The 72,089-nt window shown below is 42.8% G+C and overlaps 2 long non-coding RNA genes across 2 annotated transcripts; both read left to right on the plus strand.

Moving 5' to 3' along the window:
* The first annotated feature begins 10,813 nt into the window (after nucleotides 1–10,813).
* LOC111550185 lies at nucleotides 10,814–15,147 on the plus strand. The gene is made up of 3 exons (XR_002733957.2): nucleotides 10,814–11,054; nucleotides 14,735–14,828; nucleotides 14,964–15,147. It is a non-coding gene; the product is annotated as an uncharacterized LOC111550185 (long non-coding RNA).
* Nucleotides 15,148–24,344: 9,197 nt separating this feature from the next.
* On the plus strand, nucleotides 24,345–57,099 carry LOC111550162. Its single transcript, XR_002733949.1, has 3 exons — nucleotides 24,345–26,050; nucleotides 56,385–56,481; nucleotides 56,792–57,099. It is a non-coding gene; the product is annotated as an uncharacterized LOC111550162 (long non-coding RNA).
* The last annotated feature ends 14,990 nt before the right edge of the window (nucleotides 57,100–72,089 follow it).

Raw genomic sequence — 72,089 nt, forward strand, 5'->3', positions numbered from 1 at the left:
AAATAATGAAATTGAGAACATAAATCAGTCTAACTTCCAATTATAATTTCTAATCATTACCACTAGCCTCACATATCTTGGCATAAATATTTGTAAACTGCAGTAGTACACTTACCTGTTTTACATGTATTTTTTTAAAATTGTAATTGTGTCCTCATTAATCATAAATCCAATGTAATGTACTTTTTAATCTCACTATGTTCTGAAATTAGCAATCATTTGAGACAGTCCCTTGGGATTTTTTTAAAAAATGGAAAACGCTTCCTTTAATATCTCTTGTTTAATCTTCATTTTTACTCATTTGTTCAATTGAGGAACTAAGAGCCTGTACTAAAAAAATCAATGGCACCAGTCAAGCTGTTCCTTCCATTTTTACAATATTCAATTATGCTAAGAGGAATGAAACTGTGCCCATATCCCAAAGTTGGGCTTTTGACCCATATTCAGTATTAAAATAATTTCTTGCATTCTGTCTAATGTATAAAAACAAAACATACTATTAAGCATTCTGAAAGTATTTTTTACTTCTTATATGCCCTGATGCTTAGCTCTTATCCTTCAAACCCCTTCTTTAAGAATAAAATTTCTTGAAAACTAGGAAAAGGTGAAGGTGTCATTGTTACCCAAGCCAGGCATGAACAGTATAAATCAAACGAAACTTGATTAGTTATCCTTAACAAAGTCTGCGGCCACTTCCTCCCTTTCCTCCTCATCCCCACATGAAGTATGAACTAACTCACAAATAAGTTCTCCTATTAACTCACATTCCTTTTTTTTCTACATGACCAAAGCAAAATGATTTCTGAATTAAACTTTCCAAATACTTCATTCATCATCTCCTACAATTCCAAACAAACGCAAATGCATTAACACAAAGGGAAAAAAAACTCCTTTGAAAGAATACATAGTTGTTATTTTACCAAAATAGCATTTTTCACAAGTGACTCAAACAGAATTACAGCTTGGAAAAACAAGCCTTTAATTCTGCAGAATAATTTGCACCTACAGAAAATTTCAAGGTAACGGTTTTTACTGCTCGTGGACTTTAGACCAAATCCATTTATTTTGATTTTGCTGAAGTTTGGATATAACTGCCTGTTGGCCTCTGCTGTGGGACCACTGTCCTAGTGAGAGTGTCTGACAACAAGGTGCTTTTGATACTCCACTAACTGAACTACCTTGGATGAGGTTCCTGACAAACCTGATCATAAAATTGTACTCAATGGTGAAAAGCATTTTAATTAGGCTTCAATATATTCCTTAAATCAGGCTTGTCCAAACCGTGGCCCAGAACAGCTTTGATAGAGGCCCAACACAAATGTGTAAACTTTCTGAAAACATTATGAGATTTTTGTTGCAATTTTTTAAGCTCATTAGTTATTGTTAATGTATTTGATGTGTGGCCCAAGACAATTCTTCTTGTTCCAATGTGGCCCAGGGAGGCCAAAAGATTAGACACTCCTGCCTTAAAGGATATGGGATAAATCAGAGGACAATACTCCCACTCAGTTAAACCATTATAGGTGGCATATAAGTGGAACAACACTGAATTTAACTTTGTCCCCAAACACTTTTGGTAAAGAGATAACTCAAAGAACACACCGATAACCCTAACATATGCCAAAAACCTGTTCCTAAATTGTTGTATGCCGACTGATTATTCACAAATCAAATCACATTTGATGAATACCATATAAAGGGATTAAGTACTTGAAAGCAACTTTTAGTGAATTCCTTTTGTAAAATTCTCACGTAATATAACCAACTAGTAATTAATTTGTTTTGTAATCTTAAACTTTCAAATGTCAAATTTCTTAAAGTAGAGCACAGCTGTTTTCATAAGCTGAAACATTCACACCACATTACTGCCCTTCTTTCTAGTGCCCCTCCAGCAAGCTCTAAAAATATCACCCCAAAAACGAGCTATTCACCTGTGGTAGAATATACAAGCAATACTAGAAAAATTGAAAAATAAGCAATTCTTAAAAACGTAATACAGAAATGTGTGTATAGTAGTTCAAAAAAAAGTCAAAGAATGATTTTTTTTTTGGCCATGATCACAATAAACGCTCGATAAAAATGATTTTTAAAAAACCAAGATACGCACAGCCCAAATTACTTTCGCATGTGTTTTTACCACCTGGAGTAAACCGTTCAAGAACTGTTTATCTCCATGAACATATAACCTCCACGATGCCACCAAGGTCAATAAGACCTACAGAAGGGGGATATGCTAATTGTTGATTTGTCCAATTCTACAGTTGCCTTGAAAAAGAGAGGAGAGAGAAAAACATAAAAATTTATTTATATATTACAAGAAATAATACTTTCAGGCTGTAACAATTAAGTACCCCATTACAGGACCGTATACAGACATATGTCAGCTATGGCCAATAGGAGCATGATGTAAAAGAGACCTCATAGCACAAAAGTAGCTGCACAGAAATAACAAGATCCCAAATGGACTGATCTTTCTCTGCATCTGGCATTGAAAACTTCTGGTATCCCGGCTACATGCCCCAAGGACTCAATTTCAAAGTGAGGGTACTCTGCTGAGGAAACTTTTTGAAAATGACAAATAACCAAAGATACATAATTAACAGAAAAAGCACCCACATATCAGAAATGCTTAGGTAAGGAGCAAGTGTGTATATGCTGAGACTGCTGGTTAACACCAAATTCACAGGTTGTTCTCTTATTCTCTACCAAAAATTCTCTCTGCCATTTCCTCACCTATCATCACAATCCTGCATCTTCACAAACTAGGAAGTTTTCTTAGATGAGATTTAAATTTTAAAACACATCCACTTGGGACAGTGCTTATGCTAGACTTAAGCTCAAAAAATCCCTATCGGCTTGAAACCATTATATCGGTAATTTCCAGGTAACATTCAAATTTTTTTTTAAAGACATGCCACAGCTAGTACCTGATTTAGTGATTTAGTGGAGTTTATGAATAATTCATTCTAACGTTTGGTAAACAGGTAGTATACACATACACAATGATAGTGTAAAATTAAAAAAGAAAAAAATCAGCAAAAGCACTGGTTATTCACAATCAGCACAAGACTGTCTCGTAAACTACTTTCAGAGAAGCTCCAAACTGGTGGGTGGCACTGGGTCAATGCGATTACTTAACCCTGGCAGTTACAACTAAACTCCACTTTGATGGGATCCAAAGCTTATTACAAAAAGATGACTGCTTGGGCATATCAAGTACTTCGGTGTCCTCCTATTTTGTTCCCACGGAACACGGAGCCTGACACCTGAAACTCTTCAGACACACATCACCTTGCTTCGGGGCTTTGGAGTTTTGTGTACATTATTTGTAAAGTCCACTGGACATAAATTCAGTTGTGTGTGTACAAGAATTTATTTCCTGCATGCACAAGGGAAGAGCTCATGTCAAATCAAGCAGTTCCCTCTCGCCAAAGTAACTTTTTTATCATTTAGTCCTAAAATAACCATAAGCAACAAACATTAAACACTGGCATGGCAACGTGCACACATCATGCCCTGGTGCTACACACAGGCGGAATCGTTCATCTCCGGTCCCCATCCAGACGGGTGCTCCCGGCCCCTCTCCCTCCCGGCCGGTCCAGCCTGGCTTCACCCGACTTTTTGAAATCCGCCACTTTCGCTGGCCCCGGCAGAAAGCAAGGCGCCTCGTCCCGAGGGCAGAGTTTCTTGCAACTGCCGGACAAACATATCCCGAAAGCTTCTCGCGGCCCTCTCGCCCGGTCCCCGCACTTCACGAGCCCCGGGGAGGGGCCCACCTGCCTCCCGCCGCCCGCCCCATGCCCAGTCGCCGCAGCTGCACTCCGGGGCCGCACCGCAGCGCCCACTCCCCGGCCCCGAGCCCCCGACGACTAGGGCGCCCGACCCTGAGGGACGGGGGCTCCCAAAAAGCACCCCCCGACACTAGTGACCCCACGACACCCCCCAGAGGCCGTGTCCCGAGAGCCTGTCAGCGCCCCCCGGAAAGGGGTCAGGAGGGGGGCTGAGTGCCGGGGTCCTCTCCGCTCCGGACGCCCTCTCCCGCCCCAAGGCACTCACCTAGCCCGGGGTCGGGGGTCGGGCGAAGAGGCCGCCCGCCCGCCGCGGCCCCCACCCTCCCGCTCCCGGCGCCCCGCGCCCCGGGCCCGACGCGCGCCTGGAGCGGCCGGGGGAGAAGGCGCGGGGACGCGCCAGCGCTGGGGTGAGGGGCGCGCGAGGGGCGGGGGGCAGGGGGCGCGGCGAGAGCTGGGGTTCGGCGGTGTCCGCACTGAGAAAGCAGCCTCCGCCGCGTCCGTCATGGCGCGCGGCGGCGGCAGCGGCTCCCTCCGGTCTCTCTGCTCCCTCGCCTTTAGTTTGACCTTTCCCTCCAGTGTGTCTGAGGGAGAGCGGCTGTGCGCGCGCGTGTGCATGTCTCTGTGTGTGTGTGTGCGCGCGCGCGCGCGTGGGGAAGGGGCTGGGTTCGCTCCCCGACGCCTGACGTCACTGCCATGGCAACGGCAACCCCGCCCCTCGCTTCCTATTTCCTGTCCCCGCCCACTGTGCACGTTCTGGGGCCCTCACGTGCTCACTCACACGCACGCACGCACGCAGTCTCGGGGCGCGCACGCCCATTGCGCTGGGGGTTGGGAGGTAATTTGGGCTTCCGCCTCCTTCCTTTCCCTTCCCTTGCTGCCTCCCGGAATTTGACCAATCCCGTGAGGAGGAGCCGTGGGCGGGGCGGGCTCGGCTCCCGAAGCGGCGTGAAAAATTTCCCGAGGCAGAGCGAAAAGTCTTCCTGAGCTACTGAGCATGTCCAGTTCCCTAAGGGGTGCTTCGGACGCGAGTGAAGCGAGGAGAGGAGAAGAAACCGAGCGGGTAGTTGAGGGAAATCTCGGAGGAGGTCACCTGTGATCAAACTGGGGCTGCGTAGTGTTAGGGTCAGGCAGCCTTGAAGTGGAATCCGGATCCACCACTCTGGCTGCGTGACCTTGGGCATACCATCAAAGCGCTCTCAACCGAACGTCTCGGGTAAAATGGGATTAGTAAAGTCTACCAAGGTGGTGATGAGGATCAAAAGAGATAAATGCGGAAGACGCCTCACCTGGCACATGATAGATCCTAACTGCCTGGCTATTATTATGGAGCCCATAACGTCCATATTTTACGACTGGGAACACGGGACTCAAAAGAGATTAAAAAACTAAATGACTCGCTCAAGGTCAGGTAGTGGTGGAGACCCAGGCTTCAAGTTCAATACTGTTTGTCCTGCAAAGCCTTCCCTTAAGCAGGCGTAATAAAACATTTCAGAAAAACCACCTTAAAGAGAATCGCTTGGGATCTGTGGATCACTTGGTAGTCCCCAGCTCCCTCCCATCCCCACAAAGGTTTAGAACTGGACAGAAGGGCTGAAGAGCCTCGGTGCAACTTTTGGAGGGCGGTTGTTTAGCTTTTGAATTTGCATCTGAACGAGCAACAAGGTGGTGCTTTCCTTGATTCCCTTGGAGCCCCTACATGTCTTCTAAAGTTTTGGTTAAAGTGTAAACAGCAAGGAGCTCCAGGTCCTCCACGTCTCTAACTAGTTGAAGAAAGATTAACTCAGTTAACCGGTATTTACCCAGCATCCACCAACTACTAAGATTTTCCCAGCCGGCAAGGAGCCTGTGACCTCTGGGCCGTGCAGGCAGGCACCTTGGGATTCAGACACACTTAGGCTTCCAGCCCATTCCTCTAACTTAGCTCTTAATCACTTACTGCCAAGCAGTATTTCTTGAATGTTGTAGTACTATGTAATTTTAGCTATGCTGTTAACTTTTTTAAAAAGTATGTGTCTGTCTCCCTTTCTTGTAGCCCCAAACCTATACCTGATCTTGGTAAAGGATATCACCCAGTACCTTAAATAAGCCCTGAAGTTTTCCATGTCCCAGGAATTATTCACTTGACCCTTCCAAGTTAAATGCAATCTTTTCCAAAAAACTTGGTCGTCTACTTAGTTGGAATAAATTAGTATCTTTTCTACAGCATGTGGCAGCCACCTTGCTTTAGACACTGTTTCTAGTTTCGTGTTCTACTATTTATGCACATTATCACCTACAAAAAAGTTTCTCTAACATTCATGTATGAGTTGGCTGTTCATATGGATCAGTATATCACTTATCCATTCCTTTAAGGCTTGATTTATTTTCCTTTCCCTTCAGATTGTAAAACTCTTGAATGGCAGGAACCATGTCTAATTCCACATCGAATTTCCAGCCTCTTCCTCAGTAACAACACCACTCAACAACTAACTGTTGAATGGCTGAGTGAGCTCCCTGCCTATCTTGTAAAATTATTAGGGGCATACTTTATTTTTATATTTATATCTCAAAACCAGGGATTTTCTGGGAAGTTAAGAATTTCCAATAAATTTTGGACTACTCTAAAATGCACCAGAAATTACATGGTCACACTTGTGCAATGAAAGAAGGCTTTGGCAGTAGCACAAGACATCAAGCAGAAGTAGGAAATGCAGGGAGGAAGAAGTCGTAATGTTTTCAACAGCTGCCACTATGGATCTAGAATGAGAGCTCTCCATGTGTTAAGAATGAGAGAGAGATTACTCCAAGGTATATAAGTAATGCTGCTCCCAGGAAAGGGGAAAAAACATGCAAAGAGGAATTTCGAAATCAAACAGCATTTGCTTACTTTGAACTTGTACTATTTGTCCCTTTGTCTCACTTGGCACAAAAATGGAAAGCCTGGTAGTATTCTTATATCCAGTATTGTTCTCCTCTTGATATGCTGTTTAACTCTCTACATGTGTAAGTCCTCACCATACCTAGTCCTTTTATCCCTCATCATGCTATGGCACCAGCAAATGCCCAATAGCATGATCTTGAAGTTATTTGCAGTTTATCCTTATCTTTATTTGTCAGTCTTCAAGTCCCATAAAGTCTTCCTCTTTTTCTTTTTCTTTTTTTTTTTTTCTTTTTTTGAGACCGAGCCTCGCTGTGTTGCCCAGGCTGGAGTGCAGTGGCGCGATATCCGCTTGCTGCAAGCTCTGCCTCCCGGGTTCACTCCATTCTCCTGCCTCAGCCTCCCGAGTAGCTGGAACTACAGGTGCCTGCCACCACGCACGGCTAACTTTTTGTATTTTTAGTAAAGACGGGGTTTCACCATGTTAGCCAGGATGGTCTCAATCTCCTGACCTCGTGATCCGCCCGCGTTGGCCTTCAAAAGGGCGGGGATTACAGGCGTGAGCCACTGTGCCCCGCCAAGTCTTCCTCTTAAATGGTAGTGACAGCCGTTAACTGTCCTCCATGCCCTTGGTCACTACCTTAGGGTGAGTCCTTGTATCTCTCATCTGGACTCTTAGCAAAACCTCCTTCCTAACTGGTCTTTTTGCCTCATCTTAGGCCCATCTATCCCAACTTCCAACACACCCCAGACTCTAGAGAGACCTAGAACTTACATTTTATGTTTTAGAATATAAATATTGAACATATAAGGATAAGATGTTTCAAATTTGTGTTTGGGATCTGAAGGGCCCATCTAAGGTTTCTTTGGAGACTAAACAATGAGAACATTTTTGAATTAGTGACATTGTTAATTAACAGAGAGCTAAGATATCTCTTGGCATTTAATAGGCAATCCTCAAAAAGTTGGGTTAAAAAAAATGCCACCATGTGCGTGTGTTTAAGTACCTCATTACTAAGAGAGAAAGAACATTCAGTTCCCATTTTAGGGGATCTCTTGCCCCAGGATTACTGAGAGTCCTCTGGAGTTTGCATGGGCTCAGGTGATGTTATAAGCACACCGTTGACAGGAGGGCATTTCTATCAGGGAAGGCCAGTATCTTTACAAGAACGTAAGCTTGTGGGAGGAGGTGGTAAACGAGGAAGCAGTGGGGACATGAAGTGAAAACGCACTACTCAGCCAGACCAGCTCAATCAGTCCTGGTGATGAATAAGGTGAATCAGCTCTTCTACTCTTATGGCCTGTTAGGACTGATGTATTCAAATTAGGCAGCTGCATACACAGTATGCACTGCACAAACCCAGGGAAGCTATTTGCATGGGAGTCTGTGTGAATGGCATTCTCTGAGACTGTGCAGTGCTAAACCTCTGTGAATATATGTAGCAGTCCTGAGTGACAAGTACATGGCACATCTCTGTCTACTTTGGCAATCTAAATTATCCTGATGATATCTTCAATAATAGAAATAAACATTTATGGGATATCCACCAATTATCTCAAAAACTTATTTTAACGTACAAATTTTATATCTAAAGATTTGAGCATATTTCAAAATGCTTGTTAGACTTCTGTCACTACCATTCGTTTATTTGTTCTAAAAAATAGCAATTGAGCTGCTAAGTTCCAGGCATGATTCAAAAGCCTGGTTCTATAAATGTATTGAGCACCAACTACACATCTTAGAAATACCATTAACTGGCCAGGCACGGTGGCTCATGCCTATAATCCCAGCACTTTGGGAGGCTGAGGCGGGAGGATCACGAGGTCAGGAGATCAAGACCATCCTGGCTAACGAGACAGTTAAACCCTGTCTCTACTAAAAATACAAAAAATTAGCCGGGGGCGGTGGCGGGCACCTGTAGTCCAAGCTACTAGGGAGGCTGAGGCAGGAGAATGGTGGGAACCCGGGAGGTGGAGCTGGCAGTGAGCCGAGATCACACCAATACACTCTAGCCTGAGTGACAGAGCGAGACACAGTCAACCAAAAAAAAAAAAAAAAAAAAAAAAAAAATACCATTAACTGATTTCTTTAAACTATCAGCTTGTGTTTATATTTTTTTTCGGTTTATGCCATTTTATAATATGAAGATATCCTCTATATCCTCTTTTTTTTGAGATGGAGTCTGGCTCTGTTGCCCAGGCTGGAGTGTAGTGGCATGATCTCGGCTCACTGCCACCTCCACCTCCAGGGTTCAAGCAATCTCCTGTCTCACCCTCCTGAGTAGCTGGGATTACAGGCGCCTGCCACCGTGTCTGGTTAATTTTGGATTTTTAGTAGAGATGGGGTTTCACCATGTTGGCCAGGCTGTTCTCAAGCTCTTGATCTCGAATGATGTGCCTGCCTCAGCTTCCCAAAGTGCTGGTATTACAGGTATGGCCCACCATACCTGACCTCTAAATCCTCTTTATTTCATAGACAATCATCTATTAAAATCTGAAGATGACATTTGGTTCTTTCATTTCAGACAATTCAATATAGTAGGATGCCTCAGTGAATATAAAGCTTTTATATAATTTTTTTCCTCCTGGCATTATCAGAAGAGGTAACAGAAAGTTAAGTTGGCTTCTTTAGGAGTCTCCTGAGAGCCCTAGGGAAATCTACCCTGAGTAGAGTGGGTGCAAGACCCCACTGGCCAGAAGAGAGTATAATTATGCTTTGTGCCCTGGATCATTCTGTAGAGGAAAGCTGCCCTCCAACCAGAAACATCTAATTTAGATTGTTATATGAGCAAGAAATAACCGCAAATTTGTTTGTTTGTTGTTGTTGTTATAGCAGCAAGCTTTACTCAATGAATTAATTGGAAAAGTAAATAATATGACCATATTTGCACCCTAAATTTGTGGAGCTGCTCATACTAACAATATTAAATTCTTTTTTTTCAATAGCTTTTAGGGTACAAGTGGTTTTTGGCTACATGGATGAATTATATAGTGGTGAATTCTGAGATTTTAGTGCACCTATCACCCATGTAGTGTACATTGTACCTAATGTGTTCCCCCCTCCCCCCTCCCACCCTCCTGCTTCTGAGTCCATTATAGATAAATGATATAAAGTGATATAAAGTCCATTATATCACTCTGTATGCCTTTGCATAGTCTAATAATGCTAAACTCTTAATTTCTGAACACGCAATTAAGTGAGCCTCTGCCTCTAGTAGTCTTTACAGTTGACCCTTGAACAACCTGGTTTGAACTTCGTTGGGCTGCTATGCTTGGCTTTTCTTCTGCCTCTGCCGTTGCTGACACAGTACGACCAACCTCTCCTCTTTCTCCTCCTCCTCATCCTACTCAACATGAAGACGATGAGGTTGGAGAGCTTTATGATGATCCACTTCTACTTAATGAAGAGGATATATATTTTCTCTTATGATTTTTTCAGTAACATTATTTTCTCTAGCTTACTTTATTATAAGAACACAGTATACAATACATATAACAAACAAAATAGGTGTTAATTGACTATGTTATCAGTAGGGCTTCTGGTTAACAGTAGACTATTAATGGTTATGTTTTTGGAAAGTCAAAAGTTATGCTTGGAGTTTTGACTGCACACGCAAGGGTTGTTCCCTTAGTTCAAAGGTCAGCTCTATTACATGGCTTCCGGGTCTTTGATGGCTGTCCTATGCCTGAGTGTCACTGCTGGAAAACGATTATGTGCAGTTCCAGAAGCTGATATACTTAGTAAAAAAAAAAAAAAAAGTGGGGGCTACTCAGGAGGAATCAGTATACACATACATATGTAAAATCACACACACACACACACACACACACACACCCCTACTCACACATGCTACAAAATAGTAGGATGCAGAGTTCCATCATTTGAAACTCTGGAAAAGCTTCCACCATTTTTACTATTATCATTACCAGCATCAACATCTTTCTCTCCGTTATAAGTCAAGACATTGGAAAAAGTCTGAAACAGTAATCTTGACTATTCTCAGTAACTCAGGAACAATGAAGGAGGAAGAGTGAATGAGTTGTCCCCTGAAGATGGTGGGCCCTCCTTTATGCATGATCATCGCTATCTCTCTGCTATGTCTGTCCTGTAACCTCACGAGGCGTGCAGCGTCATGCCAGACATCTGTGTTTGGATGGCCCTCTGGCTCCTCCACAATTACTGCAGAGTCAGAAGTGGAATTTCCGCCTGATGTTTTATGTCAGAATCCGTATGAAAGACTACAGCATGCTGAGTGAGCTTTCCATTCTCGCTGAGGATGTGATGCAGGGTCCACCCCCTGCAGGCCACAGTTTTGCCTGGAGGCAAAGCATTCAGTCTTTCCATTGGCCTGACAATTTGAACCAAGCTCGAGGCCAACAGACAAAATGCAGTAGCAACTAGACAGGTGAGTTTTGTTAAATTACAATAACATCCATGCATCTAGGGGAGCTGCAAAAGTCATTCCTGTCAGATGCACTCAAAATCGAAAGCCAAATTATTCCTGCCAAATGCTCTGAGGCTATTGAATAAAGTCTTGGACTATTTTAAATAGTAACTTAAAACCTCTAGTTTCATGGCTTAGTAATAAAAAATCGTGATAATTCTAATCAGTATCCTCATTAGTGAATGCTGGTGATTATTTATTGAGTGACCACCATGTGCAACTGCTTTGCTGGATACTTTATGTATGCCAGATATTTAAGCTTCATAATCGCTTTGTAAGGTAGATGTTATTATCCCGTCCTGTCGCTGGAGAAACAGAAATTCAGAGCACATAAGCAACTTGCCCAGTGTTACCACAGAGATGTTGTCAGTGTACTTAAAGAATACATGGGCTAGGCATGGTAGCTCACGCCTGTAATCCCAGCACTTTGGGAGGCCAAGGCAGGAGGATTGCTTAAGCCCAGGAATTTGAGACCAGCCTGGGCAATGCAAAACCCTGTCTCTACAAAAAAATACAAAAATGAGTGGGCATGGTGGTGGGCGCCTGTAGTTCCTACTACGTGGGAGGCTGAGGCAGGATGATCACTTGAGCCTGGGAGGTGGAGGCTGCGGTGAGCTGTGTTTGCACCACTGACCTCCAGCTTGTGCTACAGAGACATTCAGTCTCAAAAGAAAAAAAAAAAAAAAAAGGAATAGTCTTTGGAAAAAAATGGCTTAAGACTTAAGTATGTAAGAGCTACTTCCTAGCTCAGGGATATTTTAAACAAGCCTTTTATTGGAAAATTGTAAACATACAAAACTAGAGAGCTATACTCATCAAGCAGCTCCTATCAGGAATAATTTGGAAGTAAAGGGTTTTGAATGATTTCTACCTTATTTTTCTTGGAGGAGAGCCAAGTCCTTAATAAGAATTTCTGCAAAAGAGGAGCCTGGGGCTGAATCTTATTTATAGAGGCAAAATACTATTTTTATTTCAATCTCACATTCTTACTCTCCACTTGAATTTTCCAATTAATCCTGAAATAGCAAATAATATGAAGACTTAATTTTGAGTTGTCTAGTCCTCCTCAGCCCTACCGCAAATCCTCAGCTTAAGTTTGAGGGAGGTTTATGCTGAGTCACATAAGAGTCTCCTCCGTTGTTACAATCCACAGCAAGACTGCAGGGGTTCTTCATATTATGGAACAGGCATAAGTCAACTTATGTTTAGCAAATAGTTGATTTAAACTGAGGTTGATTCAGTGGTGCACTGTGGCATGCGCATAGTGGCTCATAAGAGCTAATTGTATATGTCTCTTCCTAATTTCACATTTGGTGACGTGACAGTGGTGACTTGAAATTGGCCATGGTGAGAGTATTTATACCATGGAAAACTGACAAATGTACAAATCAGGGCTTCTATTCCTCCAGAGAGGCAGTTGTTAAATATTTACCAGCACATTACTGGGTAGATTCTATTATTTGCTCAAAAGTATCTGCTGTGCAAGTATCTGCTGTCCTTCACTGTGGGTCTACTTCCCCACTGCTCTTCCCTGTGAGACTAGTATATTTTGCACCCATCAGAAGTCCATCTTTGAGGGATAAAAGACTACAAATAGGGTGCAGTGTATACTGCTTGCGTGATGAGTGCACCAAAATCTCACAAATCACCGCTAAACAACTTACTCATGTAACCAAGCACCACCTGTACCCCAATAACCTATGAGAAAATTAAAAAATAAATAAATAAACTTCATAGAAGGAAAAAAGAAAAAAAAGAAGTTCATCCTGACCACGTGACTTGCTTTGGTCAATGGAATGTAGCCAGAACATACGCCATTTCCAAATAGAGGGATATGTGCCTTTTTTTTTTTTTTAACTTTTTACTTTGCCCCAAGCCAACAAGTCCCAGGTAATGTCTGCTTCTTCAGTCTAAGTCCTAGAAAAAGATGACGTTACGAAATGACAGCCAACCTGTAAAGGACGTGGACATATGCAAGGAGTAAATCTTTCTTATTGTAAGATTTTGAATGTGTTTGTTGTTACTCCATCACGACATAGGCTAAGCTAATTGATACAGCAATTAAGACTTATCACTGAGTTGCTACCATAGCAGGAAACCTAAATTATGTTGCATTAATTCTGAGGCCTGGGAGTGGGAAGCAAAAAATAACGTTGTTGAAGGATGGAAAAATGGCAACCTATGTTATCTAGTGGCAAGGTATTGGGTAAAACTGTCACCTTTCATCCCCAGGAAGACAGATAATGCACTAAATGAGCGTATGGCTTTAGGCAAAGTTGTGAAACGGAATATTACTCTCATGCCTAAGTTGCTGTGGGCTGCCCGTAGTGAAATGATATGAAAGTTGAACTTAGGTAGGAATTGTCCATTTCGGGGAGATCAAACGGAGTAGAAAGGGTCCAGAAATTTGAGAACTCCGAGGACTAGAGGGTGTAGTTGATTTTGATTTCCAAACAACAAAAGATAAAACCGGAAATGTCTTAAGTGACAAAGACTGACTAAAATTCAGCCTTGTGGCAAGGACCAATCAAAGGTATTGTTCCTCAATTAAAACCTCTCAACTGATTACAGTGGCACCAATTACATCCTTCCAGTTGGACAAAATGGCTTAGGGAAGAGAGATTCTAAGTGTAGTTCTTTCACTGGAGCCAGATCAATTTAAATTACCTGCAATTAAGTCTAGAAGGAAAGTCGCAACTAGAAAAGAATTATGGATGTGGCCATTGGCACATGAGGCTGTTTGGAATCAAATAGATAAGAATGTGAGAAAGTTATATTGCCAAAAGAGTCACCGGCTCATGCTAAAATAGATTATAACTGAGACTTGAAATGACCTTTGGTTTTCCAACTTTCTGTGGGAAGAAGACAGAGAAGCCTGGCCAGCTTCCAAAGAGGACATATTGTCCTTTACAAAAAATGCTTTAGGAGAACAATTGAAAAGGAAAGACTTCCCGGAGGACAGTGCCAAGCACCATGCTGAACAATAGATCAGGTGTTAGTGTTCTAGGTCCAGAATCAAGTCCTAATCAAAGAACATTTCCAGTCTCTATAGAAGGTAGTCTGCAACTTCTGCCCGAGGGCCTTTCAGAATTGCCATGGACAAGTGGCTTCTGCGTTCTTCCTCTCCTCTCACTTTCTGAATGGGAGTGTTTGTTTCAGGTATCCTGTTTCACCATGATACACTGGGCATATGAGGGGTAGATAACTTGTCTTTTTGATCCATAGGTTTTGCTCTCAAGAGAATGAACATCTGGGCCTGATGTAGAGAACTCCCTGAGATCATGGAATTCAAGTCTGATGCTGTAACCGAATGGAATCTTTAGGTTATTTTCCTTGAGTAGGGCTGCCAGATTTTGTAAATTAAAATATAGGATGCCTAGTTAAAATGGAATTTCAGATAAACAATGAATAATTTTTTAGTCTATCTCACTGTGCAATATTTTGAGTATACTTATCCTAAAAAATTACTCATTGTTGATCTGGAATTTAAATTTAGCTGGGCATCCTGTATTTAATCTGGCATCCCTATTGGAAAGAATAGATGTATTTTGCTTACAAATAGAGGAAAGTGGAGACTCATGACCCAGAATTCTAGTAGATTGAACTATTTATCCAAAACTTTGTTTCTCTTTTTTTTTTAGGGCCTGCCTGGTGGCCCTCCCTGTAAGAAGGTATTCTTCCTGCTCCATTGACATCAGGCTTATTAGCCATGTTTCTGGATTTGGTCCATGTTATGTGAGTGAAAATGATAATTGCTGCTTCCAGATAAAAACTTTAAGTGCCATCCTCTGATTCTGACATTTCTTGTGGGCCTCTACCATGATGCTGGGGTGCCACAGCTCAAGGTTGTTCCTTTGGTCTTGATTCTAGAATAAAGAGAACATGGAGCAGGGCTGCAGCTGATCTTCAAAGAGCATGAACACAAGCTAGACAGAAGCTGTTGTTTTTGTAAGCCCTGAAGATTTGGGGGATATTACTGCAACACAACTCAGCCCAAACTGACTAATACAACAAGTTTCTATGTATACATGGAAATGTATGTGGTCTTAGCCTCCAGGTGGTTTTCATCATAAAACTAAATTACATCCTAATTGAAAAAAAGTACAAACACAAAGACAATAAAAATCACATGAAAGATTTAAATGTTTGAAGTCCTGTTTTTAAAAAAGGATGAATTTAGGGTGGGAATACAATATGTTTTTATTAAAATAAACATTTTATATCTTAATAAAAGTTTTCTTACAGTAGTATTTGAAATGGATAATTTTTATATTGGAAGCAAATAAACAAAAATGCACCTAGAACTTAATTAAGGTTAGTGCCAAAAGAAAGTAATGTGTTTTCTTTTCTCTGTGCCACTGATTATAATACGTACCATTGTTGATTTATAGATTCAAATTACTTTTATTCATTCACTATTCAACATGCTTGTAGATGTGTGAAGGATAGGAAAATGTAACCCCCAATAGGTGCCCGGCATTCTGACTCAAAAGTAGAGTTGCAGGAACACTACAGTTTGGAGCCAAACCGACCTGGACAACAATCCTGACCCAACTACATCATTACTTTATGATCTCTGACAAGTTTCTTAACCTTTTTGAACCTCAGTTTTCTTATCTGTAATGGATAATAAAATGATAATGCCTCTGTTTACAAAGCCTCTACTGTTTGCCAAGGTACTTAGTGCTCCGCATATATTATTTTCTTGAAGTCTCATGACATGTAATGATGCAAGTATTTTCATCTTCATTTTACAGATGAGAAAAGTGAGGCTTTGTGGTGTGGAGCAATTGGATAGAAGTTACTTAACAGGGAGTAAGTGGCAGAACCAAGGTCCAACCCAGTTCTGCTTCACTGCAAGCTTATGTTCTTCTGTTGGGAAAGCTAAGTAAAAGCGTGCTTGGCATCATTTGTCATCAGGGAAATGCAAATCAAAACCGTCATGAAACACCACTTCACATCCACTAGGAGGGCTAGTGTAAGAAAGCCAGATAGTAACAAGTATTGGTAAGAATATAAAGAAATTGAGATCCTCATATTCTGCTGGTGGGGATGTAAAATGGTGCAACTGCTTTTAATAGTTCCACAAAAAATTAAACATAGAGTTACCATATAGCCCAGTGGTTCCACTCCTGGAATAAAGCTCTTCAACTCCGGGACTCAAAATCCCCTGAGGATCCCCTTCCTGTAGGTCTTGAGAATTGCAACTTGGGGGCAGGGAGCAGTCCTGAACTGATCATCTTCCTCCTCACCACCTCGCTGTGCCATCTCCTCACCTCATTCTCCAATCCCCAAAAGATGACCACTGATGACCAGTCTGCATGTCAGTGGAGAACGTATGTGGAGGAGTGCAGGAGGGATAACAAAGCATCCTGGGTATATACCCAATGATTATGTATATACACATGTACATATATATACACACACACACATATATATAATGAAAGCATGTCCATAGAAACTTGTACATGAATGTTTATAACCCCATTATTCTTAATGTCCAAATGTGAAAAGTTCAAATACATGTGAACTGAAGAATGGATAAACAAATGTGATATGTCAACACAACGGAATATTATTCTGTCATCAAGTAAGTGAAGTTCTGATATATGCTGCAATCAATACAGATGAACATTGAAAACATTATGCTGAGTGAAAGAAGTCACTCACAAAAGACTACATAGTATATCACTTATGAAATGTCTAGAATAAGGTAATCTATTGAGACAGAAGGCTGACAGTGGTTTATTAGGGCTGGAGGGAATGGGGAGGTCAAGAGGAGAAATCCTCCAAAAGATTTCATTTTGAGCTGATGCAAATGTTCTACATTCGACTGCGGTGATTGTTACATGTATCTGTAACTATAGCAAAAACCATTACATTGTAAACTTCAGATGGGTGAATTGTATGGTATGTGAATTATATCTCAATAAAGCTGTTTTTTTTTTTTTTTTAAATAAAAAGAGAACATGGAGCAGGGCTGCAGCTGATCTTCAAAGGGCATGAACATAAACCAAGAAGAAGCTGTTGTTGTAAGTCCTGAAGATTTGGGGGATACTATTGCAACACAACTCAGCCCAAACTGACTAATACAACAAGTTTCTATGTATACATGGAAATGTATGTGGTCTTAGCCTCTAAAAAAAAAAAAAAAAAAAAGAATATCTGAAAATCCCAGGAACTCGGGGCTCATGGTGCATAGTCAATGAAATGAATGGCTGTCTTTCTTCATCCTTCCCTCTCCAATCTTTCATTTTCATTCTCCTTCTTCTCATTCTCCTTCTTCTCTCTGTGATTTACAAAGCTGGTCATGCAAAAAAAAAAAAAAAAAAAAAAACATAGGGTAGGAGTCAGAAGTCTTCGATTCTAGGTTCACATGTATGAGATTTTTTGGAAAAAACTCACATACTCTCAAGAGCCTCAGTTCCCTCATCTTCAAGTGGGGATAATAACACCCCCTTTACCTATTCTGCTGGGTTGTTTTATAGATCAAATGAAAGAGAGGCTATGGAAATCCTTTATATATGTTTTGAAAATTCTATCCAGTTGCTGGGGGCTGAATGTTTGTGTTCTTCAAAATTTATATGTTGAAACCTCATCACTGACGTGACGGTGTTTGGAGGTAAGGCTGTTAGAAGGTGATTGGCACAAATCCCTCATAAGAGAAGCCCCAAAGAGAGCTAGCTTGTCTGTTTCACCATGTGAGGACATGGTGAGAAGAAGCCACGTAAGAATCAGGAAACAGGTCCTCACCAGACATGGAATCTGCCGGCACCTTGATCTCAGACTTCCCCGTCTCCAAACTAGTGACAAATTACTGTTCACTAGGTGCCCAGTTAATGGTATTTTATTATGATAGCCTGAACTGACTAAGACACCGGTTATATGATGAAAATACCGTACTACTATTACTACTGCTACTACTCCCTATATTATAATGCTCACAGTTTTTTGAGGTCTTATGTTTCAGGTACGGTTCTAAGTGCTTTTCATCAGTAACTCTTCTAAGAGCCGATTTTAAATTTAGCAAAGGCAATAAAACACTTTCCCTGGTTTAGTGAGGAGTATTAACTAATTGGGGGTATAAACATAAAATGGTTTTGTTTTTCCAATAATTGCTACTACTCTTGTTCTCCGTAGCAACCTTGGTTTCAATTCCATAAATTTCCTGTTGTTTTCGGTCAAGGGAACAGTAGACTCTAGTTCCTCTGTCAATTTTAATATTTTGACCCTCTCCATTCCTGTCAGGACAGGTGGAACTTGTGGCATGGGAAGTTCAAGTGGCAGAGGGGGCCCAGTCTGTACTTGTCTCTACTCCCCCAGAGGAGGAAAGAAAGCAAGACAGATGCTCCCTCACGTGGATATCCATGGTATAGTTGCTGTCCTCCCCTTGGGTACCCATGACTGCTGTTCCTGTCCACTGAGCTTCATGAGGGCTGGGGTGCCTCCCTCACCAGGAGCAGACTCTGGCTGGGGTCCCCCAGCAGGAGGCACCATGTGTATTCCTCTGTGGGCCTTGTATGGACCTCCTTCCCCTTCTGCTGTATGGGTTCCTAGGGATGCCATTGCTCCAAAAATACTTGCTTTCCCAAGCTCTTCAACTCTAGGGCTCAAAATTCCCTTGGGATCCCCTTCCTGTACGTCTTGAGAATTGCAACTTGGGGGTAGTCCTGACCTGGTCACCGTCCTCCTCACCACCTCGCTGTGCCATCTCCTTACCTCATTCTCCAAGCCCCAAAAGATGACCACTGATGACCAGTCTCCAGGTCAGTGAAGAATGTGTGTGGAGGAGTGCAGGAGGGATGACAAAGCAGCCCCAAACCTTGCAAATTCTTGATTTTGGAGAAGAAATCCACTGGGTAGTGCCCACCACCCACTCACACAACTCCGACTAGGAGTAACGATTTACTCCCTCCCTACACTCCTCTTATTTTGTCTTTGAGGGTGGGAGTGCTGGTTTTGCTGAAATGACTCTTCTCAGCCAGGCTTGTGAGAGTGGGAGGGCAGGGGGCAAAGGCAGGAAGGAAAGCAACCAGGCCTTTCTCTGCCTGTTCTCTGAACTCAGAGTATGGGGCACTAAGGACCTGGGTTCTCCGCTGTGGGCCCAAAGAGGAAACAACAAGATCCACTTGATACCTAATATCCTGTCACACAGAGGTACAACATCTCCAGCTTGAGGTGGTGTCCTGTGAGTGCTAGCAGCTCCAGGATGGTGCATTTACCACTGCTGAAAACTAGAATGAGCCCTAGCATTGGGGGAGCGATCTGGGAACTGCCCTCCTCTTTGCTCCCACAGTATCCTGCAGGTTCTATGATATGGGTAGTTAGAGCTACTCACCAGGCTGCCTGTCTTCCCCTCCACTGCAGGACATGACTGTATTTTGTCCTCATCTGTTGCTATAGTTTGGATGTGTTATGTTTTTTTCTTTCCTTTGCTTGAGTTTCCATGCAAAACACATGTTGGAATTTAACTGTCAATGTAATGGGTGTTGAGAGGTGGGGCCTTTATCCAAACTTTAATTAGGTCATTAAGATAATTAGCATCCTCCTCTGGAGAGACTGGATTAGGTCTCTTGGGAATGAATTAGTTCTCGTGAAAGCTGGTTGTTATAAAGTGAGGCTGCCTCTCGTGTTTGGTGTCTTTGTACGCTCCTGCTCACCCTTCCTTCTGCTTTCCACTGGGAGTCAAAGCAGCACCAGGTCCTCACCAGATGGGCTGCTGGATCTTGTACTTCCCAAGCTGCATAACTGTAAGCTCCATAAACCTCTTTTTATTCCTTATAAATTACCCAGTCCTAGGTATTCGACAGAATTGAATTGCTTAGGTAGCAACACAAAACAGATGAAGGCATCTGTATTCCCAGGACCTGGGACAGCACCTGGTAAATGCAACCTATTCAGCAAATGTTCTCTAGAATCTTTAGAGATTTGGGAATATGAAGAAAAAAAAAAAAAAAAAAAAACTAGAAAAATGGGGTGGCAGATATTCCAGTTAAAAAATATTTCAAGTGAATTCTACAAACCAGGGTGGGTTTCAGATAACTGTGAATCATGAGTTTACTTGTTGGGAAAAAAATTCACATACCTGAGACAGCTACTTCTTGCGGTAAACATTGAGGGACTGGGGCAATGACAGGCATAAGCCGACTACAGATAGTTAACTCTGACATTTTCAACTTTAAAACAGTTTCATTTCCTGTTTGAAAACTTTGGGGGTCTTTTTCTGAACAATTTTTTTTTTAATAGAAGGGGCAGATATCAATTTGTAAAAAATTTCAAGCTCTAGGTTTTGTTTTTAGAAAACATTTCTCAGAGGGTTTTCATCATGGATATTTGAAAATGCTGATGTAAAGAGACACATCTCAATTTCAATGCTGTCACAGCCATATTGTCCTTCTTTGGAGAGTCTTTGAACTAGAGTAAGCCACGGAAGCTTGATATTGTACAATGTGGTTGCCCTATGATGACACACTGACCTGTCCAGATTCATAATCTGCACATTTTAATGTAAATTGAGTAGTTGATTTAAGGACATAAATTATTTTTAACATCAGTAGACTATATTACAACAACGATGACGACACCCTAGGATTTCAGCATTTTCAAACTTCAAAGAATACTGAAAACTGGCTTAGGCTTTTGTTCTGGGGATGCTCAGCTATGCAGAGGAGATGCTGGGATTTCTGGCAGCCATCTTGTCTGCTACATAGTGAGACCTTATAGGGACAACGAAGTCAAGGAAAACCAAGAAGGACACAGTCCTGATAGATGCCTAGGGGTCCCCAGACCCAGTGTAAATGGAGCCAAATTAAGACAAGCAGAGCAGAGAGATCAGAGGGAGACATCCCTGATTATTCCACTGGAAGTCCAAATCCAGCCATGCTTGAAGTTAGTGCATCCCTGGTTTTCCCATTTTCCCAGTTTTCTGAGAAATAAATTCTCCTTTCCTCTCTTGGTTCTGACTTTAACTAGTTTGATTTCTGATTTAATCACTTGTAACTAAAAACATTCTCTGTAATAAACTGCATCACGAGGTTATTGGCAGGATAAATTGAGATTATATACATAAAGCATTTCTTGGTGCATAGTAAGTGTTCAATAAATAGAATTTTAAAAATAAAATCTATTGGGAGGCCGAGACAGGCAGATCACGAGATCAGGAGATCGAGACCATCCTGGCTAACATGGTGAAACCCCGTCTCTACTAAAAATACAAAAAACTAGCCGGGCGAGGTGGCGGGCGCCTGTAATCCCAGCTACTCGGGAGGCTGAGGCAGTAGAATGGCATGAACCTGGGAGGTGGAGCTTGCAGTGAGCTGAGATCCGGCCACTGCACTCCAGCCTGGGCGACAGAATGAGACTCCGTCTCAAAAATCAAATCAAATCAAATCAAATCAAATCTATTATAATCTGAGAGTAGTTACTGTAACTAACATAGGTCAGACAGCAAGTAAGAAGTAGCCAAGATTTCACAGTTTAAAAGTTCAATACTTATAATTTCAGCAAATAGAAAGGATCCGGGATGGAACCAATATGATATGGTAGATAGAACTTGGGTTGTAGAGTCAGATAGACTTGAGTTTGAAGTCCAGCTCTGCCATTTAACCATCTGAATTACACTGAGAAAATTGCAAGCAATTCTGAGGCTTTGTTCCCTCATCTTATAAAATGGGGATAATAGTGATAGTGGCACAAGGCAGTCAAATGCCTAGGAAAATAGGGGCAGGTCCCTGGTGAAACCGGACTTTCAAACCAAAGAGAGTTTAAAGCTTGAAAGCCAAGCTACAAGTCTCAGATAAATCCACGAACTGGATTGAGAACCTCTCTTCCTATTTGGTGTGCTTTCCTCTGATCAATCCCCACCCTTTACCTATTTTACATATAGCTACCCTTTCCTTGAGTTGTGCCTTTTTTTAGCCATTTTTTTGCATACTCACAAACCAATCAGCATGCACTCCCCCATTCTGAGCCCATAAAAGTTCCAGACTCAACCATACTTGGAGGACCACCCACCTTCAGGTGGGGGAAACTCCCCAACTTTGGGTAGGGGGAGGCCAACTCAGGTCCCCCTCTCCACTGAGAGCTGTTTCATCACTCAATAGAACTCTTCACTTTGCTCACCCACCAGGTGTTAGCATAACCTTATACTTCCTGGATGTGGGACAAGAACTCAGAACCCACCAAACAGTGAGTGTGAACAGAGCTGTAACCCTGTAGCACTCCCCTCCTGCTCACCAAGCAATGGGAGAGGGAGCTGCTGGGTGCCACATGCACCAGTTTGTTGGGGCGAGACTGAAAGAACTGTTAACATGCTGTAATACCCCCTTAGGGGCTTTGGGGTCGCTGGCATCCCAGAGTTTTTCAGTTGCCACCATGTTCTCCTCTTCCACATGCTGGCACCTAAAGTGGGAGCAGGCCAAGACATGCCCGGTCCACCCATAGGCTGGAGTGCAAGCCAAACACAGCTTCTGGACCAAGTGGTGGAGTACCTCCTGCAGCAAGCCCAGAGCCAAGCATGGCCCTGGGCAGGGGCATTGCTGGCTGCGGAGGTCACCAGCTGGTGAAGCGACCCCCAAAAAATCCTCCTTGTAATAATTAAAATAATCATGAATGTAGCATTGTTCCTGGCACATAGACTTTCAGTAAATGCTGGCTGCCTCCCTCCTCCAGCATCTGCCACCACTACAGGCTGGCCCCTTTTACAGGTTAGAAGTTTATTTGTTAAAGTGAAGCACAAGGTTTACTGCCCCAAAGTGTCTTTCCTTGTGATGCTTCTGAAGGTGTAGTAAGGCTGTTGAAGAGTTGTAAAGAGGGGTTTATTGTTTTATATCCAAAGTGCTTTCTAATGAATATTTTATGATTTTTCTCAGTGTTTGATAATTTTGTAGGATTCAAACAAGTGAGGAAACTCAATTTGTTTTGGAGAAAAAAAGAGAGAGAATCACTATAACTAGTGACAGAGCCCATCTGTTCTGGGTACCAGAGAACCCCAGTTGGTGACCCCATCCCTGACTGCAGCATTAAGTCCTGAGTAATCTAACCCAATCAGCTGGTAGCATTCTTCTTAATGTCTCCTACTGTTTAAGCATGGTCATTTGCCTAAATCTATACAATGAGACTAAATTAAAGGATATATACTTCAGTATTTTACATGCTTCAGGTAAAGATTTCTCACCCACGCTGACATGAACATGGAGCACAAAGCTTTAAGACCATGAATTTTTTAGCTGCTGTCTAGGCACTATGAGGGCACCCACCCTTAGGATGAAGCCAGGTGCTGAGGACAGCAAAGCACAGGAATGGAAAGAACTCATGTCTATGATAACATCTTTGAGCTGATAATTATACTGCACCTGGATCCCTCCTACCTCTGGACTTAAGGTTATGTGAGGCAATGGATTTCCTTATTCTTATGAAAACCAGTTTCTGTGAAACTGATCAATATCAAGCGTGAAGCATGCTTCACGAAGCAGCACCAGACGATAGAAAATACCAGGGCAGCTGCGGGTCACAGCCCTGAAATCTGGCCACCTGGGTTCATATCCTGCTTCCACTTGTGCCAGCTGTGTGGCCTTGGGGAACATACTCAACCTCTGGCAGCTTCAGTTTCTGCATCTGAAAAGCAATGATAATAAATAGTGTTCCTCACAGGAGAAATGTGCGTAACACACACGATGTAGTGCCTGACCCATAGTAAGTCTCAGTAAAATCTGACTTGTAATTATGGTTCCCCCTAGGTGTGAAGATCATCTCAGGATCCACAGATTGATTCAAAAGTGGATTCCCAGTCCTCTTCCTTTCTGTCATTGACTCTGTGTCTCTTTATTACTTTGGGTTTTTCTCACTTTTCCTCTCCTGATCTTCTCTCCTCTCATTCCTTTAGCCATAATTGGGATTGATAGCTTTATTTGTTGTATTTTAAAATATGTAATTTTACATTTCCCCTTTTTAGTTTAAGAAGTCAAAGAATGGAACATTTTATATTTCCTTCAATAAAAAAGAACCTCTTTATTTGCTTTATATATATATCCCCATTAAATTTCATCTGCTTGGCTTTGGTCCAGTGTTCCACCCTATCAGAATCATTTTCCATCTTGACACTGTCAGTTATTAGCTTTGCCATCCTTCCTGGCTTTATTTCATCTGCCTTTTAAACCTTCACCAAGCTCTTGACAAAATCTGCAATTTAGGATGGCTCTATCAGTTATCAGGTAGGTGTATGTACTGGAAAACTCTAAATCAATGCTCCTTAAACTTCAGTGGCCATAAGAATCACCTGGAGAGCTTGTTAAAGCAGATTTGTGGGCTCCTCGCCTGAGATTCTGATTCAGTGGGTCTGGAGTGGGGACTTTGCATTTCCAATAAGCTCCCAAGTGACACTGAATAGGGCTGCCACAAGTAATAGAGGCTCAGTCAAGTTAGTATAATAGATTTCTTTCCTCTTATGTTGAAGTCCGTAGGCAGGTAGTTCAGCCTAGTACCAAGGTTTCAGAACCTAGGCTTTTTCCTTCTCCTTCCTGCCTTAAATGGCATTTGGTTTCCTACTCATGTTCAGAGTGTTTGCTTGAGCTACAGCCATCATGTCCACATTCAAACCAGTAAGAAAGAGGAAGGAGGAAAGGATGTCTTCTCTCTTTGTAAGGACATATCTCAGAAATTGTATGTGACACTCTGCTTACATCTTCTTAGCCAAAACTTCCTCACAAATCACACTAGCTGCAAATAAATCTGGAAAATATAGATTTTTATTTGCGGTGTCATATGCCCAGCTAAAAATCGAGGTTTTATGACCAAGGCAGAAGAGAATGCATTTCTGACATTACTGGTTTTTAATGTTACAACAAACCTTTCCCAACTCTCCAGCCAGAGGTTTGCAATCTAAAACTTGCAATGGGCTAGGAAGTTCCAATAAAATTCTGAATTTCAAATTCTGATCACCCCTCCACAGGTAAGTATTATTTCTTTCATTTCTATGTTCAGGAAATTGAGTCTCAGAGAGCTTCAGTGACTTTCCTGAGATCTCTTGGTAACTAAATGCCCCAACCAAGATCTAAACTCAACCCTGCCAAAGCCCAGGCTTCTAATGCGTCATTCTACATCACGGGAATCATACATTTGTTTGCAGGATGAGCCTTGAATCAACCAACTACTGTTGCATGCTATGCAACCACAAAACTCTGAGACCTAGACACTTATTTTACTACCATGTCTATGAGTCAACTGGAGACCAGCTGCTCTAGGCTAGGCTGGACTGGACTCCTCCAAGCCACAGCTGGGTCTGGGTCTGCTCCATGGTTCTCCATCTTCTTCAGACTTGTGGGCCTACCAGGGTGGAGCCTTCTCATGCCAAAAGCAGAGAAGCACATCTCACTGCTGGTTGTAGTGCGGTCTGCTTCCATTCCCTTGACTGAAGGAAGTCACATGGCCAAGACAAAAGCTAGGCAGTACAGTCCTCCAGGAGGGAGTAAATATTTCTCAATATATTCTTATCTACCTCAAGTCCCTATGCAGATGCATTGGAATGGAAAGAGTCCCAGACTGAGAATCAGAAGTCCCTAGTTCTAGTCCCAGACCTGCCATGAATAACTTGTGTGACCTTGGACAAATTACTAACCCCTTCTGGGCCTCAGGTTTGTTCTAGAGATCTCTAAGGCATATGCAGACTTTACCTTAAGAAGCTATGGCATGAAAAAACAAATCATTGCCTCTCAAAATTCTAATCTCCTCTGAATGTAGCTTAGTCTTTATGCAAAAATAAACACACACACTAGAGTCTTTTCAAAACCACTGGGCCAATAATGTTGATGATTCTGCTAATGACCAAACTGGAGCACAGTGCAGCTGGTCCTGCTGGTCACGGGAAGGCCCTAGAAAGAAATGAAGCCATCAAGAAGCTATTGATGCTGTGACCTTCTGTTCCCAGGGCCTGAATGCAGGCTGCTCCTCTACTTAGACAGGTGAGATTTAATTTTGGTGATTTATGATAATGCCTCTAAGTGCACGGGTAAACATGTCATGGTTTATTTTGCAGAATTAATGAAGTCTGATTAATCTCTCGGTCCCCAGCAGATTCTGCTCTGAGAAATGGAGCGAGACTACCAGGCTTTTGTGCAAATTATGGCGGAAGGATTGATGGCATGAGAATCATCTGAAATCCACACAATCTGACCTTTTTTAATCCCATGGATCCTTTAGTTGGATTCGTTGCCATCATACTAGATGGCTGCTGACCAGGGAGAGACCCTTCTATGAACACAGTGTGCAATACCACAATTGCAGCTAAAGTTAATCAAGCTAGTTCCATGCATCAGGTACTTCACATGGTCCTTTACCCCAAGGATTGAAAAAAGCCACGCTTTTGACTTGGATGGATAGCAGTTCAAATCCCAGTCCCACAATTTAGAAGCTGTTTGATCTTGGATGCATAGTGCAGGCACTGTTGGTGTTCTTCTGTGCACATTCAACCCTGTGTCTTCTCTGTCCATATGCATCCTATAGCATGGACAGTTCAGCATGTTGCCTTTCATATTTTGGTGGGAGAGAGAACTATGTAAGCAACAAATTATATTGGAAATAAAACCCATGAGTGACTCTAAGCTGCAGATGGAAAAACTCAGTTTATCCACAACACTGGGGTTAAATCCTTCTTACTAAGAATTGGAGGCCAGGCATGGTGGCTCATGCTTGTAACCCCACCCCTTTGGGAGGCTGAGGCAGATGGATCACTTGAGTTCAGGAGTTAGAGACCAGCCGGGGTAACATAGTGAAACCTCATCTCTACAAACACACACACACACACACACACACACACACACAATTAGCCAGGCATGGTGGCATGTGCCTGTAGTCCTAGCTACTTGGGGGCTGAGGTGGGAGGATCACTGGAGCCCAGGAGGTCGAGGCTGCAGGGAGCTGTGACCGGACCATTGCACTCTGGCCTGGGCAACAGAGTGAGATACTGTCTCAAAGAAAAAAAAAAAAAAAAGAATTGGAGATAGTAAAGATTCACAGCCAAATTTAGGGCTTTTGTGTGTCGAAATACACAAACAAGGTGGGAGAGATTGTGCTGCAGCAAAAGGAGTGCTGTGATAGCCATCAGGAATCTGGATTTGAGTCTTGATTCTGCTGACTACAAAAGATGTGACCGGGGGCAGTTACAAAACTGAAATCTTGGTTTCCTCATCTGTAAAGCGGGAATGATAATGCCTGCCCTGCCTATTGCACAGACCTTCTTATGGAGATCCCAGAGATAAAAGCTGTCAATGATTAGTAACTCCATTTCACAGATGAAGAAACCGAAGACAAAAATGTAGGCAGTGGAACAGAGACGTGGATCTCGTAGTTCTTCTCCTACCTCATCTTGTACCACTGTTTTTCCCACTCACTCTGCTCCAACCACACTGACTTTTTGTCCTTCTCTTGAATAAAACAAGCTAATTTTCACTTCAGGGCCTTTGCTGTTTCCTCTTTCTAGAATGTTTTCCCCCTATGTCTTCATGCACTTCGAGGAGGAATTGGCCTTCCTTTGTTGATATGCAGGAGTCAGTACAAACATCTCTTCCTCAAAGAAGTCTTCTACAGACCCCCATTCAAGGTGATCTCTCTCCTAGGCTCCCTTTTGCATACCATCCTGTTATATTTTTGCTCTATCACTTCCTGAGATGATGATATTTATGTATCGACTTATTATTATGTATTGACTTATTAATCATTTCTCACTACTCTCTTTCCTGGAGAAGAAAGATCCTGAATATCTCATTTTCTGTTACATTGTCAGTGCCAAGAACAGGACTTGGTATATTGTGAGCAGACAGTAAATATTATTTTGAATGAGCAAATTAGTATGTATAGACTTATTTTTAATGACTTTATAATATGTTGCATGGATATACCATCATTCATTTAACCAGAGCTTTAGAGATGGATACTCAATTTTTCTTTTCTGCTTTTACTTATTTTTATTTTCAAATTATTTTACTACAGCAAACAAATGAGTATAATCTGTGTATACTTACTTGATTTTATCCATAGAGCATATTCTTTTTTTTTTTTTTTTTTTTTTTTTTTTTTTTTTTTTTTTTTTTTTGAGACGGAGTCTCACTCTGTCACCCAGGCTGGAGTGTGCAGTGGCCGGATCTTGGCTCACTGCAAGCTCCGCCTCCCGGGTTCACGCCATTCTCCTGCCTCAGCCTCCCTAGTAGCTGGGATTACAGGCGCCTGCCACTTCGCCTGGCTAGTTTTTTTTTTGTTTTTTTTTTTTTTGTATTTTTTAGTAGAGATGGGGTTTCACCATGTTAGCCAGGATGGTCTTGATCTTGTGACCTCGTGATCCGCCCATCTCGGCCTCCCAAAGTGCTGGGATTACAGGCTTGAGCCACCGTGCCCGGCCCATAGAGCATATTCTTAGCAGTGGGATTGCTGGATCAAAGGGCAAGTGCATTTACAAATTGTGATACATATTGTCAACTTTCCCTATAAAATATTTTCATCAATTTATGCTCCCATCATCTGTGTATGGCACCACCAGCTTGGCATTCCCTCCAAGTCCCTGACAATAACACGTTATTGCTGAGAAGCCTTTGCTGCCTTTCAACTTGCTCTCCAAGTGCTGCATCTACTTTCCTCATTACCCAGTGAGAGGCTGTGTGTGCAGCAGCTCTGCTCTATTTCTCTGAGATCTAAGTGCTTTGGGTGGTTTTCTCCTCTCATTTAGGTTGCATTCTCTAGCCTGCTGTGGCAAAAGAAGGGACATTTAAAATACATGGTAGTGTCTGTAAAGATTAGATTATTGTTCAGTAAATATTCATTCTCTTCCGCCTACCCTGTGGCAGGAAAGTAGTTTCTGTACTCCCTAACTGTGGCCTTGGCCTCGTGATTAGTTTTGGCCGGTAGGATGTTCGCAGAGGTTATATGAGCAGAAGATTCAAATATGCTAGTATTGTTGGGCTTGCTCTCATGCCTTTGTTTTTTTGCCATGAGAATAACATGCTTTATTTATCTAAATCAGCTAGATCAGATGAACTCCAGCTGTCGTGTTGATGTGTAAACGTCTTGTCATATGACATCAAGATTTTTGTTCTTATTTGTTACACAGCAAAAGCTGATACAAATTCCAAAATGAAACTAGAGCTTGCATTTTGCAGCACTTGGCACTTTCTATGTTAAATATTAAATATTCCCTAGGGTAGTGGTAGCAGAGGAATATTTGAACCTATTGACATTCATCTTTGTGTGGGTTTAATTGAGTCTTGAAGAAAGTACAGGGCTAAATGAGTCCTAGGTGAGGACTCATAGCAGGAGGAAAGGTATAGAAGAAGGACTGTGCAAGGCCTGTCTTAGGACTAGTGAGCAGACTAAAACATAGGCTATATGTCAAAGAGTACTGTAGGAGCTAAGGTTTGAGTTAGGAAACAAAGAAATTGAAGAAGTTAGAGATAGCTTTTATTCTCAGGTTACTGGTTCCAACAAAGAAATATAAACTGCAAGGCAACCCTGGATGCCAATTATATGTCAATTACACCATAAGTCATTGACATTCCGAGGTCAACTACGTAATGAAAACTGGTAAGAGCCTAAGAATAGGCTGGCTGTGCCAAATAGAACAGGCCGGCGGACAGCTTTATTCATACTTGTATTGTTTCCATTTAGAACATCCTTATTGATTAAGCTGTATTTAATGTAGTACCAGCCCACACTTTTGCTCCTTAAATATTGTATGACTATGGCCCTGTCTTCACAGAAAACAGACATCAATTGCAGTACTCAAAAGTTATTCTGAAGGTAGCCTCATATTTATCCACTTTTTGATAGCATATTGTGTTTTTTAGACAGAGTCTTGCTCTGTCACCCAGGTCGGAGTGTAGTGGTGCAGTCATGGCTCACTGTAGCCTCCACTTCCCAGGCTCAAGCGATCCTCCCACCTCAGCCTCACAAGTAGCTGGGACTACAGGTATGTGCCACCATGCCTGACTAGTTAAAAAAATTTTTTTTTGTAGAAATGGGGTCTCACATGTTGCCCAGGCTGGTGTTGAACTCCTGGGCTCAAGCAATCGTCCCACCTCAGACTCCCAAAATTATGGGACTGCAAGTGTGAGTCATTGTGCCCAGTTGAATAAAATTTTAAACAATTATTTTGTGAGTAGTTTTTGGTATTTAATCCAATCAATTGTGATAATATTCATTCATCCATTTTTAAATATTTAGCATCATGAGAAGTCATATAGATGCGAGTCTGAATTCCAGGTTCATCATTTACTGGTTATGTGCCCTTGAGCAACTTATTTTACCTTGATAAGACTTTCTTCATCTGGAAAAGAGGGTGAATAAAATGCACCCCATAAGGTTGCTGTAACGATTAAATTAGTCAATGTGTATGGAGCTGTGTTAGTCCATTTTCACGATGCTGATGAAGACATACCCCAGACTGAGTAATTTATAAAGAAAAAGAGGTTTAATGGACTAACAGTTCCTCGTGGCTGGGGAGGCCTCACAATGGTGGCAGAAGGTGAAAGCCACATCTTACAGGATGGCAGACAAGAGAGAATGACAGCCAAGCTAAAGGGGAAACCCCTTATAAAAACATCGGATTTTGTGAGATTTATTTACTACCACAAAAACAGTATGGGGTAAACCACACCCATGATTCTATTATCATCCACTGGGTCCCTCACACAACACGTGAGAATTATGGAAGCTACAATTCAAGATGAGATTCAGGTGGGGACACATCAAAGCCATATCAGGAGCACATAGCATTGTCCCTGGCCTAAGGCAGGCTCAGTGAATGCCATCTCCTGCCATGCAGTTAAACATTTATTGAGAAGCATGAAGGGCTATGAGTCAGGTACCACGCTGGGCACAGTGAAGGAAACAGAATGTTTGTCCTCAAAAATCTCAAAGGCCAGGGACAAACCAGCCAGGGCTGACTTACAAACATAAGAAGGGAAGTGAGGGATAAGGCCTCAGTGTAGCAGCTGCCGCCTTTTTGTCTGCCTGTTGCAGAGGGACGTCCATAAGTGGTAGCTATGATTCAATCACACAGCCACATGCTTGGATGCCAGGCTCTTAAAACCCCACCATTGTGACTGACCCAAAGCTGGGCACCTGACCCTAACAGGGTCTTCAATTCAGTCTTCTCTGGAATTTTGTATTTATTCCGGATGGCAAATGAACTTATTCCAGGCTGCAGATCACTCTTTTTTCTTGAATTTGATTTTTTGGTTAATAGGAGTGTCACATACACCTTGAAAGCAGTACCAGATCCTTTGCTGCCTGCCCTACCTCTGTTCCTCCTTGAGGGGGAAATGTGCATTTATTGGTTGGAGCCTGAAGTACAGATTAGGCTACACTCGCGAGTGCCACTGGGGGGTTCACTGGGTGTTGAAGCGTAGAGACTTGTTCTCATGTCCCTCTTCTCACTTCCCTTTTGCAACCAGAGCTGGTTGGGTAAACTGAGCTTTGCCTGACCCTCTGAGACAGAGGGTCTGAGACTCTTCTCCCCCTTCCCTTTCTCTCTCTCGTGTCCTCTTGCTGCAGCGGTGGAAATTGCCTACATCTGCACTGTCGGCTATGGAAGCCACTAGCTGTGTGCGGCTTTTGAGTACTTGAAATGTGGCTAATGTGACTGAAGACTTGAATTTTCCATTGTATCTAATTCTAATTAATTTAAGCCTAAATCTAAATAACTTCATGTAGCTAATAGCTCCTGTATTGGACAGCACAGCTGTGCCAGACAGAAAAGGCTAGCAGGCAACTTCATTCACAAATTTTATCGTTTCCATTTAGGGGAGCAGTATTAATTAAGCTGCTTCTAACATAGTGCCAGCCCATGTTTTTGCTCCTTAAATATGGAGGAGAGAATGAGAAGAGTCAAAATTGGTTTTTTTTTTTTGGCTGGGGCCAGGGCCTGGGGTAGGAGAGGCTACACTTAGACTCTGGTCTAATCTGTGTGTTTTAATTCATCTGTACCAGGGAAGATTGAATGCAGGTGCCAGTTGCTGGCTCAGCTAATAATGAAAAGGTTTTTTGTTTGTTTGTGTCCTATGTGACCACTGTTTCTTGTAGATCTATCTTTCGGGACTTCCTTACTCAGGAAAGGTAATTGGTGGGGCAGGATTCAGGCATTCCCACGGGCTCCAGAAATACTACCATGGCTTAGATGATATCACTCCCTCTCAAGTGCGGCTTTATCAGATTCAACGGGACAAGGCAGGCCGAGGAACAAACGTGTCCCAGGAGTGCGGGCCCGGCTTGGGAGTTTGAATTCCAGGTGCACCACCTCTTGATCGCATGTCCTTGGACAAGTTACTTTACCTTGATAGGACTCAGTCATGTATGTATTATAGGTTGAGGGGTGGAGTGTCTTTTGTCTTTGCACCAAAATGATCTCCAGGTGAGATGACTCCAATTTGTCCAAGGGCCGTCCTCTGGAGAAGGCTGCAGGTGGGAGGTGTTAGCATTGTTAGCTACAACCGTCTCCCAATGTCTAGATCCCTCCCCTTATTTCTTTCATCCATTTATGCCAATCTTGACTTCAAAAATTTCCCCAGATATGAGTTCTTATGCTTTCCCCAGTACCAGTTACCTTCTATGATACCAATTCTTTGATTTAAAAAGTGATTAACACTCCCTAAAATTGTGGTTTGAGTCTCCCTCCTAGACGTTAGCTCCTTAAGGGCAGGAATCTTGTTTCTTACCTTCACGTCTGTATTCCAGTATGGAGAAATGTGCAATGAGGCTCCATCATGAACCTGGTTTTCCTGGATCCTGATGTAGTCTGTACTCAGCTGGGGGCGCTCAGGGCCTGTTTGGAATTAAGCAGACCCAACAGCCAATCATGGCTCTGCTGCTAACTAGCTGAGACTGAGTAGATGAGTAGGTGGCTCCAAGTCTGTTTTCTTACCTGTGGAATGCAGATAGATGACAGCTACCCAACAGCGGGGTCATAAGAAAGGAATGTTATCAGGTATGTACAGTACTTAGTAAGGTGCCTGGCACACGGCAGACACTTAATAAGTGGAGTTATAACCATAATTAAACATTTATCACAGCTTGCTTTTGTTAGAAATGAGTACTAACCTGTTGTCCCTCATTTGACTCTTAGCTCTTTGAAAACAGTAACTTTGTTTTTTTCATTTTGGTATCCTTGTTTATCCTTTCCATCCCCCAAGCACTCAGCAAAGAGCTTGGGACATGGAGGGGATTCGTAAATACTTACTAGGTTGAAGTCTTAACACATGACAGTTCCTACAATAGTTGGAAAATGGAGTGGAAATAGAGTGAGACAGTTCAGGGAGGATGATGTAAAATGACCTCGTGACAGTAGCATCTCCTTAGAAAAATATAGGAATGAACTTATCTATATACTGCATTTCTCAGAAGGAATTTTTGTAAATATACTTAAATGCCTTACATTCCCTAAAGGGGACTATTTCAAACAGACACAAATACTTGACTGTATCTTCTAAAGGACCTGTTTACTTAATTGGAGAGATGAAGAGAGAGGCAGGTGGCTGAGATTTGAAGGCAAGGCTGCCAAGAATTCCATTCTGCGGCTGATGAAATGCAGCACTTTCTTTGATGGATGGTTCTTACTTTCTTTTACACAAGAGAGGAAGTTATTTCCGGGGCAGGTATTGTGTCCTTTGCAATTTTGCACCCCCACACCTAGCTCAGTGTTCAAGTGGTATAAGATATTTTGTGTTGGTAAGGTACTTGTTTAATTTTAATTCTTGAGTATTGGATCAGTTGGGTTGCGTTTCTTCATCTTTGTTTTCATATCCTAAGAAAGGGTTCTCACCCTAACTGTACATGCAAGTCCTCCAGGGAGGTTTTAAGAAGACTACTGCTCCTATCTGCTCTGCAGATGTTCTGGCTTACCTGATCTAAGGGAGAACCTGAGCGGGTGTTGATCATTAGCACCCCGGTGATTCCTCTGTGTGGTCCGATGTTGGGATCCACTGGTGAGGATGAAAGTCAGTAGAACTGGATTCTGGTCCATGTCACCCACTTGTTATGTGACCTGGGGCAATGACTCTCTCTTTGGGTCTAGGCCTTTTCATCTGTAAAATGAGGGCATTGGATTAGAACAGGCAGTTTTAATTTTTCTCGTTCAGAAGCCCATTCAGAATGGGTTTTCTTTCTCTCCAGGAAAATAAGCATACTTATGCAAAATTTCCATATATTTCAAGGAATTGATGAAATTTCCTGTATTGGTTAGGATTCTTTTCTTCACAAGTGTCAGAGACCCAGGTCAAATTGGCACCTACCAAAAAGCAATGTAATAGTTCATGGTCCTCATAAATCCTGGAGTGGAAGTGGTCTAGGCATGCTGGAACCAGGAGCTCAAAGATGCCGGGAGGAACTTAGCTCTATATCTTGCCTCTGCTCTTTAATTTTTAGGCTTTCTTTTTAGGAAGAGTCTCTCCCAGTGATGGCAAAGATGTCCGTCAGCAGCACAGGCTGGTATTTTACCCACCTAGCAACCCCAATTGAAAGAGCACAACCTTTTCTTTTATGGTCCTGGTAAATATCTGGCCCAGCCCTGACACAACCTCTGTGGGTAGGGGGTTGGATGCTCGGCTGGCCCCATGCTTGTCACTATTCATGCCTATCACTGTTACTTGGAGTGGATAGGCTCCACTTCTTCTTGGTGGAGGGCAGAATGGGGGTGGTTTCCCAAAAGAAAATTAGGCCGTTGTTACCGTAAGACAGAGCAATAAATACTGGGAAGGCAAGGATACAGATAACACCTTACCTTGGAAGGCTGCACATCTGTGGAACCCATAGAGGTACATGGCCACAGGTTGAAAACACCTGGACCCTGAGCTCTGAAGTCACTCTTAGTAATGTACGATGATAGATAAGCATGGTATTCTTATCTGATTTCTGAAAGCTTTTGGAGATATATATGATATATATATATAATATATAAAATTTATATGTAAGAAGGGCTATTGATTTTCCTTCCATGTTTAATTTTCTATTCCACTCACTTCTGGAGTGCCAGTTATGCGCACTTTAACCCCATTTGTTTTGATGGCAGTAATGAAGCTTGCAGGCAGCTGGAAATTTGCAAAAACCCCACAGTGAGGAAGTATAAGAGCTGGGATTCAAATATAGGCCTCCCAATCCACACACAATGCTGCTTCCAAGAAAATACTGCCTGGTGACCCATCCTGTTTTTTTCTGTTTTGAGAGATTCAGCCCATAGACTACTGTTTAGCTTGAATGAATGGTTTCTCCTTGATCGTTTAGGTGAAAGTGCTTTCCTAGCGTCAAGGCCTTGTAACCCATCGTCTGATGAAACAGGGTAGTTTTGTATGTTTAAAGTTGACCTTTTTATTTTAAGAAAATAATACACTCAGTGCTTTCTGCCTACCTCTTGGGACTATACTTATCTAGATTGTATTAGCCCCTGTTGTCTAGTACGTGAACCCGAGAGACATGCCTGCAACCAATGAGTGTGGCAATTATTCCTGTGTCCAGAAGACCATAGGTGATTAGTGGAAGAGGGGTTGTTAGGTTTGGTGCCCTGGAGCACCTTAGGTTTTTTGAAATGCTAAGACCGGAATACATAACTTGTCATTTTAAAGAGAGTATAATTTTAAAAGCAGTGGTCCAGCCCAAAGAAAATGGATGTGATTTTTGTCTGAACTCTCAAATAATTTAGCTTTTTAATCTAGGATCTCTAATAGTGATCTAATGAAAAAAGATTCACTGCTTAAGTTACCAAAAATGTGTTGCTCAACTTCCACAGATATCTGGAGAATGAGTCTAAAGGAAGAACAAAACATCCCACCTTATTATGTGCAGAAATATTGTTGAAGAAAAGGAATAAAATGAATGATCTAGAAAAAAGGCATTAACTATTAAAGTCCATGGTAAAGTACATGGACACAAAGTAGAGCTGACTTCTCTAAATAGGTTCTCTAGGCCCATGTCGTAATTCTAATACTTCTTTGCTTTTGAACTTTTCAGGATATTTGGGCACTTATTATCAGATGCAAATTCTCTAACAACTCACCCACATTCTCTCTAAACAGGGACACAGGTTCAAGTCCTAGCTCTTGCACTTAGTAGGTTGAGTCAATGAACCACTATTAACATCTTGTGATATCTCCTTCTAGCCTTTGTCTTTAGCATTGTCAACCATTGAGATACTAGTGCATGATTTTGTATGCTGACTTTGTCACCAAATATAAGCTCTTGATTTTCATATTGTTGAAAGCTCTGTTTTATATGTCATTTTAGATAGCTGCATATTATACCTTTGCATGGATACACAATGATTCTCATGTTTCTTTCTCTGCCATCAGAAGAAGTTCAACCAGGGAGTGACATGATGAGATTTGTGCTGGAAGCTTCCTGGAGGGTGACTGGAAAGAGTGTGGGTTCAGAGGGGGCCAGGGCTACTGAGAATTCCTTTCATTAAATGATTATTACAGGAAAGTCTGAGCTGTATCACTGAGGAAGACCCTAAAGTCTATCAGTACAACTTTCTTGATTTATAATTGAAGAAATGGAGACTCAGATTGATAAAATGACCTCACCAAGGTCTCCCAGCCTCACCTGGGGAATTTCTAACTCTCTGTCCATGGGGCTGTTTCTATTCAAGTTCAACATCTACCACAGCCGTATCATAACTGAACATAGGCTAAACCCACTCCCAGGGGGCTGTTTCAGTAAGAAGTAGAGATCTAGTCTTGAAATGCATTTAGCTGTTTTTTTTTTATTTTTATTTTTTAAAAATTGTCAGTGTTATTAGTGATTACTGGCTGCTGGCTTCAAACCATTCCTTGCCTATCCAAACATAGCAAATGAAGGAGAACAAATGATGTAACTTTGTTTAAAAAAAAAAGCCATTGAAATGTCCCCCAAAGAGAGGAAGCTATTATTATCCCAGACTTATTAATGGGAAGATGTGAATAGGCTAGGCAACTTCTCCAAAGTAATCAGCCAGAATTAGAAGTCAAAATTCCTGATGTCCTCCAAGGGGCAAGAGCTCTGCTGGCAGTTTGGCTTTGCCCGCTATAGGGAGGGCCAAGTCAAACAGGATACAATTAAGGATAGAATTCCCATGCCTTCTCCTGCTCTGTGACCCCCTGACCAAGCAGCTCTTGCCAAGTTTCTTTGCTGCTGTATAAACCTTCTGACTCTCATGCTGTCAGCAAGATTAAGCAGAAACAATTGGGCGGGGCTGGCTCTTCCACTGCCTCCTAGCTGTGCCCCGCCCTGCAGTGGCTTCACCTCTTGGATCACAAACGTTCCATCTGGAACTGGAGATGACACCTAATTGCCTTCCCAGCTCCATAATCCAAGATGTAAAGTGAAGGCCAGCATAGGGGCTCATGCCTGTAATTTCAGCACTTTGAGAGGCCAAGATCATTTGAGCCCAGGAATTTGACACCAGCCTGGGTAACATAGGGAGACTCGCCTCTACAGAAAAAAAAATTTTTTTTCTGGGCATAGTGGCTCATGCCTGTAATCCCAGTACTTTGAGAGGCTGAGGTGGGCAGATCACTTGAGGTCTGGAGTTCAAGATCAGCCTGGCCAACATGATGAAACCCTGTCTCCACTAAAAATACAAAAATCAGCCAGGTGTGGTGGTGCATGCCTGTAATCCCAGATACTCGGGAGGCTGAGGCAGGAGAACTGCTTGAACCCAGGACACTGAGGTTGCAGTGAGCCGAGATCACATCACTGCCCTCCAGTCTGGGTGACAGAGCAATACTCTGTGTTAAAACAAACAAACACACACAAAAATCTGGGGGTGGGGGTGTGGTGGCATGTGCCTGTAGTTTCAGCTACTTGGGAGGCTGGGGTGGGAGGATCTCTTGAGCCCAGACGTTTGAGGCTGCAGTGAGCTGTGATCATGCCACTGCACTCTAGCCTGGGTGACAGAGTGAGACCTAGTCTTTAAAAAAACAAACAAACAAAAACCCACAAAAAAAACAAAAACAAACAAAAATAAGATGTAAAGTGAGAAGTATGCTTTCAAAAGGCATTTGCCAGGACTTTCTTGGTGGCAGGTAATAGAATGTCAATTCATAAGAGATTAGGCAAAAAAGAAATTCATTGCAGTTTAGTGCCCACCTTTCCCTGCAAAACATAGGATAATAATAATAATCGCCGCTTGTAACTGCATTAGATGAGGGCCCAAGTCTTGAATGATTTGTCTCATTAAATCCTTGCAAACTCTGAGATGCCTAGATTTGTTTGTTTGTTTGTTTTTTAGAGATAGGGTCTCACTGTGTTGCCCAGGGTAGAGTACAGTGGTGTGACCATAGCTCACGGGAGCCTGTAACTCCTGGGCTCAATGGATCCGCCTGCCTCAGTCTCTCAAGTACCTGGGATTTCAGATATGCAACACCACATTCAGCTAATGTATTTTGTATTATAATTTTCTTTTTAGAGACAGGGTCTTGCTATGTTGCCCAGGCTAATCTCAAACTCCTGGGCTCAAGCAATCCTTCTGCTTTAACCTCCCAGATTACTGGGGTTACAGTTATGAGCCACTGAGCTCAGCTACTGAGTTGCCTAGTTTTATCAACCTTGTCTTATACAGGGACAAACCAGCGCCTGGGGACCAGAAAGCTGTCAGGCACAACCCAAAAGCCAGTCTCTCTATGTATCAGGCTCCAAGCTGCCACTCTCTCTGCCTTCTGCATCTGAAGAAGGACAGACACAGGCATTTGTAAGAACCTTGCATCCTGGCATTGTGACAATTCTTTAGGGGAGGTGTGATTATCTCCAACTGACAGACAAGAAAAGTGAGGCTGCCTCTACAAGAAGAAAATATTTGTTTTATATTTAAAAGAGCATATGGATTATGTCTTTTTCTGGGTTTTGGGATCAAACCCAGTCAGGGTGCAAGGGTGTCTATGACTGAGAGGACAGCAGCTTGACCCTGGAGGGCTTGTGCTGAAGTTGGGCAAGCTGAGGATGGTAGTTCCCCAAGACCTGCAGGTATCTGTACGCATAAATGAGTGAATTAAAATTTACTGGTACCTTTGTTGGTCAGATCCTGTGCTGGCCAAAGTCACATTTGCCATCTCATTTAAGGTTCACAGCAACTGTGGAGTAGTATTATTTCCATTCTACAGATGAGAAAATTGAGGCTCAAAGAGGTGATATGCCCTGGATCATTAAGCTAGCAAATGGCCAAGATAGAATTTAGACCCACGAATGTCACATTCCGGATTTGGGGCTCATTCCGTTTTTCCTCAATGGTTTTATTTGGAATGAACAATGAAACTTTCTAGGTCCTTGGCCAAGAGGAGTAAAACAAACTACAGAAACACTTTATGTCCCACAGAATTACAGAATACCAGAGCTAGAAGAGCTGTTCAAGACTAGGAAATTTTGTATTCCTTGAATTTTGTGGAGTTTCAAAATGCTTTGACACTTTTCTTAGAAAAATCCACATAGCACAGATACACAAAATCTTACTTACAAGTCTGGGGGGCAAGAATCACCCTTTGCTTCATTTTCCTGTCCTTCATATCCAACATGATTTAAGATGATGAAAAGAAGTGGTAAAAAGAAGCTCACTAGACTATGAGCTTCTATATTATTACTTGTCAGGATTCTCCAGAGGAACAGAACCAATTGAATGTGTGTGCAGATTTATATTCAGGAATTGGCTCATGCAATTCTTGGGGATGGCATGTCTGAAATCTGTAGGACAGGTCAGCAGGATGGAGACTTAGGGAAGAGATGATTTTGTTGCTAGAGTCCAAAGACAGTGTAAAGGCAGAATTTTCTCTTCCTCAGGGACCTCAGTCTTTTTCTCTTAAGCCTGTCAACTGATTGGATGAGACCCCCCCACCCAAATTGTAAAGGATAAAAACTGCTTTTGTCAAAGTCTGCTGATTGGAATGTTAATCTTATCTAAAGAATACCCTCACAGTGGCACCTAAACCAATATTTGACCAAACATCTGGGTGCCATGGTCTAGCCAAGTTGACACATAACAATTAACTATCACAGCTGTGCAAGGCAGAGCCTGCGTCTGATTCACTCTGTGTCTTTGGGGCTGAGTGCAGTTCCTGGCAGAGAGTGGCTGCTCCTGACCTGTTGGCAAATAAATGAGTCAAATTCTAAAGCTCCCAGAATGACCTTGGAGGAAGCATGGTGGAAGGCAAAGAAGGCTATGCTCGGCCCAGAAGATTACGTGTGATTCCAAGAAGCAATTGGCAAGCAAAGAGTTGTGGGCTAGAGAGGTGACATTCAGGGACTTTGGCAGAGGTGTGGACTTCCAGTGACCCTGCAGGTGTGTCTCAGCGGAGCAACCCTGGTGGGGGCTCTGCGCCTGCTGAGACACTGCAGAGCAAGGGCTGGAGTGGAAAGTGGCCTGGCCTGGCAGCGGGAGCTCCGGTCCCTGTGCTGTCTCTGGTGATCATGCGCTGTGGGCCTGGCAGATTGTCTCACCTCTCTGGACTCAGGTGCTGCGTCTATGGAAGGGTCATGAACTGGCCATCTTCAGGCAGGATGTGACCGACAATCAGGTATGTTTGACCCAGGCAACATTTACAAAATGGTTTAACTAATTGCCAATATTAAAACGTTGGCAGATTTTGGCCGGGCGTGGTGGCTCATGCCTGTAATCCCAGCACTTTGGGAGGCTGAGGTGGGTGAATCAGTTGAGTTCACAAGTTCGAGACTAGCCTGGGCAAAATGGTGTCTACAAAAAATACACAAATTAGCTGGCCGTGGTAGTACACGGGTGTAGTTCCAGCTACTTGGGAGGCTGAGGTGAAAGGATAATTAGAGCCTGGGAGGCAGATGTTGCAGTGAGCTGAGATCTTGCCACTGCACTCCAGCCTGGGTGACAGAGCCAGACCCTGTCTCCAAAAAACAAAACAAAACAAAACAAAAAAATTATATAAAACAATTGGCAGATTTCACACACAAAAAATGAGGATTTATGATTTCCCTGAAAATTTCCCTGAAGTCAGGCCAACAACTCTAGACCTGGCTTTATCTGGTAGCCACCAGGCAGACAGAGGAGCCACTATGTCCTTAGCTGGGGAAAGTCCTTGTGCTGTCCACCACGAGGCTCCCATGGCTCTGTGTGGTCTCCCTGAGGCTGAGGTTGCAGTTAGCTGCCAGTCATCACTGAACTTGTATGGTGGTTTTTCACTCTTCTATGTAACCCCACCAGGCCCTGGAGACCTTGGAGTTTCTAGACCTTGTTCTAGATGCTCTTCAAGGTCTCTAGGTCTCTTTACATGAATATCAGTATGTTCCTCCAACTGGGCCCTAACACGTGTCAAGGCATAATCCTAGGCAGTTTATGTGCATCACAGAGGCAAAACATTCAAAGATTCTTAATTAAAATGCTGGACAGGCTTGGTATGGAGCAATCACAGGGTGGGGCTGGCACAGAGTGGGACGGAGCAGTGAGAGGAACAGCACTGTCTGGCTAATTGCATGACTTGCAGTCTGAACAGCACTAAAATGATGTTTTCTCATGGTCCAGCTGCCCTGAGAGTTCTTGCATAACATGCCTTCTAAATATATGTCTCTATACCTTTAAGAGTTTGAGAAAATTTCATTTATTTCCCTAAGTCCTTCGAATGCCTGGGCTGGACATTTGCACAGCCACAGCCATTCCTTCATATGAGAGTGTCCAGGCCGTGTAGCCTTATTACCCTCTCTAGTTGATCTTTTGAGGCTCACTCTTGCTCAAGAATCTATGGCTGTACAGTAAGAAGTAAACCTCCAAATTGTATTTTCTATGACTCTTTTGGTGGCAAGAAATCTAATTTGAAATAGATCAGGTGCGAGGGAAATTTTATAGGTGAAGTTTCACCCATACCTGACTTTAAGCAGTTTTTGGGACAGTAGATGACAAGAAGACGTAATCCTAGGACTCAAGAAGCCTGTGCTCTTTCCCATGGGCAAAGGGAGCCTATAAGAGAAAAACATTACATTTGATTTTGGCATAGAAAGAATATGGGATTTGGGGCCAGGAAGCCCTGGCTTTGCCATATACTAGCTTAGCAAACAGTGCAGTCTCTACAGTGGGACATTCATACTCCTTTCTTTGCTTGTTGGTTTTGAGAATGGGCACGATGTATGTAAAGTGTCCACCACGTTGTTATCTGTCACACACTAAGAACTTAACAAGTGACAGCTGTGGTTGTTCTTATTACCATAGCCAGTAGGTGGTCTTGGAGTTGTGGGAACCTCTGTGGTCTAATAGGTCTGGGTGGTTTCAGAAAGGAGCTGGGCTCTTGCTGGGGCTTGGAGGTTGGGTAGGATGTGGGGGGTTGTTAGCACTGCAGGTGAGGGAACAGCGTGTGCGTGGGTGGAGGCAGAGGTGAGCACGGCATGTTCAGGGCACAGGTCAGACTGGCCTGGCTAGACAAGAGGGTTCACGTGGAGGCAAAGGGTTAGAACAATGCCTGGCTTTTGTGATAGCTGGTTAGAATTGCCCCGTGCTCCTCTCTGAAATATCTGTCCCCTTTGCCAAGTGGAAATTGGCATTCCTTGCTCTGGCCAGATACTATTTTCTCCCCTGCCTGCCTACCTGTAGGCATAGGCAGTGGAGCCAATGAATTGTCCTTATTCTTTGCCAAGTTTCCAGTTAAGAGATTACATACCTGGCATTTCTATGGAGCCAGCCTAGGAGTGTGTCCTGAGTGAGAGTCAACCAGGCCCAAGGAGCCCACCAGCATGCAGTGTCCAGGGACAGTGGAGCAGACCAGGCTGGGGATCCTTTGACTTGGGATGGCTGCTTCCCAGGTTTCTCTACCCCTTTCTGTGTAGACAAAAGAACTGGAAATTCAGAGAGGGAACTCTTCACCCTGGTACACAGGATATTTTACTGGGAAGAGCCCAGAGAAGACATTCAGTGCTTGGTCCAACTTCACATCTGACTTTGCAGAAAACACTGCAGAGCTTTCTGAATAGGTGGTTGCAGCTTCTACTTGCAAACCCCCAATGCAGGTGCTCACTCCCTCCACAACAGCCCTTGCTTCTGTTGACGGCTTTAGCAGTTTGCAAACTTGTCCTTGTATTGAATTATGTACCAATACTGCTTGTGTTTTCTTGTACCGCTTTTTGTTTTATTTATGTTTATGTCTGGTTATAAGATGGGTAACATTATCTTAATAGCACTTCATAGAGAGAGCCTAAACTCTAGGAGGGGAGACGTGTAAATAAGAAATGCAGGCCAGGCATGGTCCTCACACCTATAATCCCAGCACTTTGGGAGGCCAAGGTGGGAGGATTGCTTGAGCCCAGGAGTCTAAAACCAGCCTGGGCAACACAGTGAGTCCCCATCTCTACAAAAAATACAAAAATTAGCCAGGCCTGGTGGCATGCACCTGTGGTCCCAGCTACTTGGGAGGCTGAGGAAGGAGGATTGTGTGTGCCCAGGAGGTCAAGGCTGCAGTGAGCCATAATTGTGCCACTGCATTCCAGCCTGAGCAGCAGAGCAAGACCCTGTCTGAAATAAAAAAAAGAAATGTGATGGAGAGGTTGAGAGGGGAAGGAAGTAGGGAAAATTCTGGCTAGGGTATAGGCAAGACTTTCTCAGGTTCCACACTGGGCACTCATCTTCAAGGGGCTCGTGGGGGCATGGCCAATAAGGAAAAGACCACTCAAGTTGTGGGGAAGGAGAGCAGGCTTGCTGGGGATGATTCTTCCTAGGTGCCCCTTCCCCACTGACCATGGCAACCATCTTGTTTGTTTTCATTCCCTGGAGCTAAAGAACAAGTATGGTCTCTGTCATACAGGAGAGCTCTTTGACATTTCCTCCCTTGGGGTGAGTAAGACATAGTCCCTGGCCACAACGAGATCATAGTCTAGAGTAGAAGAGAGATCTAAGAGGAGAAGTATATGAAGATACTCTGTCCTGGGATGGGGTGTATGTAACAGCCAAGAGAAGGAAGACGAAGGCCCCAATCCACTCTGAGGCGTGGATCTGTCCACCCTCTCTTCTCCACCTCTAGTATTCTCCTGTAGTTTGCTGATAGCATCAGGGGTCATTTTTATCTTTTGCATTTCTAGCACTCTCTGATAGTAACATTTTACTGAATACTTAGTGCATGCTGGGTCCTGTGCTAAGCGCTTTTCATAGATTATTTCACTTAACAACCCACCAGGAAAAGATTGCTCTTCTCCTTCCTTCATGACTGAAGACACTGAGGACAGAGAGGTGAACTAACCTGCTCCAGGCCACACAGCAAGAAGGGGCAGAGCTGGAATGTGAATGACAGCCACCTAACCACACAGCTTCCATTCCTTCACCCTATACCAGTCTGAATACCTGATAGATCATACCACAACAGGTTTCTCCCAAAAAATTAGGGTTGGCTGGGGAAGAGTTATTGAGAAGGAGAATAAATGGGTAGGTGAAAATTGCGAAAAGCCTTCTATTTCATGGATTCCGTTTGGATTCAATCTATAGGCATTAGGGAAGCATTGCAGTGTTGGGAGGCCAGCGTGGGCAGATCACTTGAGTCTAGGAGTTTGAGACCAGCCTGGCCAACATGGCAAAACCCTGTCTCTACTAAAAATACAAAAATTAGCTGAGCATGGTGGCACACGCCTGTAATCCCAGCTACTCGGGAGGCTGAGGCATGAGAATCGCTCGAATCTGGCAAGTGGAGGTTGCAGTGAGCCAAGATCACACCACTGCACTCCAGCTTACGGGACAGAGTGAGACTCTGTCTCAAGAAAAGAAAAAGAAAGGAAAATAAAAAAGAAAGTAGAGGCAAAGAGACAGCTGGGAGGCTGTTTGGCTTTCCAGGTAAGAGTTAAGGTGCAGGGAACACCATTTGGCACTGACTGGGTACCAGGCATGGCGCTACACACTTTGCCTAATAAATAATTACATTTGATCTTTACAACAATTTTGTGAGGTGCAAATTGCAGCAGTGTTTCTCAACTCTGGCTGCCCCTGTAATTACCTGGTGAGCTGTAAAACAGTGATTCTCCAAGTGTGGTCCCTGGACTAGCAGCATCAGCATCCCTGGGGACTTGTTTACAACGCACATTCTCGAGTCCCACCCCAGACCTACTGAATCAGAAACCGTAAGGGCGGGACTCAGCAATTTTCTGTATGAACCAACCCTTCAGGTGACTCTACGTGAACTCATGTGTAAGAACCACTGGACTGCAGGTTGGGTGTCTTCCCTAACCTGGAGATTAGGTCTCGTTGTTCCTCCCACATTCCCAAAGCGAGTGGCTGGTCTGAAGTTGTGAAGGCAGCGACATCGTTCCAGAGACACAGAGAGAGCTGCTGGATGGAATGCTTCAATCAGGAATTTATTAAGTGCCGTGTGTGTACTCAGTGCCTTGCTACATGCTCTCAGGAATTCAAAAGTTAGGTCTCAGAGCCCACCTTCAAGCAGTTGAAAGTATGTTACTTATTCATCTATTCATTCTGTAAATATTTCTTGAGCTCCTATCATGGGTCAGGCATAGTACTGGATGTGGTGAACAAGATACACGGTGAATTGTGAACAAGACAGATAAGGTTGCCACTCTCAGTGTCTTTTTTTTTTTATTTTTAAATTTTTATTTCTATTTTTTTTTTTGAGACAGAGTTTCACCCTTGTTGCCCAGGCTGGAGTGCAATGGAACAATTTCGGCTCACCGCAACTTCTGCCTCTCGGGCTTAAGCAATTCTCCTGCCTCAGCCTCCTGAGTAGCTGGGATTACAGGGGCCCACCACTAAACCGGGCTAATTTTGTCTTTTAATAGAGATGGGATTTCTCCATGTTGGTCAGGCTGGTCTTGAACTCCTGACCTCAGGTGATCTGCCTGCCTCAGTCTCCCAAAGTGCTGGGATTAAAGGCATCAGCCACCATGCCTGGCTCACTCTCAGTGGAATCCTACATTGGAAAAATAGAAGATGAACAAGTGAACAACTACATAAATGTAAAATGGTGATATTTACTATGAAGGAGAGGAAGCAAGGTCAAATGTCAGAGTAGGAGAGAGGTGGAAGGCAGGGGTGGGGGTGTCTCAGAGAAAGGGTGATTTGAACTGAGACCTGAATTACAAGAGAGGCTTGCAAAGATCTGACACAGGGCATTCATTCCAGCCAGAAAGAAGAAGGTTTGTGCAAAAGCGCTGAAGTGGGTGGGAGCTCTGTGAGTGTGAGGAAGAAGCAGGAGATCCACGTGGCTGGATTTTGTAGGGGGCAGAGTCAGAAGCTAGCGTGGACGAGCACAACAAGTGGGCACCAGTGGTCCAGGTGAGGACTTCAGAGGTCAGCCCCTGAGAAAGCCTGGCGGGTCCACACAAGACTCGGAGATTATCCTCAGGCTGGCCGGACCCCTTCCTGTGATCCCCACACTTGGAAATCATGGGATCTGTCTTTGGTTCCTGAGATCCAAGGAACCTGTGGACTCTTTCAATCCAAGCTCAGTCTCTAGGAAACCCATTTGTGTGCATTTCTTTTTCTCATTCTCTTTCTCTTTTAAAGAAAAATAAACCCGGGAAAGGCTCCCTTCCAGAGGGGGAACCTGGAAGCCTGTTGAAGTTCGTATAAGGGTCACACTCTTAGAAGCTCCAGTGTTAGATGTTAATCGTCTAGTGCCTAACTCCAGTGTTGCAATTTTACAGATAAAATTGTGGCCCATAGAGCAGGGGCTTGCCACTGTAACCAGGAGATTGCTGACCCTGTGTTTAAATTTTTTTAGGGGTAGAGTCTCACCATGTTGCCCAGGCAGGAGTGCAATGGCTATTCACAGGTGCACTCATAGTGCATTGTATCCCTGATCTCCTGGGCTCTTTGGCCGTGTTTCAAAGTTTCCTCAACTTGCAAGTGGTGGAGCCTGAATGACTTCAGGTTCTTTGACTCCAAGGGTACTGCCTGTCCTTCCAAAGCCTGACTGCTTGTCCTAATTACAAGGGAAAAATGCAGGATTCCCACCTTGACTTGCAAAAATGAGGTGATTGTGTTAAGTGATCCTCCTGCCTCAGTGTCCCAAGTAGCACACCACCACACCTGGCTCTGGCTACAGGCTTAATACTTTATCTTTTTGTGTTGGACATTGAGTTACTGACTCTCAGCTCCAAACCCACCCTTTGCTACTCTGATTTATGATGCTGGGGCTGGGACTCTGCAAACTACATTTCTGGCCTGTCCACTGGCTCTGAGTTTAGATTCTTGGATGGGGGTATGAGGGAGGAAGAAAGCCTTTGGCATCTCTGTATCCTCTGTCCAAGAGCAGCAATAGTGGACTCCGGGAGTCCCCTTGGTTTCAGGTTGCAGGTGTTCCACACTCCTGGGATCAGCCTCCTTGCACCCCTAGTACCTACCAACTGGAGCACCTTCTTTAGACATTTGCATTCAAGCTCCAGAGGGCCTCCCTCCTCAGAGATTCTAAATTCTAATAATTCTGATCTTTTTTTCTGTTTCTTAACCCTTGGGTTGGGAGCTGCTTTGACAGTTGCTGCTCTTGTATTCCTTAGTGCTCCCCCAACTTTTTTTTCTACCCAGTACTTGGTTAATGATTCTTTGTATCAAGGTCTCTCTGTTAAAATAACTGGTAGAGTTTCTGTCTCTTGATAGGACCCTAACTAGACACGCTGTTTCTTTCTTTCAAATACGGTTTTAAAAGCCCCATTTGCATCCTTTTGCCTCTTCTGGTCTTTATTCTTATCTCATGAAGCAGGGTGTGTTAATGTTATCAGGGAAACTGAGGCTCAGGCAGCTTTGGCCATGTTTAGAAGTTCCCTCAAGTTGCAAGTGGTGGAGCCTGAAGGACTACAGTTTCTTTGACTACAAGAGCACTGCCTGTCCTTCCAAAGCTTGACTGCTTCTCCTAATTCCAAGGGAAAAATGCAGAACTCCCACCTTGACTTACAAAAATGAGGCTATTGTGTGCTCTGTTACAAGCATTAAAAAGACTATGCTTTAAATGATACATTCCTTGGAAATGAAAGGGCAAGAACTAGAATTTGTTAGTAAGTCTTCATGGTAAGTCCCAAAATCTCAATAAAATAGGATTATTCTATGAGGCTTGCAGTACTAAAAAAATTTTACTGTGAAAATGGTGTAAGTTCTTGTTGATTTTTTGTTCATCTCTATAAGACATTTTATTGGTTACATATTTTAGGGGCAAGTAATTTAGTTGTGTATTTTTCTATATATCTTGTATTTTGAAGTGCATAAAGAATATGTGTGTTCATCTGTAGTATCAAGGAATAGGGTTTCTCCTTGAATATTCTGTTGGAGTGACTGTAATTGTTATATTGGCTAATCATTTGAAAATAATTAGAATAATATTGTAAATATAGTATTTACAGTGTGCCATGCACTGTTCTAAGTGCTTTACATAAATTAACTTATGTAATTTCCACAAAAATGCTGAGAGTGGATAGTATTGTAATTTTTTTTTTCATTGATACCATTAAGGCACAGGGAGAATAAGGAACTTGTCCAGAGTCACACAGCTGACAAGTGTGAGAACTGGGAATTGAACCCATGATATCTGGCTCCAGAGTTCTTGCTCCTATGCTGTATACTGACTCTGTTTCTAAGATCACTCCTTTTTTGAGTCTGCAGCTATCATAGTCGGGTTATTTATGAGTGCTGGAAAATAAGAAAGAGAACAGCAAAGCCAAGTCTGTAGAGCATATAAACAAGATGGTGCAGAGCTACTTTAACAAAGGGATGCCACCACCCCCAGTGCTTACAGAGTATGATGGATTGATTGCATTAATAGCCCCGATTATTCATGCCTCTTTTTATTCTACTTTTTGGTAATGCTCTCCCATGCTGACTCTGGGATTAACAATGTCAACTGCTATATTAGATGTCTATGTTGTGTAACACATTACCACAATCTTACCAGCCTAAAACAATGTATTTTTCTTATTTCCCACAGTTTCTGTGGGTCAGAAATCAGAGCAGGGTTAAAGGGCCCCTTTTTCTAGGGTCTCACGAGGCTGCAATCAAGGACTCAGCCGTGCTGTCTCCTTTCTGCAGCTCAGGTTCCTCTTCCATGGTCACATCATTTGTTGACACAAGTTAGTTCCTTGCTGTCATAGCATTAAGGTCCTCATTTTCTTGTTGGCTGGTAGCTGGGGACGACTCTCAGCTCCTAGATGTCATTGGCTCTTCCTTGCCACACGGCCCTCTTACACTGTGACAGCTCACTTCTTCAAGGCCAGCAGGAGAAACTCTTATTCACATTCGCTATGATGGAGTCTTAGAGAACATAATGAAATCATGACAATGACTATTCCAACACCTATATATACCATAGGAGGGGACTTCCAAAAGTTCACAGAAAAATGGAATTAAAAGATACAAATTTAAAAATGTAAACTTTATTTCCCAACACAAGTTCCATCAAGTTCAAGACGCCTTTGTAAGTGATTATAAAAGTCATGACTGGGCGTGGGAGCTTACACCTGTAATCTCAGCACTTTGTGAGGCTGAGGCGGGTGGATCATGAGATCTGGAGATTGAGACCATCCCGGCTAACATGGTGAAACCCAGTCTCTACTAAAAATACAAAAAATTAGCCAGGTGTGGTGGCGGGCGCCTGTAAGTCCCAGCTGCTCAGGAGGCTGAGGCAGGAGAATGGCATGAACCTGGGAGGCGGAGGTTGCAGTGAGCCGAGATCACGCCACTGCACTCCAGCCTGGGTGACAGAGCAAGACTCCGTTTCAAAACAAACAAACAAACAAACAAACAAACAAACAAACAAAGTCATTTAGTTCATCCCTAAAGAACTGAGGGTCATGGAAATTTAACCATGTCAATGCAGTCTTTTAACATTATTAACTGAAGAAAAATGGATGCCATTTAAAGATTTTTTTTTAAGATTAGGAAACAAAAAGAAGTCAGAAGAAGTCCAATCAGGAGTGTAAGGTGAATGCCTAATGATTTCTCATTAAAACTCTTGCCAAATTTTCCTTGGTTGATGAGAAGAATGAGAAGCAGCAGTGTTGAAGGACTCTCTGGTGAAGCATCCCCAGGCATTTTTCTGCTAAAGCTTTGGCTAACTTTCTCAAAACACTCTCAGAATAAGCACATGTTCTTGCTCCTTGGTCCTCCAGAAAGTCACACAAAATTCCTTGAGCATCCCCTAAAACTGTTGTTATGACCCTTGGTCTTAACCCCTCCACTTTTGCTTTGACTGTAAACTTTCATCTCTTGGTAGCCAAGGCTTTGATTGTATTTTGTCTTCAGGATTATACTGGTAAAGCCATGTTTCATTTCCTGTTAAAATTCTTTAAAGAAATGCTTTAGGGTCTTTTTTCCCCCCCCCGAAACAGGGTCTTGCTCTGTCACCCAGACTGGAGTGCAGTGATATGATCTTGGCTCACTGCAGCCACAACCTCTGAGGCTCAAACCATACTCCCACCTCAGCCTCGTGAGTAGCTGGACTACAATTATGCACCACCATATCTGGCTAATTTTGTTTATTTTTTATAGAGACAAGGTCTTACTATGTTACCTAGGCTTGTCTCAAACTCCTGGTCTCAACTGATACTCCTGCCTTGGCCTCCCAGAGTGCTGGGATGACAGGTGTAGCCACTTTATCCAGCCAGTTTTAGCATCTTGATCCCAGATGTTTAAAATTTCCATTGAAAGCTTTCCTCTTGTGTGCAGTTGATCTGGGTGCAACAGTTTTAGCACCTATTGAATGGAAAGTTTGTTCAACTTTAATTTTTCAGTCAAAATTGTGTAAGCTGAACCAACTGAGATGTCTGTGGTGTTGGCTGTTGTTTCTGGCGTTAATTGTTGGTTCTCTTCAATTACGGTATGAACAAGATTAATTTATTCCTCACAAATTGATGTGGATGGTCTGCCACTGTGGTCTTTCATCTTCAACATCGTCTCGTCCCTTCTTAAAACAAGTTATCCATTTGTCATTTGCTGATTTTGTAGGGGCATTGTCCCCTAAACTTTTCATAAAACATCAATGATTTCATCATTCTTTCATCCAAGCTTCACTGTACATTTGATGTTTGTTCCTGCTTCAATTTTAGTAGAATTCGTGTTGCTCTGATGGGGGTTATTTTCAAACTGATGTTTTATCCTTCTTAGTGCCTCAAATTAAATCCTGTTCACATGTTATAACAAGGTAGTATGGTTTTATTTGGTGCAAAAAATTTTGACATCCATGCATAGTTTTTAAAAAATATGTCTTGTCCATAAACTTTTTGAAGGCCCCTTGCATTCTACTGGCCAGAAGCAAGTCATAGGTCCCACCTGTATCCATGAGTAGATTATACATGGGTGTGACTCATTGGGGGCTCATCTTAGATTCCTTCCTACCACTCTTGTTTTAGCCACTAGAATGTGCATACTTAACATTAGCAGAAATGTGCTTGCAGGTTTCTTCTGGGCCCCTAACATTGCCCTGTGGCCATGCCTGAGCTACTCTACTGTGAGAGAAAGTGAGAGACATGTGAAGGAGAGCTGAGCCATTCCAGCTGAAACTTAGACCAGCTTAGAGCCAGTCAAACTCCAAATGTGAGAAAGAGTCTGACCAAAATCAGAGCTGCCTATCCAACCTGCAGCTGACTAGATGTGTGAGAAAGCCCAGTCACGACTAGACTCATCAGCTACCTCATAAGTTTGTGAACAGTAATAGATGGTTGTTTTTAAGCTGCTGAGTTTAGGTGATTTTTATGCAGCATTGTGCTGTCAACAGATAACGAATACAGTGTTACCATTCATTGCCTACCATTTCTTGCCAGGTATCATGTTAGTTTTTCCATGCTTGCTATCTCATTTAACCCTCAAAGCAGCCCTGAATGAGGGCTTGTGTCTAATCAGTATTTTCACTGTAGTCAATATTACGATTGCTAATGGCCAAAAAGCTCCTGAAAAGATGCTCAACATCACTAATCATTAGGGAAGTATAAATCAAAGCTACAATGAGATGCCACTTTGCAATCATTAGAATGGCTACCATAAAAAATAACAGAAAATAACAAATGTTCGAGAGGATGTGGAGAAATCGGAATGCTTGGGCATGGTTGGTGAGACCGTAAAATGGTGCAACTGCTGTGGAAAACAATATGGAGGTTATTAAAAAATTAAAAATAGAATTACTGTATGATCAAGGAATTCCACTTCTGGATATATACCCCAAATAATTGAAAGCAGGATCTTAAAAAAAAAAAGTCTGTGCATGAATGTTCATAGCAGCATTATTCACAACAGCTGAAAGATGGAAGCCTAATCGGCAGGTGAGCAAATAACCAAAATGTCACATACACATGCAATGGAATATTATTCAGCCTTTAAAAGGAAGACAGTTCTGACACATGCTGTGATGTGAATGAACCTTGAGGACTTATACTAAGTAAAATAGGCCAGCAACAAAAAGATATGTACTGTATGATTCCACTCCTATGAGGTATCTAGTGTAGTGAAAGTCATAGAAACAGAAAGTAGCATGGTGGTTGCCAGGGGCTAGAGGGGAGAGGAGTAGGGAATTATTGTTTAATGGGTACAGCTTCAGTTTTGTAAAATGAAAAAAGTTCTGGAAAAGGATGGTGGTGATTGCACAACCATGTGAATCTATTGACTGTACATTTAAAAATGGCTAAGATGGTAAATTTTATGTTATATGTATTTTAATCACGATTTAAAAAAGCAGACTATGGCTGGGCACAGTGGCTCACACCTGTAATCCTAGTACTTTGGGATGCCAAGGAGGGTGGATTGCCTGAGCTCAGGAGTTTGAGAACAGTCTGGGCAACATGGTGAAACCCCATCTCTACTAAAAATGCAAAAAGTAGCTGACATCATGGTGCACACCTGTAGTCCCAGCTACTTGGGAGGCTGAGGCATGAGAATTGCTTGAGCCCAGGAGGCAGAGGTTGCAATGAGCCGAGATTGCACCACTGTACTCTAGCCTGGGTGACAGAGTGAGACTCTGTCTCCAAAAATAAAATAAAATAAATGAATGAATAAATAAACAAATGCAGACTATGATTACCATCTCTTCTACTTGCAGTGCAAATCCTCCTGTAAAAAGCCTACTTTTTTTTTTTTTTTTTTGAGACAGAGTCTCGCTTTGTTGCCTAGGCTGTAGTGCAGTGGTGCAATCTCAGCTCACTGAGACCTCCACCTCCCAGGTTCAAGCGATTCTCCTCCCTCAGCCTCCTTAGTAGCTGGGATTACAGGCAAATGCCACCACACCTGTCTGATTTTTGTATTTTTAGTAGAGACGGGGTTTCACTGTATTGGCTAGGCTGGTCTTGAACTCCTGACCTCAGGTGATCCACCTGCCTAGGCCTCCCAAAGTGCTGGGATTACAGGTGTGAACCGCTGTGACTGGCCTTACTGTTCTTTAAACTACTTCCTCCAAGAAGCCCTTCTTGCTGACATGCCTCTCTCTCTCTCTCTTTTTTTTTTAATATTCCAGTTTATCTTTTGTTAGTAAGACCCTAAGTTTAAGGGTAAATGATGCATGGAGTTTGCAAAGTCTGTAAGTTCAGGGTCTCTGATGTTGGACTCCCTGGGTTCAAATTTGGACTGTACCCTTGATCAGCTATGTGGTCTTGGGAAATTTACTTAATCTCTGTAAGCATCGGGTTTCTCATATGCAAAGTCAAGATAACAGTACAACCTCATAGCACTGTTGTGAAGATTGAGTGATGAGAGACATGTAAAATGCTAGGCACACTGCCTGGCAAGAAGTAAGCACTCAGTAAATGTCAGCGGTTGTTGGTACCTGATAAAAGATAATACCTGCCTAGTGATCCTAAAAAAACACAAGATACTCATCATTATGCACAACATAGAGGACATAATTAAGAACTTGGCAACTGAAAAAGTATAGCGTACGGTTTCCTACCTATTGTGTGATCCTAAGAACAAACCATTTGTTCTTTTCCTTTTAGTTAGTATTCAAAATTAAGGGAAAATTGCCCACGATCGAAGTCTGCACATTATAGAAATGGGTCACAGTACAAAGCCTTCCACGGTCAAATGACTCAATTAGTGTTGAAATGGCCACATCATGGCATTAGTGGCTCTTCCCTGCTCACCTTATCTTACAGTTGTCTCTCACCTCTTGAAGACGTTGGTATGAGATGTCCTGTATGATCAGTGTTGTGCAGTCCTATGTGGCTCAAAGCAGGGTGAGCTTTTTGAGGGATGGGGCCACGTCTGATTCACCCCCTGATACACCACTGTGCTTGACACAAAGAAGGCTCCCGTGAGTATGCACAGGATTGAATCAATGATGTTGTGAGGACTTAGGGGTCATAGTTAGAGGTTTCCTAAGAATCGGGAAACATACATGTACACATAGAGAGTTGAACTTTAAATTCCACACATAATGGATCAGAAAAGAGTAGTGCAAAATGTAGCGATTTTAGCATGAAGACACTCAGGCTACCTGTCTTGGTTGGCCAGGGCTGCTATAACACATTATCATGGACTGACTGGCTTAAACAACAGAGAATATTTCTCACAGTTTTGGAGCCTAGGAAGTTCTAGATCGGAGTGTCAGCGTGGTTGAGTTCTGTTGGGGGCTCTTTTTGTGGTTTTCCGACAGCTGTCGTCTTGCTGTGTCCTCCCATGGTGGACAGCACAGAGAGGGGAAGCAAACTCCTATCTCTTCCCATGGGGCACTAATTCCAACCTGGGGCTCCACCATCATGACTGAATTACCGCCCAAAGACCCCATCTCTAAATACCACCACATTGGGGATTATGGTTTCAAAATATCCATTTTTGGCTGGGGGCAGGGGACACGTTTAGTACACAGCCACTTAACACTTTACTTAGGATTAACCTTGAAAGAGAATGTGGGGATCGCACCATTGCACTCCAGCCCTGGCAACAGTGGCCAGACTCCGTCTCAAAAAAAAAAAAAAAAAAAAAAAAAAAAAAAAAAGGCCGGGCGCGGTGGCTCAAGCCTGTAATCCCAGCACTTTGGGAGGCCGAGACGGGCGGATCACGAGGTCATGAGATCGAGACCATCCTGGCTAACATGGTGAAACCCCGTCTCTACTAAAAATACAAAAAACCAGCCGGCGAGGTGACGGGTGCCTGTAGTCCCAGCTACTCGGGAGGCTGAGGCAGGAGAATGGCGTGAACCCGGGGGGCGGAGCTTGCAGTGAGCTGAGATCCCGCCACTGCACTCCAGCCTGGGGGCAGAGCGAGACTCCGCCTCAAAAAAAAAAAAAAAAAAAAAAAAAGAAAAAGAAAGTGGGACCATCAGAAGTTGGCACTGCCTGGTGGTGTCAGTGGTGGTTTGTCAGACTTGGAGAGATGGCAAAGGGAGTCACAAATGATAAATATCACCAGGACCCCACCCAGCTTTCATCAGGATGGGAATCATACTGGTTTCTGGGTCCATTGGTCAAGTCATGCCCATGGTGGAGGTAGACACCATTGACTATGTAAGCCTGACGCCACCTAGGCTCCAGTTGCATGCTCACCAAGCCTGTGGGTAAGCCTGTCTATGGGGAAATCATGGAGTGGCAAAATGGACTCAAGTATTCTTTTTCTCATGTGTGTCAGGTGGAACCAAAGATGTCCACATCTTCACCTCTGGGAACTGTGACTGTACTGTGTTACATGGCAAAGGCAAATTAAGTTTGCAAATGGGGTTATAGTTTCTAATTGGCTGACTTTAAATTGGGGAGGTTATTCTGGATTATCTGGGTGGGGTCAAGATAATCACAAGGGTCCTTAAAGGTGGAAGAGGAAGGCAGAAGAAGAGTGAGATTGGAAGGATGTAAGCTGAGAAGGATTCAGCTCACTGTTACTGGCTTTGAAGATGGAGGAAGGGGCCATGAACCAGGGAGTGCAGGCAGTCTCTAGAAGCTGGAGGAGAAAAAATAAGGATCCTCCTTAGAGCCCCCAGAAGTAATTTTCCTGCCAACAGTGAGACCCATGCCAGGCTTCTGATCTGCTAAACTGTAAGATCATACACTGGTGGTGTTGTAAGCCACTAAATTTGTGGTTTTGTTACAGCAGCCGTTGGAAACAATACACCAGAGCAGTGATTTCTTATTGTGAATGAGTAAATTAACATTTTTATTTGTTTCAGCTTCAAGATATGTGGTTTAAACTCTCCATGGGATGATACAATCCTATTTCTGACTCTGGAAAGCTGACCAGACTTTGCCCCTTGCAATGAACTGAATGTTTGTGTCCCCCCAAAATTCAAATGTTGAAATCCTGCCCTCAAATGTGATGTTATTAGGAGGTGGGGCCTCTGGGAGGTGCTTAGGTCATGAGGGTGAAGCCCTCTTGAATGGGATTATTACCTTTGGAAAAAGGACCCCAGAGAGAACTCTCATTTATTTTTTTTTTTTTTTTGCGATGTGAGAACACAGGGAGAAGATGGCCGTCTATGAACCAGGAGGCCCTCACTAGACACCAAGTCTGCCAGCACCTCGAACTTGGATTCCTCAGTCTTCCCAACTATGTGAAGTAAATGTTGTTTAAGCCACTCAGTCTATGGCACTTTTGTTATAGCATCCTGAATAGACTAACATATTAGGACTCTCCACTAAGAGACCATAAGAATTGTCATCATAATATTGGGAACTTCTATGTGTTGAGTGCTTTACCAGTGTGTTGCCTAGAATTATCTCTATAACCCTATGAATTAGGTGCGGTTATTCCCATTTTATAAATGTGATAACTGTGGTTCAAGTTGAGCCACACAACCTCAGATGATGTGATGTGGATTTAAACCCTGGTCTGGGTTCTCCACTCATGTTCTTTCGAACACCCCCAGCTGCCTCACCGCCATGCTGTCTCTGAGAAGACTCCGTCTCTCGGAGAACAATCTGCCTTGTTCATGGCATGATGCATGAAGAAAAGCAGCTGGGCAGGAGAGGGACAGAAAAATCTCCCATCTTCCTGCATAGCTGAGGCTTTCTCCATTCCTAGGGAGAAGGCATTGGAGTGAATCCCATGAACATTCTCAACTATTTGCAAAATGTTGCCAATATACTTCTGTGTATTGATATTTTGAAACTGTAATCCCCAATGAGGTGGTATATTGTATTTTAGCTGTTTTACTAATTGTATATGCTTCATTCTAGCTCGGTTTCTGTCTTTCTCAATGATTTCTTCATTTTCTTAAATATTTCTGATTAAAAGGGCCTCCTTAATTAACCTAAGACAGGTGTATTTAACCTGAACCAGGTGTGGTTAACCTGAATGAAGAGGAGGCAACTGACAAATGGTCAGAGAAAGCTGATTAGGAAATGAATATCCTATATGGTAGAGGTTCTTCTTTGTCATACACACAACTCTTGATGAAATGAGAATACATACAATCAGCACCAGCACACCTGCTTGGTTTCACCTGCTGCCTCCAAGATCGTGATTGATCTGCAGAGCAGAGTTGAGAGCAGATACCATTTGTCTATGGTCTGTCCCAGTGGAATCATATGACATGTCATATCTGACTATGACTGCCCAAATACTCCCGACTCACTTTGCCAAAGAGGGAACTAGGCCTTTGGGGTTGGAGTGACTTACCTAAGGTCTTTCTATGGCAAGGTGGCAGGGCTAGAATTTAAACCCAGACTCTAGGTTCCAAGTGCACACCCTTTCTGCTATAGTATCATAGCCTCTTGTTTCCCTTCAGTGCTTAGCTCAGTTCCTTGAATGTATTGAGTCAGCACTGTAAGTGCTTCCTGAATGAAGCTGAGGTTGTACACATGAGAATAGTGAATACGACTTTTTGTTTCCCAGCAGTTTTGCTGGGTGACTGCAGGAAGCACTTGGCTTTCATCATCGGCCAACTGGGGATATCCACCCCTGGAAGTCATTTGATCACTTAAGCTCTCAACTCACTCAGGAGGTTGCCTGCAAGGGCCTTGAAGCTTTGCTCCAAATTTTCCATCCAAACAGCCATGTAAACGGAGAGGCTCCCCATTCCACCCAACCCCCAAATTGCCGCTCTCTTTCTCAACGAAAAGAAAGAAGATGTGTCTTCCACTGCGGCTGGGCTACTTGAACAGATCAAGTGCTGGAATGCACTGATTGCTTTGAGGAGCAGGATCCTTTTTGGCTTCATCTTTTTGTTTTGCTGCTGGGCTTAAGGAGACTCAGCGTTTATTGCTTATTATAAGTCTCACCAGAAAATATTTCAATCTCATCATCTTCACCATTCAGGCTAAGGCCAATGCACGCAATTCAGTCCCAGAAACAGTAATCATGCACCATCGTATCCAAGCACTGTGTCAGAAGTAGGGATGTGGAAGTCAGTGTGGGGCCATATTCTCTCAGGGAGGGCATAATATCTGGCCCAGCGGAGGAAGAGTTAACCCGAAGCAGAGCTGTCTGTGTTAAGCTGTGACTGAGTAGCCTGACATGAGCATGGAAGACACTTCCTTTTTTGAATTTGCACTGTGTGAAGCCTCGTATCAGCTGCCAGATGCTTTCATGACCTGAATCATCTTTGGCAGACCCTGTGACGGGAGCAATGTTCTTCCCGTTGCACAGACAAAGAAACCGAGGCCCAGAGAGAGGAGCCAGAGCATTGGAGTGGAAAGGTTCTGGGGGACCTGGGTTCAAACCTTAGCCACAAATCCTGAGGCTATGGACACTTTTCTCAGCCTCTCTGAGCCTCTGTTGAGTCATTTGAAAGTGTAAGTAAGTGGTTGTGAGGTTCCACAGGTAGGTGCAGGTGTTAGGGGGGTTAGCTTGGCGCTGGACAGAGTCACTGCTCTCACAGCTCAGAAGATCCTGTGAGTGACAGAAGCTCAGGTGCCCTCTCAGCTGAGCCTCATAGTTTTGAGACTACCAGTGGGTTATCCTATCACCCCTGAGGAAATGCCCGAATGGATTCTGGAGGAATGTGTTTATTGGTTGTGTTCTTCATTATTGATCTCTCTGGAGGGATGTCTGCATCACCCCTCTCTGGCAGGTTTGGAATTGATGGATGAGAAGGGAGGGAAGAACAGCCTGGATGGTCTCCTTGTAGGAGCCTGGTCCAGAGTCTACTTGCTTGGGGGCAGCCACCCATGCAGTGGTGATCCTGCAGCATCCTAAACTCCTGACCTGTCTTACTGCTCCCGTTTCCCACCTGGGAGGAGGTGGCTGAAAAATCCTCTTGCCTGAACTGTAGGACACTGTCTGGCCCTGGTTTTGTCCTGGGTGGTGAAGGGACTACCTGGGGAGACTTTTATTGATTTGGGATGATTCTTCTTTTTCTTCCTTTCTTGTCTTATTTTATTTCATTCAAGTGATGGGCTTTCTTCCCACTGCCTTTGAGACAACCCTCTGGAGAGTCTGACTTGGGTCTTCCTCACTAGTGCACGTTGGTTCAGGACTGCTTTGATGGATAGAGGCAATTTTCCTTGGAAATCGGCTGCAATATTGGCAGTTCCATGGGACATACATTATATTCCTCTCAGAGAGAGATTTTCTGTGGGGTCTTGAGATGGAGTGATGCTGTTCAGGAGAGTTTGGGGAAAGTTGAAATCACCTGAAAGGAAAGGCATCTATTTCAATGTTTAGCATAGCTGCATCTCCTGGCGAATGGGTCCAGCCCACTCTTGCAAAGTGGCTCCTTTAGAAGACGAGGGAATTTGTCCATGTCTTTTTAAAGGTAGATAAATTAAAAGGCGAGGAAGCAGAAGCACGTTCAAGTACAACAGAGCTCCTGCCAGGTGCAAGAGGACTCAAAGGCCCCTGCATCCCAGAACTCTTGGTTTTCAGCTGAGATAAGAGAGACCCATTGATCAAAGGATGTGTCACATATGGTGGAAGGTGCTGGGCACTCGGCAAGAACAGAGCACAGTCACCATCCTTTTCCTACTAGAATTGACTGTTCCTCTAGAGACACACACATGCACAAAGAGCCCTCTTGATGTAATAGGACAAGTATTAATAATAACAGCTAAAATTTGTTCATAATCTGTAAAAGCATTAAGTACTTGACATTCACCAAAGCTTTTCAAGGTAGGTATTATACTTATCATCTCCATTTTACAGACAAGGAAACTGAGGCATGGGGAAGTGAAATAACTTGTCTCAGGTCATCCCTAGTAAGTAGAGGAGCTGGGATTCAAATCCAGGCCCTCTAGTTCCCTCGCCCCTGCTCTGTGCTGCTGTGTTGCTCTCTTGCTGACCTCTGCAAATGCAGAGACATCTGAAAGCTTCCAGAGGTGCATTTGCTGGCTTGTAAATCCCAGATCTCTGTTTGATCAGCCCAGCACCATTTCCCCCAACCTTACTTCTTCTTGGAAACTTTGCTTCCTTCTGTGTGTCTTGTCTTGTTATGGTCAAAGGGCAAGGTCTGGAGGCAGCAGGGTGTGGGGTAGGAGGGCAGAGACATTGGTCCAGAGGAAGCTGCAGGCTTCATCCCAGGAGGGTTTGTTCGGGAAATCGGGGCCTGCTCTGGACCAAGCTCTGTATTGGGTACAGGGATGTGCCGGTGAAGGGTCCCTGTTCTTTTGGATCCCTGCTCTCTTGGATCTTACCGTCTTGCTGAGGCACCAGACAATAAGCAAACCAACACATGGAAATCCAGGTGGATGCTGTGCAGAGCATTAACACTGGATACTGTGAGCAGGGATGATGAGTGTCTATTTTAGGTTGGATGACCAGGGAAGGCCTCACAAAGAAGTGACACTGAAAATGAGATCTGGATAATAAAACAGAGCCAGCTCAGGGATCATAGGAAGGATGGGTGTTCCAGGGAGAGGAACCTGTGTGTGCCAAGGCCCAGGTAGGAGCAGGATGGGAAGGGCGTGTTTGAAGACAGAGGCTGTGCAGTTGGGATCATGGGGGTGGGGAGGGCAGTAGGAAAGGAAATAAAAGAGGAGGCTGAATAATCATGTAGGGCCCTGTAGATCATGAGGAGGAGTCAGAGTTTTATTCCAGGTGTATTAGGAAACCATGGAGGCTGGAGGATGGAGTAGGGACATGATCTGCTGGGATGCTGCCATTCCATGGACACTAGCTCCTTGACCTTGGTTCTAGGCATTTAAGCAGGTATAAACCTCATGGCAAGATAGTGAGTACTGACAGCCAGAGCCCTCGTCAGGGATCAGAATGGCGATTCCATTCATTCTCTTGTTCTTTATCCAGCAAACAGTGTTGGGGCATTGATCATGTGCCAGGTACTTTGCTAGCTGGCACTGAGGATATGAAGCAGTCTGGGATAATACACCCTTAGCCTCCAGGAGTGCCCCTTCTGTGGGTGAGACAGGGAAACAATTGGTCCAGAACAGGCCAGCAGGGGTGTGACAGTTTCCCCCATCGCTAAAAGACACAGGCAGGTTAAGCCCTCCAGCCTTTTGTGAAATGCACATGAGACACATTCAAAAATAAGAGTAATCTTCTAACTATGAAGAAATCTTAATACAAACAATTAAAACACAATGTAATAAATATTAATGGAACAATTAAGTTTGTCTGCTCTGCCCAGGGAGACTCATAGGGAAGTGAAATGAGTAGAAGCTGGTTAGGGTGAGAAAAGCTTGGGGAAAGAAGAGAAGGTGCTCAGGATCCTCTTACTGGAGCACAGAAGCAGCGAGGAGAGGGAGCAGGTCATGCTTAGAAAAAAAAAATCTTTGTCATTCCTTCATACGAATGTCACAAATGAACATTTTAGCCAAGACCCTTTTATGTGCAGGGATATGAGGAATGCCCAGAATGAATCAAATCCCTGGATGCTACAAACTTAGAAGACCTTGTTGAAGATCTGGTCTGGTAAAGAAAGACACAAGATTAAAACCAAAACCAACTTTCTTCTGAATACCAACGTGTATTGGACTTCCCTCTAGTGGTTGCATGCAAAATAACAAGCCTACAGGCCCCAAGCAGAGTGTTGCATTGTTCTCTACTCTGTTTACTTAGCAATCAACATATTAACTGTGCTTCACTCCATGTACCTTCCATTCACACACCGGGCAAACACCATCTCTTCCATGATATTCTCCTATATCTCCTTCCAGAAGTAACTTCTGCCTTCTCAGTTGTCGTTAGTCATCCAACCGGCTTTCACTTTTCTACTGAGAAACTGTTACGTGTAGGACCCCCAGATGTTATGTTTCAGTCCCTGCCTTACATTTGCGCTATCTGGGAGGACACGTCTGTCTTCCCTGGGCACTCTATGAGCTTCTGGAAGGCACTGAGTCTGATATATTACCCTCTGTGTTTAATAGAGGAGGAATAACATTAATTCGAACCAAAGCAAAGGTGGCCACTAGCGCCTTCAAAAAGGATGTGAGTGTGGAACAAATTCACACAGAATTGGAATAAGAAATCATTATGAGTTGATGCTTCTGCTAGCTAACATTTATTGAGTGGTTACAGGCCTGAGGGCTTAGCCTTTCTGTGCCTCAACTTATTCATCTGTCAAATGGAGATAATAGTTGTTAGTGCACAGAGAACTATGCAAGAGTTAGCTGAGTTACTGTGTATGCCGTCTCGTGGTTAAGAGGAGGAGCCTGTGTCTGAATCCTGCTCTGCCATTTCCTTGAAAGTGACTATGGCTTATGGGATTTTAATAACAAAAATACCTATCTTGTTGTGATGAGTAATGATGATAATGCCTGGCATATACGAATAGCCCAATAAGCATTAAATTACTATAACAGTACTTGCCATGAAAAAATAAATCTTAGATATTAATCTTACCATCTCATTTACTTTGCGCAACAAAACACTGAAATACTGCTATGATTAGTTCCACCATGTGATGAAGAAACTCAAGCACAGAGGGGTCAAGAGATTCCACAAGAGATGAGCCAATCTTTGAACCCAGTGCCTGAATACAGAATTGCCCTCCACACCCCTCTTTTCTGCCTGACATGACTGAAGAACATGAGTCATAATATTACAACATATTGGTGAGTCCTTGGGGTGCAAGTAGGCAGACTAAGTCATGGGGTATGGACTGGAGAGAGGTGAATTGCTCAGATGAATAAAATAGTTATTTGAATGTTGTTGCTGGTAGTAGAGGAGAGATAGCAGAAGAGAAGAGAGGGGGAAAGTAGGCAATGCAGCAAGAAGCTAGTATTTGGGGAGATAAATACTAAATAATTTATGCTTACATTCTAAAAAATTGAGATATAATTCACACACCAAAAAACTTACCCTCTTGAATTGTGCAAACGAATGTTTTTTAGTGTATTCACACAGTTGTGCGACTATCACCTCTATCTAATTCCAGAACATTTTTATCTCTCTAAAATGAAACATTGTACCATTAGCAAAGCTCCCCATTCTCCCACCCCACCCTCCAGGCCCCGTCAACCACGAATCTGCCTTCTGTCTTTACACATTTGCCTATTCTAGATGTTATGAATGGAATCACCAATATGTAGTCTTTTGTGTCTGTCATTTTTCACTTAGCATAATGTTTCCAAATGTCATCCACGTCGTAGCATGTATCAGTACTTCATTTTTTTTTAATGGCTCAGTAATATTTCCCTGCATGGAGAACCCACATTTTGTTTACCCATTCATCCAGTCGATGGGCATTTGGATTGTTTCTTCCTTTTTTGCTATTCAGGTAACACTACTATGAACATTCCTGTCCAGGTTTGGTGTGAACATACGTTTTCACTTCTCTTGTGTATACTTAGGAGTGGAATTGCTGGGTCATATGGCAACTCTATGTCTAATTTTTTGAGGAAGTGGCAAACCATTTTCTAAAGTGGCCACACCGTTTTACATTATCACTAGCTATGCATGAAGGTTGTAATTTCTCCACATCCTGGCCGATGCTTGCTATTTTTAACTAAAAAATTACAGCCATCTTAGTGTGTGTGAAGTAATACCTCATTGTGGTTTTGATTTGCATTTCTCTAATAACTAATAATAATTTTTTTTGGTGTATATTGTCTATTTGCATATATTCTTTGTGGAAATATCTACCTAAATTTTTTACCCTTTGAAAATAGTATTATTTATCTTTTTATTGTTGACTTGTAAGAGTGTTTTTAAAAATATATTCTGGATACAAGTCCCTTAGTAGATATATGATTTGCAAATATATTCCTCCATTCTGTGGGTGGTTGCTTTTCTTTCTTGATACTGTCATTTGAAGTACAAAAGTTTCTAGTTTTGATGAAGTCCAATTTTTTCACACTTGTGTTGCTTGTGATTTTGGTGTCATATCTAAGAAGTCATTGCCTAATCCAAGGTAATGAAGATGTATGTCTCTTTCTTTCCTCTATAGTTTTAGCTCTTACATGTTGGTCTCTCATCTATTTTGAGTTAGTTTTTATATACGTATAAGGTGAAGGTTCAAATTCGTTCTTTTGCATGCATGTGGATATCCAGTACCATTTGTTGAAAAGGCTTTTATTGGGAGGCCGAGACGGGCGGATCACGAGGTCAGGAGATCGAGACCATCCTGGCTAACATGGTGAAACCCCGTCTCTACTAAAAAATACAAAAAACTAGCCGGGCGAGGTGGCAGGCGCCTGTAGTCCCAGCTACTCGGGAGGTTGAGGCAGGAGAATGGCGTAAACCCGGGAGGCGGAGCTTGCAGTGAGCTGAGATCCAGCCACTGCACTCCAGCCTGGGGACAGAGCGAGACTCCACCTCAAAAAAAAAAAAAAAAAAAAAAAAAAAAAAAAAAGGCTTTTATTTTTGGCATTGAATTGTCATGGCACATGCTGAAAATTAATCGACCATAAATTTAAGAGTGTGTTTCTGGGCTCTGAGTTCCATTCTTCTGCGTGGCTATGCTTATTCCAGTACTATACTCTCTTAATTACTATAGCTTTGTAATATGATTTAAAATTGTTAAGTGTGAGTTCTCCAAGTTTGTTCTTCCTTTTCAAGATTGCTTTGGCAACTCTGGGTTCTGGGCATTTCAACATGAATTTTAGGATCAGCTTGTTAATTTCTGCCAACATGAAAGGGAGCTGGGATTTATTTACCTGGGCCACATTCCATCTGTAGGCTGCTTTGGGGAGTCTGCGCCTACTGGGGAATGTGGCCATCCCCACAATATTAAGTCTTCCAATGTAAGAACATGGACTGCTATCCATTTACTTAGGTCTTTAATTCTTTTCAACAATATTTTACATTTTTAAGTTTACAAATCTGGCACATCTTGTAAAAAAGTTATTCCTAAGTATTTATTTTGTTTCTCTCATAAGTGAACTGGTTTTCTTAGTTTCGTTTTCAGATGATTCATTGTTAGCATATAGAAAGAAATACAACTGATTTTTGTATTGATCTTATATCCTGCAACGTTGCTGAACTCATTTATTAGCTCTGTTTACGAGACAAAGTCATCTGCATAAAGATAGACTTACTTCTTTCTTTCCAATCTGGATGCCTTTTCTTTCCTTTTCTAGCTTAATGGTCGTGGTTAGAATTCCAAGTACAATCAATGCTCACACAAGTGGGAAGAATGGACATTCTTCTCTTGTTCCAGATCTTCAAGCAAAAACTTTCATTTTCTCATCATTTAGTGTGATGTTACGTATTGCTTTTTGTAGATGGCCTTTAGAAGTTGAAGAAGTTCCCTTCTATTCCTAGTTAACTGTTTTTATCATGAGAGGATTTTGTTGGAGATAGAATTCTTGAATTTTTTTCTTTCAGTAGTTTGAATATGTTACCCTCCTTCCTTCAGGCCTTCATAGTTTCTGGTGAGAAATCTTAATAGAAGTAAAATTATTACTTAATTCATTATATTATTAATTATACTTCTTTTAAGATTTTCTCTTTGGCTTTGAACAATTTGATTATGATGTGTGTAAGTGTGGATCTCTTTGAATTTGTTCTCTTTGGAGTTTGTGGAGCTTCTTATAGGGGCAGGTTAATGTATTTAAATCAAATTTGAGAAACTGGGTTATTATTTCTTCAAATATTTTTATGCACTCACCTATTTATCTCCAACTTTTGGGATTCTTATTAAGTGTATGTTGATACACTTGATAGTGTTCCACAGGTCTCTGAGACTCTGTTCATTTTTCTTCATTCTTTTTCTTTTTCTTCTTTTTTTTTGAAATGGTGTCTAGCTCTGCTGCCCAGATTGGAGTGCAGTGGCACGATCTTGGCTCACTGCAAGCCCTGCCTCCTGGGATCATGCTATTCTCCTGCCTCAGCCTCCCGACTAGCTGGGACTATAGGCACCCACCACCACGCCCAGCTAATGTTTTTGTATTTTTACTAGAGGCAGCATTTCACCGCATTAGCCAGGATGATCTCGATCTCCTGACCTCGTGATCCACCCACCTCAGCCTTCCAAAGTGCTGGTATTACAGGTGTGAGCCACCACGCCCGGCCCATTCTTCTTCTTTTTTTTTTTTTTTCTGTTCCTCAGACTGGATAATCTCAACTGATCCCTCTTCAAGTTTGCTGATTTTTTCTTCTGCCTATTCAAATCTGCTGTGGAATCCCTTTAGTGAATTTTTCATTTCATTTACTTTATTTTTTTAAACTACATCTCTTAAGTTTGGGACTGTTATTATAATTTTCATCTCCAAAATTTCTATCTGGTTCTTTTAAGAAAATAATTTGTATCTCATTTTTTGATAGAATAACACTCCTGCCCCCCTTATTCACAGGGGATATATTTAAAGATCCACAGTGGACACCTAAAAACATGTATAACATCAAATACTATATATACTATGTTTCTTCTCTACATATATATCTATAGTAAAGTTTAATTTATAAATTAGACACAGTAAGAGATGAACAACAACAATAAAATAGAACAACACTTCTAACAACATACCATAATAAAAGTTATGTGAATGTGGTTTCTCTCTTTTTCTTTCAAAATATCTTATTCTACTGTACTCACTCACTTCTTGTGATGAGATAAAATGCCTATGTAATGAAATAAAGTGAAGTGAATGATGTAGGCATTGAGATGTAACATTAGCCTACTATCGACCTTCTATATTCCTTAATCTAAGTAGCCATCCCTTAACTGCCGTAAATGCCTAGGTGCCACTTGTTTCAGGGACCCCCTTGCTGAAGTCTTTGCACAGGCTCAATGCTTTCTGGAATAACACATTGTCATCAATTGGAATGTGTTTTCTGTTCATGTCTTCTACTCATAAATTTAATGTTTTTTTCCCTCTTAACATTTAGCACACATTGTAGCTGCAACTTTTGCAGTGTGGTGTATGACAGCAAAACTAGCATGAATTTCTTTTTCCTTCTCCATAGTTTCCTGGATAGATTTGTTCATACTGTGGATCTTACCAATCTAAGCATACATCTTTTTCCTTTCCTTATTAATTAGAGAACTTTCACCTTTTACTTAAAGGAAACGGTTTATACCTTCTCTTTAGCATAGATGAATTGCTATTAAGTAAAATAAGGGTTACTTGAACATAAGCACTGTGGTGCTGTCAGAATCGATTTGATATATGAGACAGTTCCTAAGGCACTAGTGGGCAGGTAGCCCATACAGTGTGGACACCCTGGACAACGGGATGATTCATGTCCCAGGTGGGATGGAGTGGGATGGCATGAGATTTTATTGTGCTACTCAGAAAGGTGCACAATTAAAAACTTATAAACTGTGTATTCCTAGAATTTTCCACTTAATATTTTTATACCACAATTGACCCTGGGTAACTACAACTGTGGAAAGTGAAACCTAAAGTATTTCCATGAATAGCACAGTAGCACAGGCATCATCATGATATAAAAGACTCCTATATCATTTGGTGGCAGTCTGTGACCAAAGGTGATATTAAGATGACAAAAGTTAGCCTGGGCAGCATAGCAAGACCGAGACCTTGTCTCTACAAATAATAAAAAACTAGCTAGGCATGGTGGTGTGCACTGGTGGTCCCATCTACTCGGGAGGTTGAGGCAGGAGGATTGCTTGAGACCAGGACATTGAGGCTGCAGTGAGCCGTGATTGTGCCACTGTACTCCAGCCTGGGTAACACAGTGAGACCCTGTCTCAAAACAAACATACAAACAAAAAATGACAAAACTTAGGCATTGTTTATTTCTGGAATTTTCCATTTAATATTTTTAGATCACAATTGACATAGATGACTATAACTGCAGAAAATGAAACTGTGACTGAGGAGGAACTACTTACTTGGTAAGATATGGCTGAGTACTTTCTTCATAGTTCTTAACATTGTTTCCTTTAGTTCTTTTTGTCGCCCAGGCTGGAGTGTAGTGGCACCATCTCAGCTCACCGCGACATTCGCCTCCCAGGTTCAAGTGATTCTTGTGCCTCAGCCTCCTGAGTAGCTGGGATTACAGGCGCCCGCCACCATGCCTGGCTAATTTTTGTATTTTTTAGTAGAAATAGGGTTTCACCATGTTTGCTAGGTTGGTCTCGATCTCCTGACCTCAGGTGATCTGCCCACCTCGGCCTCCCAAAGTGCTGGGATTACAGGTGTGAGCCACCATGCTCAGCCTCCTTTATTCTTTAAGCATATTTAAAACAGCTGATTTAATAGCTTTTTCTAGTAATTCCAACTTCTGGGTTTCCTTAGGGATAGTTTCTAATGACTACATTTTATCCTGTGTGTAGGCCATAGTTTATTGTTTCTTTTTATGCTTCACATTTTTTTTTGTTGAAAACTGGATATTTAAAATAATATGTCATTTATCAGGTTCTTTCATTTCTCCAGGGTTGTTTGTTGTTGTTTATTAGCTTAATTACTTTATTGTTGCTGTTTGTTTAGTGACTTTGTTTATTGTTGTTGTTGTTATTATTATTATTATTTTGAGATGGAGTCTTGCACTGTCACCCAGGCTGTAGTGCAGTGGCACGATCTCTGCTCACTGCAACCTCCGCCTCCCTAGTTCAAGCAATACTCTTGCCTCACCCTCCCAAGTAGCTGGGATTACAGGCGCTCAACACCATGCCCAGCTAATTTGTTTTTTTGTATTTTTAGTGCAGACAGGGTTTCACTATGTTAATCAGGCTTGTCTTGAACTCCTGACCTCGTGATTGCCTGCCTCGGCCTTTCCAAAGTTCTGGGAATACAGTCATGAGACACTGCACCTGGCCGTTATTATTTACTGTTGTTGCTGTTGGTTTGTCAAGTGACTTCCCTGCACGAATTCTGTGAAGTTTCTATTCCTTGTTGTTTGCGGCCATTGCCATCTCTGCTTGATTAATTTAGTGGTCAGTGAATAATCAGACAATTATTTCCTTAAATGCCTGGGACCAATGAGTCTCCTAGACGATACCAAACGGCTCTTTGTGTGTTTGGGACATGCATTCAGTGTTCGTTTAAGTAGCTTACAACTCTGCCTTAGTCTTTACTTCCTGTTTGCACAAAGCCTCAAGGTGAGTCAGAAGTGAGAGCTTAGGGCCGACTTGGGTCTTTCCCGGGCGTGAGCACAGCCCCACATGTGCATGTGACCTTCTAAATTCCCAGGAACTTTGCAAAGCCCCCATTAAACATCTCATTCCCCTGTTTTCCTTTTTTAAATCGGTTGGCCTATTGTTTGTCCCAGCTGTGATGACTGCCTCAGGCAGCTACCATGTTTCACAATTGCCACTAGATATTTTTCACAAATGCCCACTGGGAAACCTCTGAGTCAGTCAAACGAAGACAAGTCCTGCAAATAAAGTTTTCCAGTGAACTACCAGAGAGGTCAAATAGTCTCAATTTTTTCAAAGTGAGCATTTGGAGGAGCTTCAATCCCATTCTACTTCCTTCCAGTGGCTTGCAGGCTGCTGTTTTTCACTGTGATTTATGGCTGTTAGTTTTGAAGCGTGGTATGGAGCAGAGGAATGGGGGAATGGAAATAGGGCAGGTTAAGATTCTACATGGCTTACATTAAAAAAAATAATAATAAGATTCAGCCACTTTACCTGAGTAAATGCTTCCCGGATTACTACAAGCCTTTGCTTAAGAGTTCTGAAAAAGTTGATTTTGGCAATTCTTGCCAGTGTTCTTGTGGCTTTTACGGAAGAGTGGATTTTTGGAGGTCCTTACCTCACCATTGTCACTGATGTCATCCTCCCACATAATTTTTAGGAACACTTAACTTGCATTATTTGCATCGTGTGTAATACTCCCTTTCTTCTCTCCTCAAATATTCAATAAATTCTTCCAGAGTGTCACATGGCTCATACAAGTAAGTTTCTTTGTGTAAATCAGGAGGAAGAATCAAGGGTCCCATCTAGGGCAAGAGGGTACAAAACAGGGACAAGAAGCAGGAAAGTAAGAACTTAGAGCCAGGGACAATGAGGAAAACAAAAACTCTTCTTTACTTCTCTCCCTCGCTCTTCTCCTAAGTCCCTAAAGAGATTGCAATGGAGGTGAAGCTTAAACACATTTCACTTAAATTTCAGAAGACTGAGAATAAGGCAGATATCTTGGAATACAGCAAAAGAATATTTGCTGAGTACACACTGCAGCCAGGGACTGGGTGTCCGGAGATGAGTATTTCTTTTCAATACCTCTGGCTTAGTGGAGAAATAGAGATATATGATTATGACAGATGAAATCTCACTGAAAATTCAGTCACTTAACACCACAAATGTTTATTTTTTACACACATCACTTTCAGATACAGGGTGTGTCAGGGCGGGTCCCTTGCAGACATTCAGAGACCCAGGTTCCTCCAATCTTGTGGCTCCCTTCTTCTCTGGGTCCTTGGAATTCTCTCCATTCAGTTTGACAGAGAGGGAAAGGAAGTCAGAATTGTGAATGGTAGGCCACAGTGCGTCAACTCAGATGTGTACTTCACTTGCTCATACTCCCGTGGCCTAAACTCAGTCATGTGAACACACTGAACAGTAAGCGAGGTTGGAAACAAAGTTTGTTTTTGTGCCCTGGGAGAAGAAGAGAGCATGGATGCTGGTGCATACCAGCAGTCTCTGCCACCTAAGTCAGGCACATACCTGGCTATGATGCAAGCTTGGAGGGGCCAAGTGTCCTATGAGGGATCATGGGCAAGTTGGTGGGAGGTTCTGAGTGTGGAGCGGGGTCTTCTAACTGAGAGCCCTGGGACAGTTTTCTGGAGCAACCATCCTCTTAGCTAGGCCTCAGTGGCCCAGGCTTTATGGTGGAGACAGGGGGTAAATGTGGGTGGTGTGGCCTTCAAATTCAGCTTAGGCATCATCTTCTCTAGATGAGTTAAGAATCCTCCCTGACTGCTCATGGCAGCCAGGCCTCGGCAATATTAAAGTAATTTTAATTGTTTCTTTACTCGTGCATCGGTTTCAGACTCTGTCAGTTGCAAGGGATAGAAATAAAGTAGCTTAAGCAAAGAGGGGCTTTATCATGTAAGTGGTGTTGTATTACACTACCGTAAAGAGACAGAAATCCACAAATACATGCGAACAGGGTCACTTTGATATAAAGCAGCAGTGATTGTAACAAGGGATTAGAGTAATGAGGCATTGGCTTGAAAAAAGCAAGATAACTGAAAGGATATAGTGCTAGCTAATAGAAGGAGCAGCCGCCACGCCTGAGGCTGAGATCCAAACTGGGTTGGAAGTGGCTTGGCTGAAGCTCGCTGAAGAGCAGAAAGTTGCTGTGCTGCCATGCCAGTGTTACTGGAAACAGGCTCTCCAGAACTTGCCAGAAATCTCTGCTCTCAGGGGTTCAAGGAAATGGCTCACAGGGAAGTATCTCACCAGCGACACTGTGCTGCAGAGTCACCTGAGGGCGCTGCCAAGGGATGCTGCTGTGCCCTGCAGCAGCCAGGCGCTGGGGGAACCATCTGTGCTGCTGGAGCCAGACCCCGAGGGGAGCTGTGTGTGTCCTAGGAGTTGGCCCAAGTTGCATTCCGGGACCAGGGGAAAAAATCACTCCCTCCTGTAGTGTCTCTCCAACCCCCTCTACTGATAAATCTTAATGTTATACCAACAGGCAAAGAGAAGGGTATTGAAAGGATCCAGGTCTATTTTTGCAGAGTAGGTAATGGAGAAGACATTTGATGCTGAAAGACAGTGGATGGATGACTGGCACAGTAATTAGTGGGGATTTGTGACCTCCGGTAAGTTGGATCCAGGGTAGTTTAAAGACATAATAAATAAACCTTCTTTTCACCTCTTTGTTCCACTTGTCTTTTCTTGATTTCATTTTACAGGCAAGTTCCTTCACATGAGTCGGGCTAGACAGCTTTCGGCAGCTCTAGGCTCGTAGCTTCTCAGC

Source organism: Piliocolobus tephrosceles, chromosome 7 (assembly GCF_002776525.5).
Source record: "Piliocolobus tephrosceles isolate RC106 chromosome 7, ASM277652v3, whole genome shotgun sequence".
In the NCBI taxonomy this organism is placed as follows: domain Eukaryota; kingdom Metazoa; phylum Chordata; class Mammalia; order Primates; family Cercopithecidae; genus Piliocolobus; species Piliocolobus tephrosceles.